General features: G+C 32.6%; 7 protein-coding genes, 1 long non-coding RNA gene and 3 pseudogenes across 12 annotated transcripts in view; 4 read left to right on the forward strand and 7 right to left on the reverse strand.

Annotated features, from left to right (window-relative positions):
• The first annotated feature begins 6,146 nt into the window (after positions 1-6,146).
• On the forward strand, positions 6,147-10,474 carry LOC146913123 (caffeoylshikimate esterase-like). Its single transcript, XM_085716378.1, has 8 exons — positions 6,147-6,583; positions 7,822-7,851; positions 8,408-8,534; positions 8,778-8,924; positions 9,245-9,375; positions 9,460-9,597; positions 9,720-9,818; positions 10,072-10,474. Exons 1-8 carry the CDS (start codon positions 6,449-6,451, stop codon positions 10,306-10,308), a joined length of 1,044 nt encoding a protein of 347 aa, XP_085572504.1. The 5' UTR covers positions 6,147-6,448; the 3' UTR covers positions 10,309-10,474.
• A 2,978-nt stretch (positions 10,475-13,452) lies between these two features.
• On the forward strand, positions 13,453-15,674 carry LOC146913124 (GPI-anchored protein LLG1-like). Its single transcript, XM_085716379.1, has 3 exons — positions 13,453-13,654; positions 13,781-13,837; positions 15,173-15,674. The coding sequence occupies exons 1-3, from the start codon at positions 13,573-13,575 to the stop codon at positions 15,535-15,537; spliced, it is 504 nt and encodes a 167-aa protein (XP_085572505.1). The 5' UTR covers positions 13,453-13,572; the 3' UTR covers positions 15,538-15,674.
• A 2,154-nt stretch (positions 15,675-17,828) lies between these two features.
• On the forward strand, positions 17,829-20,844 carry LOC146913125 (GPI-anchored protein LLG1-like). 3 transcript variants are annotated; one of them, XM_085716382.1, is made up of 5 exons: positions 17,829-18,033; positions 18,577-18,649; positions 18,803-18,859; positions 20,293-20,343; positions 20,467-20,844. In XM_085716382.1, the coding sequence occupies exons 1-5, from the start codon at positions 18,016-18,018 to the stop codon at positions 20,676-20,678; spliced, it is 411 nt and encodes a 136-aa protein (XP_085572508.1). In that variant the 5' UTR covers positions 17,829-18,015; the 3' UTR covers positions 20,679-20,844. The 3 variants fall into 3 exon arrangements, with proteins under 3 accessions (XP_085572508.1, XP_085572507.1, XP_085572506.1); XM_085716381.1 differs by having other exon boundaries at positions 17,832-18,033; positions 20,293-20,376; XM_085716380.1 differs by having other exon boundaries at positions 17,847-18,033; positions 20,293-20,844.
• A 3,066-nt stretch (positions 20,845-23,910) lies between these two features.
• On the forward strand, positions 23,911-34,055 carry LOC146913126 (protein ABA DEFICIENT 4, chloroplastic-like). 3 transcript variants are annotated; one of them, XM_085716386.1, is made up of 7 exons: positions 24,050-24,220; positions 24,941-25,163; positions 25,733-25,833; positions 26,315-26,443; positions 26,537-26,625; positions 27,427-27,602; positions 27,648-27,855. In XM_085716386.1, the coding sequence occupies exons 1-6, from the start codon at positions 24,188-24,190 to the stop codon at positions 27,572-27,574; spliced, it is 723 nt and encodes a 240-aa protein (XP_085572512.1). In that variant the 5' UTR covers positions 24,050-24,187; the 3' UTR covers positions 27,575-27,602; positions 27,648-27,855. The 3 variants fall into 3 exon arrangements, with proteins under 3 accessions (XP_085572511.1, XP_085572513.1, XP_085572512.1); XM_085716385.1 differs by having other exon boundaries at positions 23,911-24,220; positions 27,427-27,855; XM_085716387.1 differs by lacking the exons at positions 27,427-27,602; positions 27,648-27,855 and adding an exon at positions 33,703-34,055 and having other exon boundaries at positions 24,040-24,220.
• Positions 34,056-36,254: 2,199 nt separating this feature from the next.
• LOC146913127 (uncharacterized) lies at positions 36,255-41,946 on the reverse strand. Its single transcript, XM_085720869.1, has 2 exons — positions 41,533-41,946; positions 36,255-36,404 (listed from the first exon to the last, which is right to left on the reverse strand). The coding sequence occupies exons 1-2, from the start codon at positions 41,944-41,946 to the stop codon at positions 36,255-36,257; spliced, it is 564 nt and encodes a 187-aa protein (XP_085576995.1).
• A 2,825-nt stretch (positions 41,947-44,771) lies between these two features.
• On the reverse strand, positions 44,772-46,425 carry LOC146913128 (F-box/LRR-repeat protein At3g26922-like; annotated as a pseudogene).
• Positions 46,426-47,266: 841 nt separating this feature from the next.
• On the reverse strand, positions 47,267-48,645 carry LOC146913129 (F-box protein SKIP2-like). The gene has a single exon (XM_085718665.1). It carries the CDS (start codon positions 48,541-48,543, stop codon positions 47,293-47,295), a length of 1,251 nt encoding a protein of 416 aa, XP_085574791.1. The 5' UTR covers positions 48,544-48,645; the 3' UTR covers positions 47,267-47,292.
• Positions 48,646-49,471: 826 nt separating this feature from the next.
• LOC146913130 (uncharacterized) lies at positions 49,472-52,604 on the reverse strand. The gene is made up of 2 exons (XR_015013304.1): positions 49,921-52,604; positions 49,472-49,752 (listed from the first exon to the last, which is right to left on the reverse strand). It is a non-coding gene; the product is annotated as an uncharacterized LOC146913130 (long non-coding RNA).
• A 5,327-nt stretch (positions 52,605-57,931) lies between these two features.
• Positions 57,932-59,329, reverse strand: LOC146913131 (putative F-box/LRR-repeat protein At4g13960; annotated as a pseudogene).
• Positions 59,330-67,744: 8,415 nt separating this feature from the next.
• LOC146913132 (F-box/LRR-repeat protein At3g26922-like) lies at positions 67,745-69,395 on the reverse strand (annotated as a pseudogene).
• Positions 69,396-70,236: 841 nt separating this feature from the next.
• The window catches only part of LOC146913133 (F-box protein SKIP2-like), a 1,379-nt gene continuing 4 nt past the window's right edge, over positions 70,237-71,611 (reverse strand). Inside the window, exon 1 of the mRNA XM_085718666.1 lies at positions 70,237-71,611. This exon is cut by the window's right edge and continues 4 nt beyond it. Within this exon, the coding sequence (XP_085574792.1) occupies positions 70,263-71,513 (1,251 nt within the window). The 5' untranslated portion in view covers positions 71,514-71,611 and the 3' untranslated portion in view covers positions 70,237-70,262.

Below are 71,611 nucleotides of genomic sequence, written 5' to 3' on the forward strand. Positions count from 1 at the left end.
AAGTCAACTGAATTGACTATTAAATAATACTACCATAATTAATATATTATTATGCATTACATTTATACCCATTAAATATAAGTCAAGTCAAATGAATTGATTATTAAAACAATACTACTATAATTATATATTATGCATTAAATATAAATAAAGAAAAAGTAATATTATGAAATTCTTTTTTATTTATAATATTATCAAGTCTTGTAATCCTACTTGAAAATTACTATATTATTAAAAATTATATTTAATGAATTCACACATGCACTTAGTGTGTGTATATATATATATATAGGGTTTGTGATTAATGAGATCATATTTACTTCAAAATTTCAACATGTCAAACTTAAACTATGTTGTCATGTTGGTTGCTCTTACCTTTGTATATGGCTTATGCAATGCTGACACAATTTATATTCGCCTCAACAATTTTATTGCAGATGAAGTTGTACTTTCATGTATGAGTGAGGGTGGTTTTGTCACTCACATACCAGCAAATTATTTCTTCGTTTGGAGATTTCCTATAGGCAAAACTGAACATTGTCGTGCAGAATGGAAAGGTTTACATGCTTCATTCATTGCATATGATCCCCAATATGATGGAAATCGTCGTGCCGATCTCTTTTGGTTTGCAAAGAAAGAAGGGTTATTTCATAGTTTTGATGATAAGTACTATGACAAAAATGTTAGTTGGGTTAAGAATTAATATTCCTTCTAATATTTCTTTAATAAATAATCCTCTCATTGTTGTACAATATAACATCAAGATTATGTGTACAATGGTTTGGTGAAATATTGGGTTTGTGTACTCTTCTGTCATTTTGAACTTGATTATGGTTATGATCCCAAATATAAGAGCAACAAAAACCATTTATATTAATGTATTAATGAAATAAATTCTGAACCCATTTTTCTTATTGTTTTATTATGTGTTCAACAATTAAGTGTTGTTCTACACTAAAAAATTGCATTATCATTCATGATGTGTTTGGAAGAACCATTCATAACTTTTGATTTGAAGAACCGGAGTGAACCGGAGTGAAAAGATGGTAGAAACTATACGAAAGTGGTTTGAGCACATAGAGAGAAGACATTTGATTTTTGTGGTAAGGAGAGTGAATCAAATCTTTAGAAGTAGAGGAAAACCTATAAAAACTATTAGAGAAACTATCAAGAAAGATCTAAAGATTGATGAATCGGAGAAATACATAATTTTTGATAGAACACTAACGTAATTTGATTCATGTAGCTGACCCAATTTAGTGAAATAATGCTTAATTGTTGTTGTGGTCAATTTAGTCTTCATTAAAACCCAGAAGGAGAAACCAAAGTGTTTGGTTCACGATTTTATTTTATTAATTATGATTAATTAATGCTATTTATTCAACAAATTCATTGATTGATACACATTGATTTTTTGTTACGAGCAATTGCAGAAACAATAGCATAGCTGGTTTTTTCAAATTGTTATGAAAGAAGATGAGAAAAAGTGGGCAAACTGTGGGGCAAAAATGGTTAATAAAAATAGGAATGATAGCAACACTCTCTCTAGCACTTACTCATTTATTGGATGAAATCAATGTATGTCCCACCACTTTGTGGGGGTTCAATTTTCAAAGTGTAGACCCACAATGATTTAAACCAATAAGAGAGTGAGTATTAAAGAAAGTGTTTAAAAGAGAGTGCTGCTAGCATTACTCAATAAAAATAGGTAGACTAAAATCCAACAATTAAAAATATTTAAAAGTCAAAAGTGTAATTAAACCAAAACCTTTTTTTTCCTAGGAATTAAGCCAATAACTAACTTAAGAATTTTTCTAATTACACTCCGTGTATTCTTGGTTACACCCCAAAATGATAAAAATATCCTTATATAAAATTTGATTTTCAAAAAGCCCCTTCATTCTTTCTTGGTTACACTTCAAAACCCCTCTTCTTTCTTTTCTCTTTCAAAACCATACTTCTCCAAGCAAGATTTATCCCTTCTATGCAATTTCAAAGAAATTTCGAAGCAAATAAGGTTAGCAAGTTGTATTCTTCAATCGATTATCTTTTTCTTGTTATGGGTTCCCTAATTCTAAGCTTTTTCTAGGTTCAATTTGTGTTTTTCTTGTTTCTACGATTATATGTTTTTCTTTTTCTTGTTCTGCGATTTTTTATTGTAGTTATTTTCGAATTCGATTTCGATCAGACCAATTTTATTTCTGGGTTTGTTGTGTGTTCTTGTCCATATGATGATTTCAATTTTAGATTTTGTTACTGCTTCATATTTTCTGTTGCATGATGCTTGTTCTTTTTTGTGTTAAGGGATGCTGGTTCACTATATTTTAGCAAAATAGAAGACTTATTTTAAGGTTTCTAGGTTCTCATGGCATTAGATTCACCATTTTAGCATAGTAATATATTTATCAATATATTTTATTTTAGCATCCTATTTCAACATCTCTATGAACAAATTCGTCATTCATATCTACTCTTATTTGATGAATTGCCTCTTATATACTTTCAAAAATCATTATTTATATAGGACAAGGCAGCATAAGTTGTTAATTTCACTAGAAATTATAACATGCAGAACATGTTCCTCCTAGCATCTGATTCAACTGTATTCACATATGTAGTTGTAGATTTAACTCACTTTTAAGCATGTGCATTTCCTCCAAATATACACTTATTTTTATAAAGATATGAGCATATACAGTAGAAACTTTTTAATTTAATACTCGGTAAATTAATAAACTCTCTAAAATAATAAATTTGTCCGGTCCCGACTTGGGCCAATGTAAAAAATTGAAAAACTCGATAAAATAATAAGATAATAATTTTTCGGGAGATCCCTTTATAATTTTCGGTCCCAAGAAAATCATAAATTAATAATTCATAGAAACTGAAAAAAAATATTAAGAATACATTGAACACATTTGTTCCTCTTGTTTACATTTACTGTACTTCAAAAGTCATTATTGATTTCCAATGCATATGAACACGGTAGTTACTAATTTACGTTGAGTCCCAAGGTTCGTTGCAACGTAATTCAAGGAGACATAGACTAATTTGCATTTTTGTTTGGTATGTACAGTATAATTACTTAAAAACTCTTTAAATTAATAATTATTAATTTATCGATAAATTAATAACTCTCTAAATTAATAAATTTCTCCGATCCTGACATTATTAATTTATAGAGTTTTAACTGTAGTTCTCAAAACACGGTTGTTTTTTCTTTGGTTATCTATGATGATTTGGTTTAACACGGTTGTCTGCTTTTGGTCACGAATAGAACTTTAAGTATCCTTTACATTAATTTTGGTTCAGGGAACCATTTTAGGCGGAACGAAGCCTAGGGGAAGAAAAAAAAGGACTTGTTTTAACGATGGAGAAGACTTGATTCTACTGTAATTTAATCTTAAACTCAGTGTAAGTAAGTCATGTAAACTAAGTTTAAGTATACATATTTAAACTCAGTTTAAGTAGGTCATGTAAATTGAGTTGAAGTGTACACATGCAAATTTAATTTAAGTAGGTCATGTAAATTTAGTTTAAGTGGTCATGTAAACTGAGTTTAAGTGTACATACTTAAAATCAGTTTAAGTAGATCATGTAAACTTAGTTTAAGTAGGTGATGTAAACTGAATTTAAATGTATATACTAAAAGTTCAACCTTGTTCAATGATTTTACGTAATCTTATTTTAAGTATGTACATGTAATCTCAATTTAAGTATTTACATGAACCTACTTAAACTGAATTTAAGTTAATCTAATGTAAATTGAAACCGTTGTACAATGCAGTTGAACAAGAAGAAAAAAAATTGAAACTAGTATCATTGAAAAAGAAGAAGAAATTCACTTACTTATATGCAATCGAGTATGGATATGACAAATGTTTTGATTCACTCTTTAATCTTCCATGGAGATTGATTGAACATCCATGATTGTTTGATCGTTTGTGTGTGGAATTTTAGAGTGACAATGAATAAAATCAAGGTTTTAATATTTTTTTTTTTATATAAAATGACAATTTTTGTATTATTATAAACTTTTAAGCAAATTTGGATATTTTTTTTGGTTACAAGTAAATTTGGGTATAACAAAAAATATATGAGGTGTGAATAGAAAAATTCCTAACTTTTAGAGTGACAATGAATAAAATCTGACATTTTTTGTATTATTGTAAACTTTTAAGTAAATTTGGATATTTTTTTTGGTTACAAGTAAATTTGGGTATAACAAAAAATATATGAGGTGTGAATAGAAAAATTCCTAACTTTTAGAGTGACAATGAATAAAATCAAGGTTTTAATTTTATATATATATATATATATATATATATATATATATAAAATGACAATTTTTGTATTATTGTAAACTTTTAAGTAAATTTGGATATTTGTTTTGGTTACAAGTAAATTTGGGAATAACAAAAAATATATGAGGTGTGAATAGAAAAATTCCTAACTTAATAGCTACTCAAAAAACATTACATACTGTGATTCACGATTCACATGATCAAGAATCAAATCAAATAACTATAGTGCTTATGCGTTTTTTTTGTGAGGGTTGGAGTTTGAACACCGGGTTTTGAATATTTTACACATTGTCCCTTATCAACTGAGTTAAACTCAAGAGGACAAATGCTTCTGCGTCTTATATAATCGAGGAAACAATTTTGTGATTTTTTTATTTTATTTTTATAATTTTTAGAAAAAAACAGAATCAGATAAAACTTACCAAAGTATCGTTCTCTTAAATTCATTTTAAATAGTAAAAAAGTGATTTATTTTTCTAAATAGACAATGTTTAGTTTTTTTTTTTTTTTTTGAGAAGAGAACCCTACACCTTTATAATTTAAATTTTGCTATAAATTAGCAGTCCTATACTCTCCTATATTAGTATATTCTTTTAGTAAAGTTTCTAATTTAATTTATTCCTTGGACATTATATTTACATGTCCACCACCATCCCTTTTGTTAGAACCTTTCCACGCTTACGGCTAAAATCAGCAACTCATACGGTGACATGTTCAAATAAAAAATCAAAGTCATGAAACTGAAAAACAAACATGTTTCCAACTTTAGAAATCCCTGATTCCCTAATCAACTTCCATGGTAAGAAAACTCACCAAAAATACCCCTGGTTCCATTTTTAAATGTTGCGTGTACATTATTTTTTCTTATATACATTTTTGATAATTTTTTAATGATTCGAAAAAGTATTATATATTTGATAAATAATAATGAATATTACTTTAAAATATTAATAAATAATGTTATTTTTAAAATGGTTCACTAGTCCCTCTCAATAACAAAGTTTCACTAGTCATATAATAATATATTTATTCTTCAAAAAACAAGCTATTGTCAATGAATGTTTGTGAAAACTTTTATTTACATTGTCCATAGGTAATAACTAAATTTATTTTTAAATTTTGTCAAAAAAAACAAATTATTTTAAAAGGAGGTGGGAATACTTTTCTTGTTCTTCTTTTTTGAAAGCATCTTGTCAACTTTTTTGTTTGTCGATATTTTAGTGCATACTTTTCTCTTTCCAACCTCAGTGATATACAAGCTATTTATAATAAAATTTCATGATAGAAATAATGAAAATCAAGTTAATATTCTTTTCGTACAAAAAAGTGAATATTCTTCTTTTATATTTTTTCTTATGTCATTCCAAAGTTATATTTTAATATAATTTAAACTATAGAAATCAATTTTTTTTAATAATTAATTTTTTTTTCACTCACATCAACTTCAACCAAAATATACAAATAAAAACTTTTTGCGCTTCAACCTTATTATAACCTTTCCTTAAAAAAAAAAAACCTTATAATAATCAGCATAAGTGGAAAGAACCAATGTATCATTAACTATTTTATTTATTTTTGACTAAATCCAATGTATCAGTAATTAACAAGGCATTTTTAACCTTATTAATAAGTTAAATTCAACTCAATGAAAAAAAATCATAATTTAATATCTATGATTCAGAGTATCTCAGTGTGTGTTACACGTATATAAGCATCTTTATTATTATTTTTTGACCAGTCGCATAAGCATCTTTTTCATTTATCTATTATTATTTTTAATATTTTGCGTGTCATTATCCTTTTTATTTTGTTTAAATCCTGACTCAGATTACCTTAGTTTTCGGATCCTCTTGTTGTTTATGAAAAACAAACTAATGATTAATATAAATATCATAACCTACGAAGCTTCATAGATTCCTACCTTCTTGTTTTTTTTGGCACATTTCATAATCTAAAACAAAGAGAATACTTTTTCTTTTTTTGCTGCATAAACAAATATTCTTTTCACATTAACTTTGTTATATACTTTTTTCATGAGGTGTATGAGATTTAGTTTCGTTTGATATTGATTTCTGGGCCATTAAAACAAGGGAAATCAAAGTGTTTAGAATTGTGTAGAATTCAAGGGTGGGAGAGAGAGAAAGATGAAGAGGTTACCAGGGGTTGATGATGAATTGCAGAAGATATTGGATGCAAAAATGGATGAAGTTCCTGCTAGAAGACAAGCTCGTGAGGCTTTTAAGGATATTCAGCTTGGTATTGACCATATATTATTTAAGGTATTTATGTCTTTGCTTTTGGTTTTTTTCTTTTGTTTTTGTTGATAGAATAATAATGAAATTGATGAAATAAATGAAACCCTTTTTTATTTTTTATTGAATTTTTAAAGTTGGTCTGGTTTTTGTTATTAAATTTTTATTCTTCTTGAGTTTTTGTTTCTGGGAAGATTGCATTTAGTTGGTGATGTTTTTTTAGTGCATCAAATTGGCGATGTTGTTGATATAACCTTGGTTACATACATGTGATTACGTTAACAAGACGTGTCTAGTATCTGACACATATTGCGGTCTGATACCAAACAATTACATTTAAATAATTTATTTTTTCAATTTATTTATCGATTATTATCGATGTCAATATGTTAGTTTCCGTGTTGTGTTCGATATATGTGTCTGTGTCATAGTTTTAGGTTTGAGGTTTTAGTACAAGATTGTTTTGAGATCATGTCCCTTGATATGGTTACGTAGGGTGGAGTTAATAGTACATTGACTTTCATATTGGTAGTTGGTGGTACTTCTTACTCCTAAGAGGGTAGTTGAAACTTGAAAGAGAGAGAGGACCTGTTCTAGTTTGTAGCTATTTAATGATAGGTAGTACTGTACTTTTCTACAGCTACCAAGAAAATTCTCCATGTATTTTATGTGCACAATGTACTTACATAACTTATTTCACATAATATTCAATTTAGCCCGTCACAAACTCTACTCAATTTTTTTTTTTTTGAGCAACAAACTCTACTCAACTGTTACATTACAGTCTCGGTCTTTTATTTTTTTGAAGTGTAATGTAACAGTTGAGGAGAATGTTGTGTTAAAGTCAATTAGGTCAGTATGAATACATTATTAATTTATTATAAATAAGATAAATGTTACCAACAACACATTTTCTATTATCATTTCTTGTTCAATCACATCCTACAAATATTTTACAATTTTTTTATTCAATTACATCAAAAAATTGTTTTATATTTTTTAATTATTAAGTTTGAGAGTTAATTGGTTTATCAGTAAACATGGTTGTACTAGACATTGTGTACTGTTTGATTTATGTGATTGTCTTTACTTGATTAATTAAAAAAAGATTTTGTTGTTATTGTTGTAGTCAATGTGGCATGTTTTGTTTTACTCTATTTGCATCTCATGTACTTCCTTAATCCTTAATCATTTAACTTGAAGAGACTAAATTTGATTTCATTTAAATATAAATAACAATAATTTTTTGTGTTTTTGTTTTGCAGACTCCATGTGATGGATTAGAAATGAAAGAGGTAAATAGTTTACTTTGAATTGGTAAATTACATCCTGTTCTTGAAGTTATATGAGTATATCAATATAAAGAGGTACCCATTTTATAAATATTTCAAAATGATACTTGAAATTACAAAATGTTAATCAGATTCGCCCCTCGTTGATATTTCCTAGGACTATAATGACATTAAGTTGGTAATGTCGGAGATGAATTTGAAACTAAGTGAATTATGTTCATAGATGCACTTAATAGGTCCAGACATAGGAATGGACTTGATTCACATTTTGCAATTTCAAGGATCATTTTAGACCGTTGATAATTTAAAGGACTATGTTGACACAGTTGAAAAATTAAAAGGATCAAATTGGTTATTTACTCGAACCCCAAATACGACACTGACACGTAGACATCACTAATAATTTGATAAATTGAAAGCGATTGAATGAAACCACATGTGTTAGACAAACATGTGTTCAGTTTGATGTGTCAGTGTTACATAGTTCATCAAGATCACCTTATCATTGTCCTTTGTTACTAATATAATATGATAACATAATGTGTATGCTATGAAACAGTCTTATGAGGTGAACTCAAAAGGGATTGAAATCTTTTGGAAAAGTTGGCTTCCTAAGGAATCTAAGCCAAAAGCAGCAGTATTTTTCTGTCATGGATATGGAGACACTTGCACTTTTTTCTTTGAAGGCATGTAACTGGTATTCAGAACTTATGATAGCTATAAGCTATGAAGCACGGATACGGACACAGACACCGACACTGCTAATAATTTGAGAAAATCACATAATTTAGTGTAATTATATGTGTCGGTGTCGTGTCAGGACACGCCTAATCCGAGGAGTGTCCGTGCTTCATAGGCTATAAGTAACTAAATTGAGTTATCTTGTGGATTATCAACTCAACCATGTGTTGCATTGGAACCATTTGCAGGAATAGCTAGAAAACTTGCATCATGTGGATATGGAGTTTTTGCTATGGACTATCCCGGATTCGGTCTTTCAGAAGGTCTTCATGGCTATATTCCAAGTTTTGATCAGCTTGTTGATGATGTCATTGAGCAGTACTCCAAAATCAAAGGTACTTAAGGTTCTATTTGGATAAACAACTAAATTAATCACGTATATATCATTAACGTTTATCATATACGTGCTTATGTGTAAACATTTTCTATAACAAAAGAAAAAGTGAAACCGTTTTTGTATACGTTATAATCTGTTTTCATAAGCTAGTCTGATGCGCTTATGGAAGTAAATGAAAACAGCTCATAACCTTAGGCGGTGGAGTTTAAATCCCCTCGAAGACTGTTGTAAAATGACGGTTAAAGTCACTTTTATATATAATAAAAGTCTATATGAAGTAATGTTTGATGAAAAAGGTTTGGTTTATTTGTATGGCAGAAAATCCAGAGTTCAAATCTCTTCCATGCTTTCTTTTCGGCGAATCTATGGGTGGAGCTGTTGCGTTGAAGACGCACTTGAAACAACCTAAAGCATGGAATGGTGCAATTCTTTGTGCACCGATGTGTAAAGTACTTTTTCTCAAACACAGTCATGGTTCAGAGTAATGAAATGCTTTGTTTATAAACTACATTTAACCTGCAACTTTTTCGTAGATTTCAGAGAAAATGGTTCCACCGAAGTTGGTTGTTAAAATGCTAATTGCTATGGCCAATGTTCTTCCGAAGAATAAGATGGTCCCAACACAGGATATAGGAGATGCAGCATTCAAAGATCCGAAGAAGAGGGAACAGGTTTGTGTTTGTGCATCCTTTTCGTGCTAATTTTCTTTCGACGCTTTTGATGCATTGTTTTTTGGTTAATCTGTGTGTTAGAAAATTCTTTGACAGTGACACACTATCTAATGTCTATGCAGACACACTATAACGTTATTAGTTACAAGGATAAACCGCGCCTGCGGACTGCTGTAGAACTGCTTAAAACTACCGAAGAAATCGAACAAAAATTGGAAGAAGTATGCTCTCAACTTGTCACTCATGCATCTACATTTTCTTGTTACGCTTTTTCGGATTTAGTTAGACCGTAAGATATTATAAAAGTCTATCGTCACATTGAGGCGACCCTTAAAAGGGTTGAAGTACATATTGTACCGCGTTGTTTATAAAAAAGAACCTGCATTATCGACGTATTATGTTTTGTGAAGTATATTTACATTATAAGTGCAAAGAAAATTTATTAATTTTCACATGTAATGACTATGTTTATAGGTGACTCTACCATTATTCATTCTTCATGGAGAAGCTGACACAGTGACTGATCCATCAGTGAGCAAAGCATTGTATGAAAAAGCAAGCTCTTCAGACAAGAAACTTGAGCTTTACAAAGATGCTCAACATGCCCTAATTGAAGGGGAACCTGATGAAACAATAGTTCAAATTCTTGGTGACATCATTTCTTGGCTTGATGAACATAGCTTGAAACACAATATTCAACCTTCCTCTTAATACTCATTACTATATCTTTAGATAAGAAAGAACCAAACACAATCTTGTTCTTTTACAATTTTTTTTTTGTTACATGACCATAGTCATGTTGTATACGAATAATATATAACGTTTATTCTTTATTACATATGAAAAAAGATAAGGTTAAGTTATACCTTTGATTTTACGTTATTTTTAAATTTCAAGTTTTTTCGTTTCATTTTGGTCACTTAAATTTTACAGCAAATTACTCGTCTTTCCGTTCAAAAATAATAATATTACAACCCTTCCTCCCCTCATCTTTTATAACATACATAATCATCCCTTCAAAAATGTTGAATTATATATTTTGATTCAAATTTATATATATCTTGTGTCTTCCACTTTCCATTATCAAGAGTTCATCCTGTCAACAATCGTCGCGACGATGTTAATATGTTCTCTTAATTTTTAACAAGTCGTGTGGAAAAGATATTGTACTCTTCTATTGTCGATGTTTGTGTTGGAGTTTCGAAATGACGGGTGGATTATGTGAAGACCTACTTTGAAGCTTGGGAAACAAGAACAAAGGAATATAACTACTACTTTGTCAAAGTTTTTATCGATGTCCTTCAATTAAAGGTGTCCCTTTATGTCAATGTTCCAAATATTGGTTTGGTTGTAATGTGGCAATCTTGGTGTAATATATTATCTTAATTAGCTCTTTGGATGGCTTTTGGTGTTGGTAAATCCTGAAAATCTTGTATCATATATATGATACATGCTTTCTGATATGACATATGTTGGTAAAGTTTAGATGCTTCAATGTATCAAGAGTTGAAGGATGGTCAATTATAAGGCAATAAGGTGTGGATTTGGCTTTGAAGATTATTTTCTTTATCCTTTCTAATAGGCTGCACCTTGTGTGACATAGGGTTAGACACTAAGAGTCTTGCTATTTGTAAAATAGACCAGACCAAAGCATTAGGGTGTCTTGCGTGTTTTTGGTTTAATTGTTGTTTTGTCTTGTTGGCTAAGTGTAGCCTTTAGGTCTCTTGGCATTTTTGGTGAATAAAAATTTTTGTATGGTGTTTTGTCCAACTTGTGAGCACATGATTGTGTGGGCTCTCTGCAACCCTTCGTAGATGGTGGGTAGAGTTTCACTCACTTTGATGCTGAGTTCAGACCATTATCAATACAATTTTAGTTATTAAAAGAATGAGTTATATATGTTTTTTGATCCCTATAAATATACAAACTTTTCGTTTTAGTCCCTTTTAAATTTTTTCTTCAAGGTGTATAAGGTGTTGTAATGTGCATACCTCTATCAGTCAAAATTCAAACTTTACGTCGTCATATTGTGTGGATATATCCTCTCACTACATCCAATCCCGACTGGTTGCACTCCTGATTTGTTTAAATATAAGCAAAAGTTATAATGAATGCAGTCCTTTTTACTCATATTTTATATTTGGTCTGACTAAAGACAAATTGTTTAAAAAAAAAGTATAAGTTCAACAATTCTTAAATAGACTTTAATCATCTCATAACGAAACTCTAGATTATTGATGCCCTTTTATGAGAATTGGAGGTTAAGACTGAAACAAATTTGGGAGGGAGTGCATAAATGAAAGTGTTAAAAAATGCTTGTTACACATGCTAACACTTCTCATACATCAATGTAGAGCATAAAACTAATGGGCCTAACGTGGAAGCCTAAGGAAAACTGCTCTTCTCTCATCACGTTTTACTCGCTTTCAACTGAACTTTCGAAAATGCCACTGCGTGATTTAAGTCACGCAGGTGTTAAACACTGCGTGATTTAACTCACGCTACATGAGTTAAGTCACACTGAATCACATTATGAACACCATCATGAGTTAACTCACGTTGGTTTTGTTTTCAGCTATATTGAACGAGTACCAAACTTTAGAGAGGCGAGCACCAAAATTTTATTTTATTAATTAGTACAATTTTGACTTCAGTGACTTCTACTGTTAACGTGGCGCTATATGCATGTTGTGCTCAACCTCTGCCCACCGTCATGCATCTTGATCTGCTAGGCTACTACCAGCTATTATAGCTATTAATTTCAAGAAGGAAAGCGAGAAAGAAAACCAGCATGAGTTAACTTACGCTGAGGCTTAGTGTGAGTTTTTAGCGTGACTTAAGTCACGTAGATTGTATTCTAACGTGACTTAAGCAAGTTGAGTTTAACACTTGTTTGAGTTAACTCACGCGGAGGTATTTTCGGAAGTTTGGTTGGAAATGAGCAAAACTTGATGGGAGAAGAGCAATTTTCAAGCCTAAATCAACTCAGCTTCACACTTTTGAGGCCATATCCACCGTCACTGATGCATAGTTTCAAGAACAATGATATTTGTACATATATTTAATAACAACTTTTGTGACAACTTTGTTTTTCTCTCTTTTTATTGGTCAAAAACAATGGAGAGAGAAAAAAGAAGAGAGAAGATAACAACAAAAACAATGGAGAGAGAAAAAAGAAGAGAAAAGATAACAAAATCATGTGAGTATGCGAGAGAAAGTTGTCAAAAAGTTGTAAAAAAAAATGGTTGTACAAATATCATTTCTATAGTTTCAAATACGGTAAACATAAAAACAAACCGATTGATGTCCGACACCCACATATGTGAGACACTAGAGTTCATTTTCTGGTAAAAACAGTTCTTAGCCAGACTTTACATACATCCCGATCGAGCTCTAGATTATTAAAGTCACATTCCCTTAAAAACTGGAGGGTTAACACAAAAAATACGCTAACACAAGCCTTTCAAATGTTTATGATTTTTTTCAAGGAAAATTGTTTATGGTTAATATTTAATAACATGTGCATAAGTATTTACATGTTTTTCTCCAATTGTAATACCTAGGAATAACATTGTTACTCATTAGTAAATAATATTTTTGGTGAATATTTCAATTATGCATAATACATGATAGTGAATCATAAATTAATATTAGATAGCATACAAGGTCGTGTATCTTTGAAAATATTACTATTTTTTTGGATCAAATTGTGAATAAGTTATAACATAGCTATATTTTAGTGGTAGTTACATTTACCAAAAATTAACTACTAAAGCAAAGGTAACATGCGGAGAGCCATTAAAACATTTCCAAATCTAACAAACAATCCAATTTCATTTCCACCACAATTCATGCAATGTCACCCTCTTCCCTTTCATCTCTCCCAAATCAAGAACAAGAAAGACAAAAAGAAACACCCCTTCAAAGGAAAAAAGAAAATTTAAAAACAAAAAAATTGTGAGAGTGAAAGAGAAAATGGGTTCATACACCTTCTTCTCTTCCATTCTCTATTTTTTCCTCTTAGCCACATTGGGCTCATCTTCCCCATTCATATCTGGTACATTAATTTCTTCAATTTGCAACATTTTTAATCATGGAAATAATTTTTATTCATATTTATTAAAATTGGTTTATTTTATTTTGGTTTGAGTTTTTGTTTTTGTTTCAATTTGTTTTGACACAGATGGCATATTTGGGTCTGGAGCATCTAGTGGACGTGCCCTCCTACAAGCTAAGAAACGTAATTAACATTTTTGTTATGAATGTGTCTCTTTTGATTTTACTTCTAGTTTTATCTTATATAGGCCACCATGAAAGTATTTATGGTTTTCATTCATCTTCAATATGGGTTTGCTTTGAATTAAAATTAGGAAATCATAATGTAACAAGGTTACCTTAAATGATGTTGGTTCCATTGATGATAATTTGATTTTTTGGGTCTGACTAAAATATGATCATCTCATTTCATTAGCAATATGATCATAAGTTGGTATTTTTTTCTCATGACATGTGAAATTAACAAATTTGTTCATTATATTGACAATTCTCCATTTAGAGGGTGTTGTTTGATACCATGGTTGGGAAAATTATTTCCATGAATTAAGAGGATACAAATACTCCTACATTTGTTACAAAGTTAGAAAATTAATTCTCAATTATTAGACATTTTCAAGAAAAAACAACTTTCACTTCACCACGCTTTTATTTTCAAAGAAATGGGAGGGGAAAAAAAGATTTCTATGAGATTACAAGCAATTCTCAAGAATGTGGTTAATATTTCTGGAAGAGAAGTTCCTTAATAACAAAGAGCCTGTTTCTCCAAAGTCATGTCATAGTTTTTGCACCATGCCCAATTTGCCATATGCATACTTCTATGATTCCTTAGGGTGTGTTTGGATTGATAGTTTAGGAGGGGAAGGAAGGGGAAGACTTATTTTTCTTTTTTAAATTACGGACTGTATAACATATTTTTTTCTAAAATAAATTAAGTGTGATTGAAGTATTACATGATCGTTTATCATGTTAATACGTTAACTTTTTAAAAAACATTTCACAAAATGAAAAGTATACACTCCCCTCAATTCCTCTCCTAAACCTTCTATCCAAACACACCCTTAATCTTTTTTTATGTGAGAATTGAGAAAAATTATTATTTTTTAGCTTGAAAACTCATATCTCTAGGAAAATAGAAAGGATTTTGTTCATATATGGATAGACAATAGGTTTGGTGGTATCACATTGTGTCATTAAATTTGATACCACTGTGATTTCATCAAACTCATCATGACTTCAAATATGCATCTAGAGGAATTGTCTAGGCTTGAATCAACCCAAAAATATTTCATAAAAAAATATGTCAAAAATAAAAATGAAACTAGAAAATAAAATAAACTACATATTGACTCTATGCTTTCCTTTTCATTTTTTCAATACCGAATTTCTTTTGTAGTTTTCAATCAATTGTTGATCCAATAAGTGATTATTATTATTATTATTATTATTATTATTATTATTATTATTATTATTATTATTATTATTTTATAAAAAAACTTTTTTTTCTTCTTGAATTGTGCAGCTTGTCCAATTAATTTTGAGAATCAGAACTACACAATCCTAACAAGTCAATGTAAAGGGCCACAATACCCTCCAAAGGTTTGCTGTGATGCATTCAAACAATTTGCTTGTCCATTTAATGATGATGTCAGTGACTTGACAACTGATTGTTCTAATGTTATGTTTAGTTACATAAATCTTTATGGAAAATATCCACCTGGCTTATTTGCTAATCAATGCAAAGAAGGGAAAGAAGGTCTTGATTGTGAAAATGTTAAGATAGTCAATACTACTAACCCTTCTAGTAGTGTTCTTGTGGCTGCTCCTCATTCTATGTTCATAGTTTCAGTTGTTGGTTTCTTTGGATTTATTTTCCATTTGTTCTAAAGGGTTAAAATGTGAAGGAAAAAAATTCTCTTGTATCAAATGATGTGTACCTTTCATGTGTGATGGTGGATAATTTTATTTTCAGAACACGCAAGAAAAGTATATTAATTATTAATTATTGAAGTTTTATATGTTTATTTTTTGTATGTATTTGATTATTATAAAGTACCAGGTGTGGATTCGGGAAAATGGTTTCTCTATGGTTAAATAGTGACCGTAGGAAGATCTCAACCATTTGATTTTGATCAATAGTTTATAATGTTTTTGATTTATTTGTTGGCCTTTGGCTAGCTTGGTAAATGTTTGGTTTTTGATTAGGAGGCTTCAATTGCCGGATCAAAAAGTAAAATTGAAAAAATATTTGTTTGATTTTTAGTTTGATTATAAATTCAATATTACCTAAATTTTGCTGAAACTCAATTTAAGCGGGTGTTGCTTTTGCAAACTCAGTTTGTAAAACGAAATGAAATTCATTAAAATCTATGTTCGCTAACTTTAATCCAAACATGTTTTGTATGATACAAACGCTATAGCAAGTTTATGAGCGACTATATCTGTCACTCGAAAAAAGAATTAGGGTTAATAAGTAATACAAACGTTCTAGAAAGTTAAATTGTAGCTAGCACTAGAAGAAAGTAAAACCCTACAACTAGAAAGTAAACTCCCTAGATCATTCTCATACGAGCAGATATTAGTCATCACATTCACAAGTGTCTGACAATCACTCTTAAATAAAACTCGACCAAAGCCACCATTGAGAGCAATTTGGATGGTGTGTTGTAGAGTAGTTGCTTCACATTTGACCATTGTGACAACAAAGGGAAAAATCAGTGTATGAGCTTGTATAAAATGGCCAAGAGTGTCCCGAAAACAAATACCAATGCCAAACCTTCCTTCATTTTAGAAAAGGGCACAATCAACCTTACACTTGATTCATTGATTCACCGGCTTTGTCCATGCTGTACAAAGAGGGGAAATGTGTGCATCATCAAGAACATGATTGCACACCATATAATCCCGAACCATATCTAATATTAGGCTTCAAGTGGTGGTTACCTTTACATGATTAGGAGCTTGTTATGTTTTCTTTTACAGATGATGATTAATGGTAAAAGAATAAATTTTTCATCAATAATATCATAATTATTGTTTTAAAAAAAAATTGTCCTTTTTATTCTCATTTTTTTACAATAGTTTAAAAGAAATTAACATATATATCTTTACCAAAATAATAGACATGTATATTATCACGTTAAAAAAACTTTAATTGTTTAACTTTTTTTAAAGATAATGATCACGTAATTTATCTTCAAAATCATAGTCCCCCACTCGAAAAAGTGCACTAGTCAACTCCCAACTGAACACAACTTTAACGTGATTGGGAGAAAGAGAGAAAAAAAAAAAAAACAATAAAACACACAAAATCGTAACATTATATAGTGTTTGACAACATTTGTGTTGTCTCCTTTAAAAAAAAAACATTTGAGTTGTCAAAATATCATTTGTACACTAATTTGACAATATATATATATATATTAGTGACATTTGTGTTGTCTCCTTTAAAAAAAAAACATTTGAGTTGTCAAAATATCATTTGTACACTAATTTGACAATATATATATATATATTAGTGACAATATACTTGGATTTTAAAATTTTGGATGGTCTTCTTGAGAGGTCAATTTAAAGATTGAAAGGGAGAAAAAACAAACAAATTGATGTAGTTTTTTTAACAACAAATATTAATAATTAGTTGTTCGTATTAACATTTTTCCTTTGTACAGGTTTAAACAAGGACCTCAAACTACATATCATTTAGTTCTAACAGTTGAACTATCCAACTTCATAAACAAATTTATGTACCAAATACTTTAATCATTAAATTATTTATTCTATGTCTCAAGTATGTGAGATGATCCAAACTTGAATTTCAAATCCATATTTCATACATTTGATATTGTCATGCAATTTGGACCATCAAATTAAAATTGGGCAAACCAAGAACTGACTTAAATAAAAGGGTCTAAAATACATAATTGAAATATGAGTGGTTCAATAAACACATAAATGTAGAAAATCCAAAATCATAAATTTTACAAAATAGTGTATTAGAATAAATATAAATATATAAAAAACAAGGGACACTTAAACTCTTTTTGATCACGTGAATGTTGTCAGGTAGTATTACTTGGCAATTTTTTTGGTGTTTAGTGCATTTACCTGTCCTCCATAATACTCAAACTCACTTTTTTCAGTTAACGGACACTTACTTACCATTTTTCATCCTCTTTTTTTAGGTGTGGCATTCAATAATTTTTTGGTAACAATATTTGTTTTTGGTAACAAGACATTCAATACTTTGTTTTCTCATCAATTTGGACATTCAAGTACTACTAGCTGTTTTGCATTATATTATTCGTTCATGAAGTGTTTATTGTTGCTGATTCTAATATTGTGTTCCTTTGTTTTGCTTCAACCATGGTTGTCTCTTCCAAGGTACATTTTTTGTGTTTGATATGATCTTAGTATTTCTTATTTTATCTCCTCTCTTTTATTTTAGATTTTTTTTTATGCATTTTTGTTTTTTTTAGTTCTTGTTTCAATGTGTAAAGTTCAGAACTTGATTAATGAAAATGGATGTTTGTATATCTTAAGATATTTGGGATAATTTTTTTTACTTTTTTTCCACCATTTTATGGATAAATGTTAACTGAATTGACCGATTCAACCAAAAATTAGTCAACTTGTTAATTGGTTTGATCCCAATTGTATTGCAGTCTAATTAAACCATATTCAACTCGGGCGGAATCATGGTTGATTCTACCGATTTTTATATGTTTGCATATTTTATTTTTTTCTTCATTTTATTTATTATTTAGTTTAACAATGATTGAATCAATTGAACCATGATTTGAAAGTTTCACAGATTATTTTATACTTAGAAAAAAAAATGTTTAATTGTAATGTGTAAGATATAAAGATCAATCACTTTGAGTTTAACTATTCTAATGTAAAAAATTTCATGTTTGTATCTTTCAGTTGGTGAATGTTGCTTCCATTCTCTATTTTTTCCTCCTCATCACATTGGCCTCCTCTTCTCCATTTCTATCTGGTACAATAATATCCTTTTAATTTACAACTTTTTTAATGATGCAAATGTGTCATATTATCAATGATGAATACATAGATATTCAAATTTGTTAAGATTTGTTTAGTTTAATTTAATTATTTTTATTAAAAATTTGGTTTCAATTTGTTTACATAGATAACATATTTGAGTCTACTGCATCCACTGGCCGTGCCCTCCTACAAGACAAAAAAGGTAATTAACAATTTGTTATACATGTCTCTTTTTATATTTTACTTTTAGTTTTACCCCACACACACACATATATATATTGTTTGTGGTTTTCATTTATTCTCAACATGGATTTGCTTTCAATTAAAATGTGGAATTCATAATGTAACAAAAGTACCTTTAAACTTGTTGGTTCCATTGATCATAGGGTTGGCATGAAGGCAAGACTACTAAAGCTCATGTTTAAACCTTTCAATAAAAAAACCATTTTTCATCAATTTTATAAACAAAAATGTCTCATATGCAGATAAAAGAGTTTTGGTATGTTAAAATTTACTTTAGACCTCACTTATTATTAAAAAACTTTTGGACCAACCCTGATCATACCTTCGTTTTGTTTTAATAAATTTGAACATCTCATTTAATTAGCAAAGCGATCATAACTTTTTTTTTTTAAAGAAAAACGGTCATAACTTAGTATTTTTGTCTCATGATATATGCAACAAAAAATTTGTTTGTTATATTGACAATTCTTTTATTTAGAGGGCGTTTGTTTTTTAATGTTGAGTTTAACTGTATTATTGCGTGCTACCATACTTTTGATAAAAACTACTACTCCCTCCGTCCCTCAATAGATGACATAGTTGACTTCGACACACGTACCAATGCATATGTTTTATCTTTGATATCTTCAATTCTCTATTAAAAAAAATTATGAAAATTTAATATTTTAAAAATATTCGTCGAGACGAATCCAACAACATCTTACATGATATTATTTATCTTTGTGAATTAATAGAAAAACATGTTCAAAATACGTCAAGTCAATAATGCATATTGTCAAACAGGTCATCTATTGAGGGACGGAGGGAGTATTGAAATTTAAGTATAAGTTGTATTTACCACATCGATTTGGAGCCAAGAAAATTTTAGATAAAAGAGAGGTGACTATATTCATAATGCCTTAAAAATATGGTAACTATGTGTTGTTAAAGTCTCTTAGAGATACGAAACATTTAGTTCATTGTTGCTCTCGCAACTCCACTTGACTCCTCAACAATTAGTATTAGAGTCATGGTTCAACTTGTTGGGGGAGCGGAAGTGAGATCCTAGTGCAAATCAAGTCTAGTGATGTAGGTGACTCACACTTAAGGAAGAAAGATTGTTGGAATTTAAGAGTGAGTAGTTAGTTAAACATTGACTAAGAATGGAAGAAATGTATGATATATAAGAAAAATGAGTCCTATTTCAAATGTCTCAAGGTTTTGTGTAAATATATAGTGTCAAAGAATACGAGTGAGATGCGCCTTTCATATGTCATGTTTAATATTTCAATAATAACAAGACAAATTTAAAATTAAAAAAAAAATCATTTATATTTTTTTAATGCCAAACTTCTTTTGTAGTTTTCAATTATGCCAATAATTGAAGAAAAACAAACTTCTGAATTTGTGCAGCTTGTAAAGTTGATTTTAAGAACCAGAACTACACAATCATAACAAGCCAATGTAAAGCACCAAGATACCCTCCAAAGTCTTGTTGTGAGGCATTCAAACAATTTGCTTGTCCATTTGCTGATGAGCTCAATGACTTGACAACTAATTGTGCTATACTTATGTTTACTTACATAGATGCTTATGGAAAATATCCACCTGGATTATTTGCTAGTGAGTGCAGAGAAGGGAAAGAAGGTCTTGATTGCAGCCTAGTAAAATCAACCAATAGTTCTAACACCACTAACCCTACTACTACTACTAGTAGTGTTCTTGTGGCTGCTCCTCCTCACTCTATGATGTTGATTTCAATTGTTGGTTTCTTTGGATTTATTTTTCATTTGTTCTGAATGCTGAAAATGTGGAGAAAAAACCATCTAGGGTATTAATTGAATAAATTATGTTTTAGGACAATCTTATCTCTGTAAGAATGTGAGTGAGATTTCATGTATTGATGGTGGAGAATTTTATATTCTGAACAAGCAAGAAAAGTACATTAAATATTGGAGTTATATATGTTGTTTAGTTTTCCTTTTGCCATTTACTTGAATACTACAAAGTACAAGGTGTGTCTTAAATGAGTTTTCCTCTTAAATGAAAAGTTAGTTCAAAGGATGAAGATGTTTAGTTGTATTTATAGATGCAACAAACTGAAAACATGAGCAATGTGAGACTACAATACAATTTTGAAACCCACCACCACGAGTCTTTTGTCCAATCCTCACATTGCAATTTTTAACCGGACTTCGAAATCAAATTAAATGGACTTGAATCACATTTCAAAAACTAGCTCAATTGATGAGGTTGTTAAAACATAAAACTAGCTCAATTTTTTTTTGAGGTTGTTAAAACATATTTATATTTATACATTCAACATCCTATACATTCAACATCCTCGAAACATGAGCAATGTGAGACTCTTTTTGGTGGTGTTCGGGGTTTGAACCCTGGACCTTGCATATATTATGCATTGTCCTTACCAGCTGAGCTAAACTCACAGGGACAACAATGTGAGACTCTAATACAACTTCAATAATGCGGATTTGGGAAATTGATTTTCTGAATTGAAACGAGTCTTTTATTTTTGATTAATAGTTTACAATGTTTTTAATTTATTTGTAGAGTTTTAAATAGACTTAATTGTAGTTTTAGTTTCCCCTACTTTCATCATTTTGCAGAATTTGTCTTGATATTTTAAAATTTGTCAGTTTTAGTCACTCCATCAAATATGGTCTAAACATTTTTTTTTCACGGAAAATATGGTCTAAACTTTGGTGGTATGATATATTTTAAATGGAAATTTAAGGAGTTTTTCATACTCCTTCAATAAAAAAAGGAGTTTTTTTTCATACAATTTAATTGATGTTGATATTTTTCTCATTAATTTTTACTTCAAAAAAGTGATAGAAGAATCAAAATTATTAGATTTAAAAATAGGGACGAAATCCATAAAATGACAAAAATTGAGGGAACAAAATTACAATTAAGCCTTTTAAATATGAGTTGTGATAGTTGTACAACCATATCTAACAACTTTGATGACAACTTTTATTTACTCTCTTCCTATTGGTCCAAAACAATAGAGAGAGAAAAAGGAAGAGAGAGATTAAGAATATAATGTGAGTATGATAGAGAAAGTTGTTAAAAAGTTGTCAAAAAGTGGATGTACATATATCAATATAGTAAAATGATAACTTTTACCATTATTATTTTATTTTTATAGCAAACTTGAGCTCTTATGACACAAATAAAGTTAAGAAGTTAGAAATAGAAATATTTTGCCTCGTGAGCTTATCTCACTCGATAAGAGACAATGCATAATATATGTAATGATTAGAGATCGAACCTCAAACATCCACTTATTTATCTTAAAAAATGTGAATTTCTAACATTAGACAACTTGACAAAAAATTCTTAAAAATTGCTATTCAATTTTCAAAAGCTTAACATTTATCCTTTCAATACATATATTTTTTTTAAGTTGTTTAATTTGTTCTCTTAAAACACAGTTAAAATGACCTTTATAAAGCAAAATGGTACTACTTTTATAAAAAGATAAAGATAAATGGAGTACTAGTACAATTATATTAAGAAGTACAAATTCACGGGCAGCACTTGGGTGCCATTAATGGCACCATGACATTGAATTCTGGCCACACAACACATCATGGGGAGCATCTTGGCCATACAACACACATTAATGTCACCTTTGTATGGCTAGGATTTAATGGTACCGTGACATTAATGTCACTGAAGTATTTCCCCAAATTCACACACACCAAGTGAGATATATTTTGTTCTGCTTTGTTGTACACATAATTAATAATTGACATCGTAAAAGAATATTTTTTTTATCAATAATATCATAATCAATTTTAAAAAAGTTGTCCTTTTTATTAATTTTTTTTTTGGTCATTTATGCTCCCTAATATTTGTTTTAAATGTTTCATTATGTAATTTATCTTTAAAATCATAATCCTCCACTCTAAAAAGAGCACTAGGCAACTCCAAAATAAAAGGACATTAGATAAAAGTGGCCCCTCATGTGATGAGTTGTTGTTTCTTTGCTTTTCTTCCACTAGTCAAGTCAATTTCAGACTTTGCCATCCAATAAAAAACTGAATTATTAGATCCATAACTAACATATGTAAAGTTAGACAAGAAAATGCTGTATATTCTCTGTCACGCTCTTTCTAACAAAATATTTATTGTTCACCAGAGTCCCACCAACTGTAAAGTGTTAGAAATGACCAATGTTATTTTATTTCAACATCACAAATACAATCCTCAGTCTTTTATTGCTCCATCTGTCTCAAATTATAAGCAGTTTTAGTCATTTCACAAGTATTAAGAAATGTAAATAGGTCTATTTTAGGTGAATAAAGAAAAATAGTTGCAATAATAAATTTACAAAAATTTGTTATTTTTATATATTTATCCCTGCAAATAGCTCCTTGTTTCATAAAAGTGATAGTTAATTTATTGATTTAGAGTTGGTCTAGTGGTGTTGGCTTGAGACCTTTGAATGTGCTCCTCTTACTTCGATTTCACTTGTGCCAGTTTCGGTGGGCTAAATCAATACAGAGCTATGCTCAGACTTTAAACGAGGCCCTACAAATGGATAACGTGATTGGCTCTCTTAGAATAGTTGGTCTTCAGATCGGATACCAAATTTTCAATTTTTTTTTTATGAATTTATGAAACAAGTTTACCGATATACTTCAATTTAAGAATGCACCGTAGAAGTCATACAAAATAGTATGTATGTGTGTAAATTCAACAATAGTTCCTGGCGCGATTTAATTAGACTAACATGAATCATGCATCTAACATTGTCATGCAATTTGGATCGTCAAATTAAAATTAAATGAATCAAACCAAGTTCCAACTTTATTAATGAGTCAAAAATACGAAATCAAAGTATGAGTCGTTCAATCTTGATGCAACGGTCTAGATCAGAAACTAAAGTGGCGTGTTAGAAAGTGTCTTTAAAAGTAACACACTCTCTAACACACTTTCCAATCCAACACGTGTTGTTAGCATTAGTCAAATAAAAATATAGTAGCAAGTTGAGGGGAGGTGAATGTAGTGTACTATGATGCTATTTTATGAAACTTTTTGTTGTTTAGTGCATTTACCTGTCTTCCATAAGACTCAAACTCTCTATTTTGAGTTAGTGGACAGACACTACCCTTTTTTCTTCCTCTTTTTTTTAGGGTCTGACATTCAACACTTTGTTTACTAATCAAGTGGAAAGTGCTGTCATTGCTGTCTGTTGTGCATTATATATTATTCATACATTCATGAAGTAGCTATTGTTGCTGATTCCAATATTGAGTTCCCTTGTTTTTCTTCAACCATGGCTTTCTCCACTTGCTTTTGCCATTCTAAGGTACTGCTTTTTTTGTATTTGATATGATCTTGGTGTTTCTTATTTTATCTCATGTTCTGGTTTTTTCTTTGAGATCTTCTTTTTATGCATATTTTTTGTTTTTTTAGTTCTTGTTTTTCAATGTTTAATGTTTTGAACTTTAATGTTTAATGTTCAATGTTTAATGTTCTTGTTTTTTTATGGTATGATATTTGGCATCGGAGCCAGTCCAAGGATTAGGCATCTAAAACTCTAGTTTTAGGCTCACGAAAATGGCCACATATGTAGACAAAAAAGACTTCATATATTAAAGCTTGTTTAAGACCTCATTTACTATTGCAAATTATTGGACCGACCTTGTTTGACATAGTTTGTTTATCATTCTATGAATCATTGGTATAAAAGCTAAACTTAACCAATAGGTTCAATCTGAAATCGACTAGTTTGCTGGTTGGTTTGATCTCAGTTGTACCGCAATCTAGTTAACCAGATTGAACTCGGGTTGATTCTACCGATTTTTACGGTTTGCATTTTTTCACCTTTTTAACATTCCTTTTTTTGTCATCTATTTCAAATGGGGTTGTACCAATTGAACCATAACTCGAAAGTCTCAATGATTATTTATTAACTTAGGAAAAAAATGTTCAATTGTAATGTAAGATAAAGATCAATCATGTTGAGTTTATCCTTTTCTAATTTATAACTAACATAATTATATATATGTGATTCTATTTCTTAAAGATTGATTACTTAGGGAAGACTACAATTATGAAGGGGCAAAAGTATTCTTTCCCTATCAGAAGCAATGGTGTTAAGGTTGAGCTTTGTAACAAACTCATTGTGAAAAGTAAAGTCAACTTAATCAGAGATTGGAGTTTCATTGGAGGATCAAGAATTGTTGTGAAACAAAAAGTTATGAGATTGGTGTCATCTCCTAAAAAAGCCAGTCCAGTAAATGCTTCTTGTAATCCTTTTTCTGTGATATCTTTGCTACTTTTAACAAGTTGGTCCAAATTAATTCATGTGTTCTTATAAAGTTTTCAGCAAATTTATTTGTTCTGCACAAAGATGATGCTATGAAGTCACTTTCATGTATCCAAAAAAGTAAAGATGTGTCTCGTCGAAACCTAGCGATTCAGTTTAGAGCGTAAAATAAGTAATTTCAACCGTTGACGAACAATTCTTAATTCGTCATGCATGTGAACGTAACATTAACGTTTGATTATCTCATCAACTGTTGAGATTACTCAATGTAAAATTGTTTAACTTCTTATGAGAAATTCTGTTTGTTAAGTGTATACACCGACAGTATAAACATGTTATACATATGTAAAATACGTAATTTGTATCATTATATGTAAACTTTAATAACTATACACCGACAGTATAAACATGTTTTAGACATATGTTGAATCATATCTCACATTAGACATATGTGTTAAACCTTTTTTAAACTCAAAATATATAGTTACAAACTCTTATATTATCTTATATTTGAAACTCTATATTGATTTTTTTCTCTACATGTTGCAGTGATATCTGGATCACAACTTGCTAGCAGTGCCTTTACAATAGGAACAGCAGCAGTACTCCCATTTTACACTCTCATGGCTGTAGCTCCGAATTCCGAGCTAGTATGTTTCTTGATATATTTTAGAAAATCTTCAAATTTTCAGTTCTTGATATTTGTCAATACCTTTACATAAGTATATAATTTGCATAAATATTTGTTTCAAGCAAATATGCATTGATTTAATAACCGAACATCGAACTTTTAAAAACTTTGAGTTCCGTTTCAAATGCTTTAAACCACTCAAACCGGGTTGAAACTGTGATCGAACGCTCAAATAAACGAACAATAGACAGTGCGGTTTCAAGATTCAATAAGTTGAACCCTCTGGTTCGGTTTTCAAAACATTGCTAAAGTCCTGGTTCGAAAGTTTTATGGTTCAACCGGTTGAAAAATCTGGTTCGGTTTTCAAATCATTGCTAAAATTGTATGTTTGTTGAGTTCTAATAAGTCTTTTCATATTCTTCTCAAACCAAGCACTAGTTTTTAATTTATTTTCCTTTTTCATAAACCTAATTCATTTTCCTTGAATGCAAAAAATGCAGACAAAAAGGTCAATGCAAAGTAATGTGCCATATGTAATTCTTGGCATTTTATATGCATACTTATTGTACCTTTCATGGACACCTGAGACAGTTGAACTTCTTTTTGCAAGTAAATACTTGCTACCAGAGGTGAGTATTCATCCATAAAATTAAAGTTTCATTTTTCAAAATAGTTATATTATATTATATACAATGTGATATCCTATTTTTTACTTGGTGCAGCTAACCAGTATAGGAAAAATGTTCTCTAGTGAAATGACTTTAGCTTCTGCTTGGATTCACCTGCTAGTAATTGATCTCTTTGCTGCAAGGTTGGTTTTGTCTATTTTCTTTGCTGACCCCCTCAAATTACATTACTTTCTCATTCCTCGGTTATTATTAGGTTTAAATGCGATTTTAGTCCTTCTAAACATGCTTCCTTTCAATCGTAGTCCCTGAAAATAAATTTTTCTGCTTTTAGTCCTTGTTATGTTGTTTTAGTCCTTGTAATATTTGGTTCATGTTATATTATTGCCTATAATATGTGGACAATATTTGCTTTCAATAAGCACCGACACAAACACTAACATTTGTTGGGGATGAAATGTGTTTTTCTTAAGAGAATAGAGGAATGAATGTGAAAGACTATTGTTTAATTACACATGAAGCTGACACATATGCACCTATTAATGTTGTTGCTTGCTCTGCAAGTAACCGTTTTCTCTGACTAACTAAAACAGAAAAAATACGAAAGTTAGTATCAACACACAACCAACTAAACGCCACTATTTACACTATGCAATCTATGTTTGAATAACTAATTATAACAAAATTGACATGTCGAAACTCGACACCGATAATAATTTGAGAAAATGAAATAATTAAATGTAACTATATATGTATTAGTGTTGTATCGAGTATCGTAGCTGGATACCAAACACACCTTCAATGGAAAGTGTCGGTGCTACACAATATAACAGATTCTATTTTACATGACTAAGTCAGCATCATCCATATACTAGAAGGACTAACAATGATCAAAAGCTATATTTCAGACTTAGAATGGGACATGATTGTGAGGACTAAAAACAAATTTAATGCTTATTCTAACATGTTTGTGGATATAAATGCAGGCAGGTATTTCAAGATGGACAAGAGAATCAGATTGAGACTAGGCATTCTGTTTCTCTTTGCTTGTTCTTTTGCCCTATTGGGATTCTTTCTCATGTCTTAACCAAAGCAATGACTAAAACTACCAAAGAAAAGAAACATGGTTTATAGAGGACACATGCTTGAACTCCTATAAGAATTTTATTTCAAGTTTAAGAATATCAGAAATTCATTGTAAGTTGTTTTTTCTATCACAATTCACAAGTGTATGTGTCCATCATGTTTGGCCATAGTTGCAACATCATAATTATTTAGCACATAGATTGTGTATATGTAATAGTATAAATCTTTTAATTTTAAATTTAACCGAAAATTTAATCCTTGTGTCATGTTATCATTAGTAAAAAAAAATACAAACAACATCTATACAGCAACATCTAAGTTTTCTCCTAGAGGTAGTTTGGATCCTTTTGTTCACCATTTTGATTATACGGAAAATTCTACATTCGACCACTTTCATAGACGGTTCACTATTCACTGGCACTTGAAAATCGTCTGAAACTTATAGGGAAAATTCTACATTCAACCACTTTCATAGACGGTTCACTATTCACTTCTACATTCAACCACTTTCATAGACGGTTCACTATTCAATGTCATCCTTGCCCTACAGGATGAGAAAGTAACTTGATCGGTGTGAGTTCAACAAAAACATGAGAAAATGAATGCATGTACTTCTAAACTAAATTCTTGTTCAATTTTTCTAGTTTTTGTTGAATCAATTCCGGTCATATCAACATCTACGCTGAAAAGACGAGGAGTATCATGAGCTTCTAATTCTGATGGATGTCGTCGATCATCAACAGAATTTCGAGTGATTTTTAAATAGCGGTTCACCGTAAACCACCTATCAATCTGTCTCATTGAACAAAACTGACCCTTACCGGTTGTGCTTCAGCCCAAACAGTACTGAAATGGCAAACCAGTTTTATACACCAAACCCAATTTTAACTTAATTGCTCTTATTCGAACTGAACTGTTAAAATATGCATTTGAAACAAACAGAATTGCTACTATCAACTGAACCAAACTGTTTTTCTAAATGTACCATCAAATAAAAACACTAATTTCCTTAAATATTCAAGTATATAAATCCCCTAAAAGTATAATAACTGAAATAAAATAGGAATGATCATTCAGCAAGTCGCAGCCATATGTAAAAAAAAAAATGTCGCAATAAAATAAATAAATTATTGTTATTATAGTGCATCCATGCTTAATCTAATCTCTTGGTAGCATCCTCCACCCTGATTATCGGGAAATTAATCTCAACATCTGTAACTTCTTGTCATCTGTAACGAGCAGCCGTACATGAACTCAAACAAGTGAGTCATTTTATAATCAGAGTTACCGAGGGAAAAAAAAAGGCAAAAATCTAAACCAGAAAAAATTGTTGAACAAGTTGAATGCTGATTTACCTTAGTCAACGTAAGAGGTAAACCTTTGCTGACGGTGCGTTTTGAAGCAAAAATGCCAGATATCCATTAGGTATGGATGATAGGTTCGTTTTTACTTTCAGTGACTTCAAGTTACACAAGGAAGGAAACTCCGCCTTCAATATGTTAGGAACTGAGTAGAGAATCTAAGCAATGAGACGACTATGAATGAGGATCAATTAATGGCAAGTCGTACTTTTGACAAAAATTATAACAAACAAACAAAAATAAACAAGCATATTAAGAAAAAAAGTTGCTGTAATAAAAAGTGAAACCAACCAAACAAGCCATAAAGTACCTGAAGAATAGTTGGATTGATTGTCAATGATTCGATATTAGGAAGCTCAACCAGCCAGTTGTATAGAATCAACGAAGTCTTTGCAGATTCCGACAAACTTATTACATCAATATTTACATCAATGTTTACATGTTTGACAGAAGAGAGATTAGTCTTGCTCCCACAGAGTTGTTGAACAGTAGGAATACCCTTATAAACAAAGGTACAGAGATTTGGAGTGTATAATTCCAAGTTGCAATAGTCTATTGCTAAATTGATAAGTGTGGCACTCAATATGCACAAGTTTCGATCACCATGAACGTTACAATCTCGAAGGATCAAATTTTTTAACCTCTTAAATGCCGAAAAGGGTTCAACATTACCATCACCGCCCACACGAAAGTCAAATGACCGTAAAGACAAACTGGTTAATGCTGGAAAAATCAAAGAATTTGGAAATAAAGTTCTTTGAGGAGAAGCAACTGAAATCTGAAGAGAAGTTAAAGTGTGACATAAAATTAAGTATGGTCGCAAGAGAGTACTGTTGACAAATCTTTCGATATGGCTTTCAGTCCCCATGAAATCGAGAACTTGCAGTGCTGTTGAGCAATCACGTCTACCTAAAAATCCATGAACGAAATATTCGAAACATCTAAGATCCTTAAAATGTGAATAACCTATTTTAAGGCTTGGAAGACGCTTCCAGAGATTCTTCCATCTTTTGGACAAAACACAAGTTTGAATTGCGTATTTGGTGTTTAAAAAAGAGAGTATGTGAAGTAAAACACAATCGGGTAAATCACTTAATTTGTCGTTATTATCAATTACTCTCTTCACCGGGTTCTGGATTACTTGCTGTAGATGAAACAACCAGTAATGCCAGAATGCTACCTCGGCCATCAACATGAGATTCATATTGATTTGAGATCCACCCTTTAATGGTGCGTTTCTGCTGCAAATAATGAAAACAAAAATCAAAATGAGAAAGTAAAAACCCTAACCCTATTGCTTTGATTATACGAATAAAACTACTAGTCTGCACGTACATGTTATTTCCTAGTTCCTAGGAATATTAGGGTTTTCCTGACAAATATTCAAACTCGTTCTTATTACTTGTTTTTTTTTTTTTTTAAAAATAAAACTAGACGTATGATGCATGTTTTTTTTTAGAGTATCATAGATAAGTATCAAATATAACTTGGTTATCAGAAAATAGGTACCATTAAACTCATAATTTTCTTAATTTAATGGACTCAATCGTCGTCTATTACTACTAAAATCATAATTTTGAGTTATGCCTATCTCGTGACGCGGGGAGAAGGCTCGGTTTTCTTAGTCATCAAGTTTTAAGGGTCTAATTGAATCCTATAAAAATGCATTTCAAGTTTAGGGTATTAGAGAGTTGGGTTTTAGAGAGTGCAAAAAAGCCAAACCTACAGAGATCAAAAGAGGGAACCTTTAGGAAATCAATAGGTTAAGGGTTTGAGGGATTCTGAGGTAAATTCTAGAGTTTGGAAACACCATTCAAACACCTTAGGTGTGACAAATCATTGAGTCTATTGGTCACGAGTAGACATTCTAGAGAAGGGTAGAATTACGTCATGAAGACTGATTATTGTAATTCCTTTTGGAATCTTTGTGTAAAGTGGAACGGCAGAGTGGGTCAAATTTGAACCGAATTTGGTAAACAAATATGTGTTCTTCTTCTCCTTTTATCTTATTCTATTGTTTGTGCCTGTTTATTCACTTTGGTTTTAGCCGCTATGCTTCACACAACAAAGTATATATTGGTGTGAGTTTTGATATGAATTCACGACAATCCCTTTTAAATTGTTCTTTAAACAATGGTTCTCCTAACGTTTTCAATCAACATTGCTCCCTAAAAAAAATCAACATTGTTGGTCCTTGCTTTTAAGTCAAGTCATATGTATTGTTCAAAATTTTGAATAATTTTGTGCAGTGACTTTAGTATATTAAAGAAATCTCTCTTGCAAAAATTTAGAATCTTTTAACAAAAGATGAATTAAATATGCATTTTATAAGTTGCTTAAAAATTCATATTTAATTCATTTTTTTTGAAAGAATTCATATTTAATTCATTTGTTAAAAAATTCTAATTTCTTTTATCAATTCTGATTGTTTTGTGTGCAATCTTTGAAAATTAAAAGATTGATTTTAGTCTTGTTATTTTGTTTTACCGACAATAATATTTGGTTCATGTTGTATTAGTCCCTATGATGTGGAGTTCATTGCTCTTAATCTCTCTGAACCCCCGACAATACTGAACACTACATCCGACACTAATAACAATTTGAAAAAAATTAAATAATTAAATACAATCACATGTGTCGGTGTTATATCAAGACACTAAATACTAGCTTTAATGGAAAGTGTCGGTGCCAAAGTTCAATCAATAAAATACGAAAAATTTTATTTTACATGACTAAGCAACACTATCCAAATATTAGAAGGACTAGCGATGACCAAAAGGAATAATTTTATTAAGCTTTTTAGGGACTCCAAATGAGACATATTTGTGGGGACTAAAAACAAATTTAAATGGTATTTTACTTACATATTTCTAAATGAAGAATCAGAGTGAGACTAGGCATTTAGTTTTTCTTTGCTTTTTTTTTTTTGACAAAAGTTTTTCTTTGCTTGTTCTTTAGCCCAATTGAGATTCTCTCTCAGATTTTTTCTTTTCAATAACCTATTAATAAGAGGATGGACTTTTTAGACCGGATTAACAAATAACCGATTTAATAAGTGGTCATCAGAGTTGCCCTTTCTTTTTGTCAACCCTGTGGCCTCACTGTTTGGAACGACGAGGCCTCAAAGGGCCGAAAGAAAGCATGACAACTCTATATTTTTTAAGCAGGGTAGTTTGGTAAAAAAAAATCAAATGAAGTTATTATTTTTTTAAAAAAATTCTCTTTCTCATGTCATAAACAAAACAATGACTAAAACTTACCAAAGAAAACAAGTATGGTTCTCAGATGAAGCATGCTTGAACTCCTATAGAACAAACAAAGAATTTTATTTCAAGTTTAAGAATATTAGAAATTCAGGTTTGAGTTGAAGTTAAGTTCTTTTCACTAAATCAAAATATCACATTATAAGTTGTTTGGTATATCACAATTCACTAGTGTATGCGTCAATCATGTTTTTTCATAGTTGCAAACATCAAAATCTTTCAAGGACATATTACCTGTTTCAAGCAATGTTAGAATTTATACTTGTAGGACCAAACTTAGGTACAGTTCTCTGCGCTATTTTTATTGTTCTTCGATCATAATTTAGTACATAGAGCTAATTGTATGATATTTTAGTTGGTTTGTATATCTAATTGTATGATATTTTTTTTATTTTAAATTTAACCAAAATATAATCGATGTGGATGTGGCATGTTATAGTTAGTAAGAGTCACAAAAGCATCTATAAAACAACACCTTAGTTTTCTCCATTACTGTAAAGAAATATTAAACTCAACTAAAATATAAAAACCATTATTTACACTTGAATAGAAGGCAAGCGGGCAACAAGCTGCTGTAAATAAGATAAGATTTTGACAAAAGAATTTGTGGATGTTAAAAGGAATTCGAGATAGGATTATAGAGCTATTTCTACGGTTGGCCACTTTGATATAAGGTTCGCTGTTTACCGGTACTTGAAAATCTAATGATGCAGACGCAACCTTCAAAAAGTAGAAGCTCACAATCATCCTCGTCTATACATATGCGACAATGACTTAATTGGTGTCCGTTCAATAAAGATTTCTCTTGGCAAAAATGTAGTTATTATAGTGCATCCATGCTTAATCTGTTATCTAATCTTAGGGAAACTAGAATGCAACAAAATCTTCTAGATAGTATCCACCACCTTTCTTTTTTTATGCAAAGCTCACATCTATTATTTCTGTTGTGGTGTGAACTTGGTTATGGTTTTCAGCTGAAAAAGTAACACCATTGCTTGTAAGATATGAATCACCATAGTTTTTCGATTAACCAATGATTTATATAAAAACTTTACAATTTTTTATTTTGATCACATGCATTGTTTTTTTATAAATTGTGACTTTATTTTGTCAAAAATAACTAAAACAGAAAATATCAGAAAGTTAGTTACATCATACAACCAACTAACCACCACTATTTACACTATGCAATCTACGTTTCAAATACTAATTACAACAAAATTGACATGTCGACACCGATAGTAATTTGAGAAAATGAAATGATTAAATGTAACTATATGTGTCAGTGTCGTATCAGGATGCCGGACACACCTTCAATGAAAAGTGTGAGTGCTACACAGCACAATCCATAAAATATAACATATTTTATTTTACATGACTAAGTCAACATAATCCAAATATTAGAAGGACTAACAATGAACAAAAGCTATATCTTTTTTAATTAGTTTATTACAGACACAGAATGGGACAAATTTCTGGATACTAAAATCAAATTTAAAGCTTATTCTAACTACATATTTGTGGATATAAATGCTTGTGGATATAAATGCAGGCAGGTATTTCAAGATGGACAAGAGAATCAGATTGAGACTAGGCATTCAGTTTCTCTATGCCTGTTCTTTTGCCCTATTGGGATTCTTTCTCATGTCATAACCAAAGCAATGACTAAAACTACCAAAGAAAACAAACATGGATTATAGAGGGAAAATGTTTGAATTCCTATAAGAATTTTATTTCAAGTTTAAGAATATCAGAAATTCATTGTGATTTGTTTGTTCTATCACAATTCACAAGTGTATGTGTCCATATGTTTGGTCATAATTGCAACATCATAATTTAGCACATAGATTGTGTATATGTAATAGTATAAATCTTTTCATTTTAAATTTAACCGAAAATTTAATCTTTTAATATCATAATGGGACATACATACAACATCTAAGTTTTCTCCTAGAGGTTTCTAGTTTGGATCCTTTTGTTCACCATTTTGATTATAGGGAAAATTTTACATTCGACCACTTTCATAGACGGTTCACTATTCAGTGGCACTTGAAAATCATCTGAAACTCCAATGATGACAGACATAGCCTTCTAAAATTGGAATGTCAATGTCATCCTTGTCTTCACGGATGAGAAAGTAACTTGATCGGTGTCCGTTCAACAAAAACATGAGAAAATGGATTCATGTACTTCTAAACAAAAATTTTATTCAATTTTTCTTGTTTTTGTTCAAATCAACTCCGGTCAGATCAACATCTACGCTGAAAAGACGAGGGGGATCATAAGCTTCTAATTCTGATGGATGTCGTCGATCATCAACAGAATTTCAAGTGATTTTTAAATAGCGGTTCACTGAAAACCACCTATCAAGCTGTCTCATTGAACAAAACTGACCCGAACCGGTTGTGCTTCAGCCCGAACAGTACTGAAACGGAGAACCAGTTTTATACACCAAACCCAATTCCAACTTAATTCCTCTTGTTTAAACTGAACTGTTAATATATGCATTGAACCAAACAGAATTGCTACTATCAACTGAACCAAACTGTTTTTCTATATAGAAGAGATTTTCTAAATGTACCATCAAATAAAAACACTAATTTCCTTAAATATTCAAGTATATAAATCCCCTTAAAAGTTTAATAAATGAAATAGAATAGGTATGATAATTTAGCAAGTCGCAGTCATACTTCAAAAAAAAGTTGAAATATAATAAATAAATTTTAAGCATGCTATCTAGCTACTTCAAGATTTCTCTTGGAAAAATCATTGTTATTAATGTAATCTCTTTGTAGCATCCTCCACCCTGATTATCGGGAAATCTCAAAATCTGTAACTTCTGTTGTCATCTGTAATGAGCAGCCATACATGAACTCAAACAAGTGAGTCATTTTATAATCAGAGTTACCGAGGAAAAAAACGAAAAAAAATCAAACCAGAAAAAATTGTTGAACAAGTTGAATACACATTTACCTTAGTCAACGTAAGAGGTAAACCTTTGCTGACGGTGCGTTTTGAAGCAAAAATGCCATATATCCATTAGGTATGGATGATAGGTTCGTTTTTACTTTCAATGACTTCAACTTACACAAGGAAGGAAACTCCGTCTTCAATATGTTAGGAACTGAGTCGAGAATCTAAGCAATGAGGGATGATTATGAATGAAAATCAATTTAACATAAGTTATATTTTTTGAAAAATTATAAATAAAAAAACAACCATATTAAGAAAAAAGTTGTAGTAAAAAGTGAAACCAACCAAACATGCCATAAAGTACCTCCAGAATAGTTGAATGGATTGTCAATGATTCGATATTAGCAAGCTCAACCAGCCAGTTGTATAGAATCAACGAAGTCTTTGCAGATTCCGACAAACTTATTACATCAATATTTACATCAATGTTTACAAGTTTGACAGAAGAGAGATTACTCTTGCTCCCACAGAGTTGTTTGAACCGTAGGAATACCCTTATAAACAAAGGTACATAGACTTGGAGTGTGTAACTCCAAGCTGCAGTAGTCTATTGTTAAATTGATAAGTGTGGCACTCGATATGCACAAGTTTCGATTATCATGAACGTTACAATCTTGAAGGATCAAATTTTTTAACCTCTTAAATGCCGAGAAGGGCTCAACAATACCATCATCGCCCACACGAAAGTCAAAGGACCGTAAAGACAAACTAGTCAATGCTGGAAAATTCAAAGATTTTGGAAATAAAGTTCTTTGAGGAGAAGAAACCGAAATGTGAAGACATGTTAAAGTGTGACATAAAAATAAGTATGTTGGCAAAGTTTTGACAATTCTTTCGATATGGCTTTGAGGCCCCACGAAATCGAGAACTTGCAGTGGGGTTGATTGATCACGTTTATCTAAAAATCGATAAAAGAACTTTTCGATACTTCGAGGCTCCTTGAAATCGAGAACTTGCGAAGTCATAAAGTTTGAATAACCTATTTTAAGGCATGGAAGACACTTCCAGAGATTCTTCCATCTTTTGGACAAAACACAAGTTTGAACTGCGTATTTGGTGTTCAAAAAAGAGAGTATGTGAAGTAAAACACAATCAGGTAAAGCACTTAATTTGTCGGTATTATCATAGTCGTTATATTTTTGAATTACTCTCTTCACAGGGTTTTGGATTTCTTGCAGTAGAAGAAACAACCAGTAATGCCAGAATGTTACCTCGACCATCGACATGAGATTCATATTGATTTGAGTGAAAACCAACCCACCCTTTGATGGTGCGTTTCTGCTGCAAGTATTGAAAACAAAAAGCAAAATGAAAAAGTAAAAACCCTAATGCTCTGATTATACGAATAAAACTATTATGAGATAATACGGCTGAAAAGTCTGCACGTACATGTTATTTCTTAGTTCCTAGGAATATTAGGGTTTTTCCTCACAAATATTCGAAGTCATTCTTGTTACTTGTTTTTTTTTTTTTTTAATAAAAACTAGACATATGATGCACGGTTTTTTTTTCTTTCAGAGTATCATAGGTAAGTATCAAATATAAGAAAATAGGTAAGTATCAAATATAATTTGGTTATAAGAAAATAGGTACCATTAAACTAATAATCTTTTTAATTTTATGGACCCAATCGTCATCTACTATCCCTAAAATCATAAATTTGAGTTATGTCTATGTCACGACGCGGGGAGAAGGCTCGCGACTCGGAGACACAATTTTCTATGTTTTCTTAGTTGCCATGTTTTAAGGATGTGATTGAATTCTATAAAAAGGCATTTTAGGTTTAGGGTTAAGAAGAGTACAAAAAGGTAAACCTGCAAAGATCAAAAAAGGGAACCTTTAAGAAATAAATAGGCTAAGGGTTGAGGGCTTTTGAGGTAAATTCTAGGGTTTGGAAACACCATTCAAACACCTTAGGTGTGATAAATTTGAGTCTCTTGGTCACAAGTAGAGATTATTTTTGGAAAATGGTTGAATTACGTTTGAAGACTGATTCTTGTAATTCCTTTTGAATCTTTGTGCCTAGTGGAATGGCTAAGTAGGTCAAATTTGGACAAAACTTGGTAATCAAATATCATTGCGTGTCGTCTTCTCCTTTTATCTTATTTTATTATTTGTGCTTGTTTAATCACACTTTGGTTTTGAGTGCTGCTAATTTTGCTCCACAGATCAAAGTATTGATGTGAGTTTTGATATGAATTCACGACAGTCCCTTTCAAATTTTCCTTTAAACAAATGGTTCTCCAAATGTTTTCAATCAACATTGTTGGTCCTTGTTTTTAAGTCACGTCATGTGTATCATTCAAAATTTTGAATAATTTTTTGTAGTCATGTTTAGTACATTAAATAAATCTCTCTTGCAAAAATTTAGATTATTTTAATAAAAAATGAATTAAATATGCATTTTATAAGCCATTTAAAAATTCATATTTATTTCCTTTTATGAAGGAATTCATATTTTTATTTTTTTGAACAAATCAAAATGTAATATATTGCTCAAAATAAGAGTGACTCACCCCGCACAAGGTGTGCTAAAAGTGGTGAAATCACCTAATGTCTGATACAAACCTAAGGCATCTGACAAGCATGCCTCCACCAAAAAAAAAAATAAAAAATAAAAATTACAAGACACCCATACAAAGGAGTGGGTATCTCCACCAATCATGAAAACCAAATGCAATAGAAACCGAATGAGAAGAAAGCCATAAAAAGGAAGTTAGCTTTACTTTATCCACAATACAAGAAGGATCAAGAACCGCATTTTTGAAGATACAGTTGTTACGTTCCTTCCATATTGCCCAACAACAAGCCAGCCAAATTACCTTAAGATAATGATGAGTACAATTAGGTAAACCTGCCATATGAATAAACTGAGCATAATGATCTGAAACCGATCTAGGAGACACATAAGGTACACCAATCCATTGACATACCAAAACCCAAACGCTTCCAAAAAAGTCACATCCTCTAAAAAGATGATCTGTAGTTTCCACTGACCCACAACCACTCACACAAACATTGTCATTAGATTGAAGGACTTGCCGACGCACCAAATTAGAACGAGTTGGTATTCTATCCTGAAGAAGTCGCCAAGCAAACAACGACACTTTGGTAGGAACTTGTTTATGCCAAACATCATGAACAACTCCAACAGGCTGATGCGTGTCCGTACTAGTTAGGAATCGATAGGCTCCGCTAACGAATAACCATGGATCGGCTCAATCAACCAGCTCCAGCGGTCCTGAATATTAACCTGCAAAACAACATTATGTAACAGAGCAGCACACTCCCTCACACTTTCCTCATCCCACGCCAATAACCGACGCCTCCATATCCACCCACCACCACCACCATCCCACTACTCTATCAACATCTCCTCTACCGAACACTCTTTATGAACAGCCAAATCATGCAAACGACTGAACTGAAGTTTTAAAGGAACTCCACCCAGCCAGTTATCCGTCCAAAAAAGAGTATCACACCCATTACCTACCACCCTCCTTATATTATTATCGAACCAACCTCCACCACCAACCCCACTCCCTTCCCTCACCTTACAAATCGACCTCCACCACCTAGAATCAAATCGGCCTCCTTCCTTAATACGACCCCCCACCTCCCCATACCGAGCCTTTAAGACCCGATACCACAACCCATCCTTATCAACCAACAACCTCCAACACCACTTCCCTAATAAAGACAAATTAAATTCTCCTATCCTCCGAACCCCCAAACCACCTTTATTAATAGGTAAACAAATAGAATTCCAATTAACCCAAGCAATTTTTTTAGAAACCTCACACCCACCCCAAAATTTTTTTTTTAAATAAAGATTCGATAGAGGAAATTATACCTGTAGGAGCCTTGAAAAAAGAAAGAAAGTAAACCGGAAGAGAGGACAGGACAGACTTCAGAAGAACCAGACGACCACCAAAAGATAAGAACTTATTATTCCAAGCCGCCAATCTATTAGAAATACTATCAATGACAGGTTTCCAAAAACTCAATTTCGTAGCATCTCCACCAATAGGTAGCCCCAAGTACACAAAAGGAATCATACCCAATTCATATTTAATTCATGTTTTGTTAAAAAAATCTAATTTCTTTTATCAATTCAGATTGTTTTGTTTTCAATCTTTGAAAATTAGAAGATTTACTTTTAGTCTCTTTATTTTATTTTAACGACAGTAATATTTGGTTCATGTTATATTAGTCATTATTATGTGGACATCATTGCTTTTAATCTCTCTGAAGCCCCGACACATATATTGAACACAACATCCGACACTAATAACAATTTGAAAAAATTAAATAATTAAATATAATCTCAGGTGTCAGTCGTATCAAAACACCAAACAACATCTTCAATGGAAAGTGCCGGTGCTAAAGTTCAATCCATAAAGAGCAATGTTATTTGAACAACCCTTTATTGTGACAATTTGTTGGACAACCAAATCACACAAAGATATTTAGGTAGTGGCACAAAAATCAAAGCAATAGAGAAAGAAAGTAAAAGTACTATGTGAGTATGAGAGAGAAAGTTGTCACAAAAGTTATCAAAAAATGGTTGATCAAATATCATTTCAAATCCATAAAATACGACAAATTTTATTTTACATGACTAAGCAACACTATCCAAATATTAGAAAGACTAGGGATGATCAAAAGGAATAGTTTTATTAAGTTTTTTAGGGTCTCCATATGAAACATATTTGTGGGAATAAAAACAAATTTAAATTTTATTCTAATTACATATTTTTAAATGGAGAAACATAATGAGAGTGACATTAGGCATTTAGTTTTTTCTTTGCTTATTCTTTTGTCCAATTGGGATTCGATTTTTTTCTTTTCAATAACCTACTTTGATTTTTTTACCTAACAACTCTACGTGAAAAAGTTTCGGAATTGCTCCACTTTTTGTGAGGGCAGTAGGGCCTCATGGATTCAACCAAAGCGGTCGGACTATTTAGATCAGATTAACGAATAACCGATTTAATAATTGAGATTTACTTTTCCCACCCTACTGCCTTCTCGCGCGCCCTGCAAAAATTCAAAAAATAACCCTGGTCCGGATTACATATTCCGAACGATATTGTTAGTGTTTCCGGAATATAAAATCCGGACAAATACGATATGAATATTTTGTGTCTTTCTTTGATGTCAAGGCTCTCTGTTGACCGTTATACGACCCCCGCATAAGCTGCAATGCAATTGCAGGGGTCGTATGAGCGATCAACAATGACCATGACACCATAAACACTCCTAAAAGCTACCTAAAAAACTATTTTTTTTTTGAAGAAAATGTAAGAAAGGAGGTGAAGAAGAATGAAGGAAAATGTTGAAGATCCAAGCCTTTTTATAGCCTTAAACAAGTCCTAGGTCATTTGGAAGTCAAATAAAAAGTGTTTTTCATTCAAAACCGTCCAAAAAACGCTTTCAAACTCCACTAACCAGCCAAAGCTTTGGTGAAACGTCACCGGCCAAATTGTTACTGAGTGGTTCCGGATTTTATAATCCGGAATGCATGCAGTATTTCCGGATTATATAGTCCGAACGGCACCAGAATAGCATAAATGATGATTCTTTTAGGAAGGTGGTTCGAAGAGGAACTTTTGAACTCAATCCTGCCGGCCTGCCAACTGACATGTTACGATCGGCAGGCCGACATGATCGAGTTCATAAGAACCTCTTCTTTGGAGTTAGATCTGCAACACAATGAAGAAAGGCAAGGTGTTTTCAAGAGGATTTCTTTGAGTTAGATCCTGTTGCCTTGCCAAATGACATATTCATCTGGCAGGCAGCAAGATCTAACTCATAGAAACCCCTTGATATTTTTGAGTTATCTATCTATCAAGGAGGCATCAAGGACTATCTATATATTTTTGACAGCATGCTGAGGATCTTCGTCATGTCGTTATATAGAGATCTATATATTTAAAACAGCATGAGAAAGATCCTCAGCTTGATGACAAAAATTTGCATGGTTTGCTTTGGTGTGTTTGTGTGTTTTGATGGTATTGAAGGTGAAAACCGGAGAGGATGTATTTATAGAGGTCCTTGGATGTTGTGGACCACATAAACTCTTAGTGCAATGTGGTCCATACAAAAGAATCCTATGCTGAGGCATTCCGGATTTCGTTTTCTGGAATACACTTACGCCCTATGTTTTTCTGGATTTAGTAATCCGAAAAGCATATATTTGGTGATTTTATCGATTAAATGAACATCTTTGCCGTAAATTAAAACATAACAAAACACGCAATTAATCTCTACAACACATAACTAACACGCAATTAAAACATAATGCAACAACTTAATTCAACAACATATAACTAACACGCAATTAAAACAACATAAAACACGCGATTAATTAAAACATAACACATTATCACGGATCATCTAAACTAACTTCTTCCTCCTCTGGACCCTCCAGTAGAGCCCTGATCTCTTCGTAGTTCCTGGGCCGGTGCAAACTTTTCAGAATTTGTTCAGCAGATCTAACCAACGAAGCGTCGAACTCGATCGGTCCTCTAGCGCTGTGCTGACCAAAGACAGAGAACATGGTTCTCACGTTGCCATCGTTTGTGAGTTTCATCCGGCTGAAGCGTAGAGATCCGGCTGAGTCGGACAATGGACATCGATATTCAACACCGACCACCCTCCTCGTGTCTCTGTGGTTGAGTTGACGGTTGATTTGATCCAGCTCATCCTTCAGCCCGGAGAGGGTGACATCGTCGCGAATCCTAAACAGATGGGGTGGTGTTCCACCGTTGTAGTAGACTGCCGCTAGCTTGGTGTTCGGATCAAAGCCAGGGAATTCCATGATTTTTTTTTCCTGGTGTAGTTTACTTGTAATGAAACCAGGGACCCCTATTTATAGAGGTATTTGGGCGCTGTGGACCACAAAAATTGTCGGTGCAACGTGGGCCACATAGAAGAATCCAATGTTGAATCAATCCAGATTCTAAAATCCGAACCAACCCTCACCATACACAAAGGCGGAAGTTCCCTTTGGTACACCCCATTATCGTCTTTTTCCGGAATATATAGTCCGGAATATATGTGCATTTCGGATTGCATCAGAAGCTTTTGGCCGGTGGTCTGCACCACAAAGAAAACGTTTTTCAAACGTTTTGGGCGGTGGTCAAGTGCAAAAACACGTTTTTTGACCGGCATTGATGGCGTCCCCACCGTTTTTTATCCCCCCTCACCTATAAATATGGTCCTCTTCTACAATTTCTCACACCTTCTTCTTTCTTCTCTTCTCCTCTTCTACAACGATGTGTTTCCATCGTTGGCCTTTCATAGAAAGAGGCCTCTTTGGAAATCCATCAGGGGTCATATGATCGGTCAATAGGGTAGGGGTGAGTCTGAATCTGAGGTTGGTTTGCCTGGGTGTCATGTTGACTATCATGGTCTCTTGTTCCCTAGAGGCACCTGTGCCCCCTCTGTCTCCCCACCAACTGCTTTTCTTCTTCCCCGCCATCTTCTTTCCTCCCATCCTCTTCACTCTTCATCAGTGGCTGGAGTTAGAGCTGGAGCCACTGGTATAACTTATGTAATAGGATAGGATTAGAAATAGTTTTAGGATGTAATAAGCTTAAAAAGCTTGAAAGCTTGAAAATTATTGTAATGTATTGTTCATATTTTAATAAAATGATTTCTTTTTATTCTTATGTCTTTTTATTTGTGTTTATTATTTTTATTCGCATTTAATTTTAATTTTATTTCTGCTAAAATACTATTCCGGATTTTAAAATCCGGAAACATCTGAAAAATACTAACAATTCATTCCGGAATATGAAATCCGGACCATGGGTAAAATTGGAAAAAAATAGGGCGCGCGAGGAATGGCATAGGGTGGGAAAAGTAATACTCTTAATAATTGGTCATCAGAGTTGCCGCTACTTTTTGTCAACCCTATGGGCCTCAGTGTTTGGAACGACGAGGCCTCAAAAGACTAAAAGAAAGTAGGACAACTCTGTATTTATTTTTAGGTGGGGTAGTTTGGTAAAAATATCAAAAGAGGTTATTATATTTTTAGAAAAAAATTCTCTTTGTCATGTCATAAACAAAGCAATGACTAAAACTACCAAAGAAAACAAGTATGGTTCATAGATGACACATGCTTGAACTCCTATAGAGCAAATAAAGAATTTTATTTAAAGTTTAAGAATATTAGAAATTCATGGTTTGAGTTGAAGTTACTTCTAAATGACATTGGAATTAAGTTCTTTTCACTAAATCAAAATATCACATTATAAGTTGTTTGGTCTATCACAATTCACAAGTGTATGTGTCCATCATGTTTTTTCATAGTTGCAACATCAGAATCTTCAAGGACGTATTACTTGTTTCAAGCCATGCAAGAATTTATACTTGTAGGACCAACTTAGGTACAGTTCTCTGTGCTATTTTTATTGTTCTTTGAAAAGTAGAAGCTCACAGTCATCCTCGTCTACACAGATGCGACAATGACTTGATCGGTGTTGGTTCGGTAAAAAAAAGGGAAGTGAATATGCATATTTCTAAACACACAGGAATATGGAATCAAAAAAATGCATTCCTTCCTTTAAAAAAAAAAAATGCATTCCTGATCTTAAAGGGGATATAATGAATCATTATAAGTCTTCCACCCTGTAAATTTCTATTAAAGTTATCTCAATTAAACTATCTAGCTAGGATAATAATTTCTCATAAGTTCCCTTGAAGTTATGTCAAACAAATTTCCTCAAACATTCAAATATATATATATATATATATATATATATATATATATATATATATCCACCTTAAAGTTTGATAAATGAAATAAAATAGGAATAATAATTTAGCAAGTCATAGTAATGACTAATGAGTCAAACAAAAAAAGCAAGTGACAGTAAAATAAATAAATCTTCAGCAAACTATCCATGCTTAATCTGATCTCTTGGGAAAACTACAAAATCTTCTAGATAGTATCCTCCACCCTTCATTTGTCAAAAAAAAAAACTTCAGCTGAAAAAATAACACCATTTTCACGTTACCAAATAAGTACAACATGAAGAAATCAAGAAAATAGGAAGCCAATCTTTATGTCAATATCTTCAAGAATTTAGACGAAATTGGTTATAGGAAGCCAAACTTCTTCAACCAGGGAATCATAGAAGATAGCAATAAAAAGGAAATACAAAGCAAGAAATTATGGAGACGGTTCCAGAACTCATCAACTTAATATTTTATCAGACATGTGCACGAAAAATTATGCAAAAGTGTTGGACATAAAATAAAATCTCTATCAAACATGGAAGGGAACTGAATCAAATAAAACAAAACTACTTATGAATTATAATCCTGTCACAAATCAAACATAATAACTAAAAGCAACAAATTTACCTTAGTAACGTATGAGTTCAACCTATGCTGACGGTGCGTTTTGAAGCAAAAATTTCAGATATTCATTAGGTATGGATGATGTGTTCGTTTGTACTTTCGGTGACTTCAAGTTACACAAAGAAGGAAACTCAGCGTTCAATATGTTACGAACTGACAACTGAGTTGAGCATCTAAACAATGAGGGATGGCTATGAATGAGAATCAATTTAACATAAGTCATATTTTTCAACAAAAGTTATAACTGAAAAAACAAGCATATTAAGAAAAAAGTTGTTATAATAAAAAGTGAAACCAACCAAACATGCCATAAAGTACCGGAAGAATAGTTGAATTGATTGTCAATGATTCGATATATGCAAGCTCAACCAGGCAGTTGTATAGAATCAACGAAGTCTTTGCAGATAATTTCGAAAAACATGTTACATTAATAATTGCATGTTTGAGAGAAGAGAGAATACTGTTGCTCCCACAGAGTTTCTGAACAGAAGGAATACCCTTATAAACAAAGGTACAGAGGTTGGGAGTGTATAACTCGAAGTTGCAACAGTCACCTTCCAAATGTTTCCAAGTATTGTTAAATTTGCGAGTGTGGCACTCGATATGCAAAGGTTTTGTTTGTCAAGAGTGTGACAATTTTGAAGGATCAAACTATTCAAACTCTTAAATGCTGTAAAAGGCTCAACACGGCCATCATCGTCCACATGAAAGTCAAAGCACCCTAAAAACAGGTTCGTTAATACTGGAAAATTCAAAGAATTTGGAAATAATGTTTGTGGAGGAGAAGCAACAGAAATGTGAAGAGATGTTAAAGTGTCACATGAAAAGAAGTAAGACCGAAGGTGTTGAACTTTTCTGACATCTATTCGTACTTGCTTGACATTATGCGTAAAAGCATATCTGAAAATCCATTCAAGATGGCTTTGATATCCCGTGAGGCGAAAATCAAGAACTTGTAGTGCCGTTCACCGATCACGCATGCCTTAAAATCCATGAACAAAATATTCGAAACCTCTGAGATCCTTTAAATGTGAATAACCTATTATATAAGGCTTGGAAGACGCTTCCAGAGATTCTTCCATCTTTTGGACAAATCACAAGTTTGAACTGCGTATTTGGTGTTCAAAAAAGAGAGTATGTGAAGTAAAACACAATCGGGGAAATCACTTAATTTGTTGTCATTATCATCCCTGCTTGATTTCTTGCAGTAGAAAAAACACCCAGTAATGCCAGAATGCTACCTCGGCCATCGACAAGAGATTCATATTGATTTGTGTAAAACCAAACCCTTTGATAGTGTGTTGCTGCTGCAAGTTTTGAAAACTAAAAGCAAAGTGAGAAAGTAAAAACTCTATTTCCCTGATTATACATCAGAAAAGTCTGCACGTACAGGTTATTTCCTAATTCCTAGGAGTAGTAAGTTTTATCTCACAAATATTCAAAGTCATTATTATTTCTTGTTTTTATTTTTTTTTTGTAAATATTATTACCTATTGGTATAATGGTTCAACTTTAGAGGGAGGAAAAAATTCAACCCAAAAAAAAATAGCCCTTTTGGTTTAATTTAATTTTTATAATATTTTCTTAAAAAATTCAAATTAATCCAAAGACAAAAAATGAGTTTGTTTGATTCAGCCTGATTGGATTATGCTCGTGTATGAACATAAGAGACGGATCACAAGGGTTGGTGATGTGATATTCAAGCTTTGATGTTGATGATATGTACGCCTTCTTCTCCTATGTTCCTTGTCTAAATGTGGGTGTACCAGAATAAACACTTTTATGTCAACGTAAAAGATAGTGAAAATAGTTACCGAGTAATGTGAGTTGAATGATCATATGGAGGGGTGAACTCCCTATTAGTAGAGTAGATGATCTCATAAACGCTACAATTTGTATATATCTTTACTATGGTGATCCTTGAGATCATGTCGAAATTAGTGTTACTCGTCAGTGTGGCTGAAGTCTGAGATATAAAGTGGCACATATCTGGTTTGACAGAGTTTCCTTATTATGTATGAAATAGTGAAAGCAAATTGGTAACGTCTGAAAACACTACGTATCTTCAGCTGGTTTAACTAAGTGCAAGTATACATTGTCCAAGTAATTCATTTTGGTTGTGTATATGTAATTCATGAATCATATGTGACAATTTTGTTTTATTCATGAACCAACGGAAACAAAACTACAGTCCCAATACCAGAAACAATATTAGCCACTAGAACCCAAACATAACACCAGAACCACAAAAGGGCATACTCGAAGCAAAATCAAAACTGCTGCACCAGAAAAAAGACCAATCAGAACCATAAAACTTTCCCCAGCCGCAACGCAGAGTTGTCACTGAAGCACCGAAAGAACACACCCAAAAACATCCCTTCCAAAACGAAGGAAGATACTAAAAGCCGCCAACACAAGAAACAATCTGCTAAAAACAGATCAAAATCAATTTAGAATTTGTTTTAGAGAAGAATAAGATGTATCTGTCAATTAGGCATTTGTCAGGAGCAAACTTATGGACTTCCGTTCTAGAATACGATTTTATAAAGCTTTATCAACTTCATCACTTTTTGGTGCCCTTTGGACCATTTTCAGATGCAGCAATTGCAAAATAATTATGGCAGATAAAAAAAAGTTATTTAAAAAATAATCGGTCTTGTTTAGAATTTAAAACCCACAAATTATATTGTGAAAGCATACTAATTGGCAACAAAGCAAAATCTATTTCATATAAAATCTATTTATCTTCAAAAAACAACTTACAATGTTCAAACTTCAACATAGCAATTAAATAATACTAGCAAAGAAGACATCCACGAGTCAAGAAGAGTCTCAATTGTGTGCAGTTTTCTTCCACATGTTTCACTCCTTTCTTTGTGACATAATAACAATCTTTCAGTAATAGTTCCAAAAGCCCGCAACAATTCTTCGAGATCACATAGAGTGTTTCATCATCCACCTTCGTATCTGACAAGTTCAACACCTCTAGGTGGGGAACAACAAAGTTCATTCCACGTAGCTTCACTCTTGAACAGTGGGCTAAGTTCAAATGTTTAATCTTACTACATCTCCTTAAAACTTGACAAATACCTTCAGATATTTTATTGCAACTATTCAAATCAAGAAGCTGCAAATTGGGGAAAAAGGAAGCTAATATTACAATATTTTCATCAGTTAATCGTAAATTTCTGCCTAAATAGAGAGACTTTAACTGAGGATATACACTAGAATTCTCTACACTCTCTTTCTCTATAGTTGCGTGTTCCATTTTAATCTCACCAAGTAAAGGGCAGTTTCTAACGAGTGAATACAAGGCTAATTCTGTGAGCATCCAACAGTCACTAAGGTTTACAGACAGTAAGTCACGAAGAAACAAAGACAACTCAGCAACATGTTCATCATTCAGAAAATATGTGCACCTAAGATCCAAATGTTGTATACATCGCCACTTGGATAACATAGAGTGAATTCCATTAATGAAGTTAGTTTGATTGTTCACCAAAGGGTGACCAAGGTTGAGTTCTTTAAGCATTGGGAAACAATCGACAATAAGTAACAGATCGTTGTTGTTGTAGAGAAACGTGTTGGAACAATCGAGAGATGTCAAAGTTGTAATGTTTTGGGAGAAAGCTCGCAACCCATTTGCAGGAAAGGTGTGTTGGTTGGAGATACTAAGCGATGTGAGTTTCTTAAGTGGGAAAGGAGAGATTTTGTGGAGAAGCATGTCCAGGTCACCGTTGTAGTTCGAGAAGTCAAGGGAGTTGAGGTTGGTGAACCTTTTGAGGAGGCGACCGAGGAAAGGGCCTGTTGCATCTTTGACGATGAGTGAGAATCGACGACGGTCAATGATGGAGAGGAACTCTTTGGAGACAAAAGAAAAAGAATTCAAGCAGCGGTGATTGAAGTCGTCTTTGTGGATGAATCTGAAGATAATCTCCCAACACTCATCAGGTAAATACGAACATGTTGAATCTGAAACCTTCGGACTTTCGGTGAGTAAGTTTTCTGGTGAATATGATTTTAGGGAAGAAGTTCTCTTCCTTTTCATTGGATATTAGAAAGGATATATGTTACCGGTTTTAGGGTTTATGTTTCAGATTTTCGGATCAGAACTTGTAGTAGTTACTGTTCGTTCCCTCTATATATAGAGTGCCATATATATATATATATATATATATATATATATATATATATACATATATATATAGATATATATATACATATATATATAGATATATATATACATATATATATATATACATATATATATATATATACATATATATATATATATTAGAAAATGGGCTTTCTTTGTGAAATATATGGGTTTACTGTTTGTTTTTTTAGAGGAGTATCCCTATTTTTTTTTAGTATATCATAATCTCCATTAAACTCTTTTTTTTTTTTTATTAAGAAATCTCCATTAAACTCTTCTTCTTTTTTTTTTTTTTTAAGAAATCTCCATTAATTCTACCTAATTGAAATCACTACTAGGTGCACCTAGGTCGTCGTCATTATAACCGTAATTTTCAAAACTTCATTCTTAAAACACATGTCTAAAACTATATTTCATAATACGACGAAACTTTGTCAAAATATATACCATCAAATCTCAATTGAAAGTACACTACTTTATAAATCATCACTGAATCTAAATCCAAATTTAAATCAAGTGATATCAAAATTTCAACAAAAATACATATCTCGAAACCATGGTTTGCAACATAGGAAAACTATAATGCCAAAATACATGCCGTCAAATTTCCAATTCAATTCCACTACTTTATAAGTCACAAGTATCAAATTCAATTCCACTGCTTTATAAATCACAATTAAATTCTAAATCAAAATCCAAATGGAGTTTATGATAATATATCAAAATAATTTTCAAAAGGAATATATATATATATATATATATCTCAAAACCATTGTTCTCAATATCTCAAAACTTATGCTGCAGTATATGCAACCAAATCTCAACTTCAAATCTTTTGCTTAATAAATCATGGATACGTTCAAATAGAGACCATATTAATATTGATGACCTTAAACGTAAATATAAATGAGAAGAAAAATATTCAAAAGGTGTGTTCCCCATTTTATAAAACACTTTAACATAGAAAATTTATCAAATATCAATAATATTAGTCATGAAAATATATGATAATGATCGTTATCAACTCACAGTTATGACGAATCAACTAAGTTTGCTCTCTAACCACTCCTGAAGAAACACCTGAAGCGTCCGACGTCATATCTGAGCATCAATAATATTTTCTTATGAATTAGAAACTCATTCTACAACTTCACTAATTATAATTAATCATAAAATCCTCATAGTATATATTATAACCTCTAAATAATTTCTAAACAAACTAATCATGTCTAAATTAGCACCAATTGAATTGTAAGTTGATAAAAATACCTCAAAGAGTCCCAATAGACAAGTTTTATGAGATAGGTATTCCTCTCCTTCTTTGAAGCACCAACTCCAACTCCAAAACTTTATCCAAAATCACTTGTACTATGAAATAGCTTTGATTATATGTGCAATTTTTCTTATGGGGTTTGATTTGGTGATGGAATTTGGTGGTTTGTGAAAAGAAGAAAAACTGAAAAAAATGAGGAAAGGTGGAACCGAGAAGAAGCTGGAAGTTTCGGGAGAGTGGAAAAAGAATGGGAAGTGTATATGTCATGTGTGTGTTGTTTTAATATCATTATTATTTAAGTATTTTTTTTCTCACGTGTGTGTTGTATTACTATATATATAATTATTTATTTATTTTATTTTTTTTCAAAACTGAAATGGTATGTTTCAGTCTTCCCCCCTTAAGAAAATTCGTCCTCGAATTTTTAACCACCACATGCTTCGGTTTCAAATAAGTGTGGTACTCTTCAAACGTCACTTCTTCGGATTAAAAATTTGTTTCTTCATCGGTCGGCCTTTGCCACAAAATCTTTACCAAAACGATATCTTTTGAGTATAAGCACTTCATTTTCTTATCTATTATAGTTGTCCAATGATCGATGTAACATAAATTCTCATCTAACTGCACATCTTCATGACTAGTCACATGAGAAAAGGTATAAAGGTACTTCTGAGGCTTAAAATTATGAAAGACATGACAAACTCTCTGATGGAAGTACCAAATGATAAACTACAAGTCTGACTTTCCAAAATTTCAAACTCTCCAATGAATGTCTAACTAGCTAGTCCCATGTTGCCAAACCATAAAACACTGCACATTCCTGAAACACGTAAAAATACCTGCTCTCCCACCGACAACTCTAAGGGATGGCGCCTCTAGTTAAAATAAGATCTTTCCTACTCTAAGTTGTTACTAAACAAAATAGATTAATTTGACCTTTTCAATGGAACTTTTAAACAACTCTAGACTCACTGGTTCAAACTCTCCAATTTCAACCCATCCTATTGACGACATATATCACCTATCACACAATGCCTCAAAATGTGCCACCTGGCTACTGAATTGGTAGCTATTTCTATGCTAATTCCATCATAGACAAACGTAGGCCCCACTATCACCAATAACAAAACCACAAACACAGAACACATTCTCTACGATTTGTATAACTTTCCTAGATTGACCATCTGTCTTAGGATGAAAGTTGTAGCGAGGTTCAATGGGGTATCAAATTCATATTCGAAAGACTTTCAAAACATAGCAGTGAATCGAGCCTTATAATCACATGTAGCAGAGATCGGCTCCCTAAATATCTAGAGATAATTATTTTATTTTATTTTACGTCCTCCTTCATCCCTTCTCATCACTAAAACTTCTGTAAATCTTTGTACATATTATAAGAACTTAATATATAACAAGAATAATGATCCTCCTATAATATTTTTCTCCTTAACTTAGTGAACACAAAATCAAGGCTTCAACCACAAAACACTCTCAAAATTAACTTAGAAACTTATAACTTTATCGTTCCACACATTATATACCACCTATACAAAGTCTAAATCAAATAAGAGGTTTGGAACTTTACTATTCCTCCCATTATCTATCAACTTTACCTACCGAGATTCCTGATATTGTAAACTATGGTGGAACAAATCAAGTTCAAATTGAATTCCACTTCCAACAAGTTTTTGTAACCCTTTAATTATAGGTCCATTCATTTTGTCTAGATGAGTAAGCCCATCCATGTTTTTCCTACTCAAAACATCTACAACAACATTTGACTTTCCAAGTCTTTGCAATCAAAGCCATTAAGAAACTTTATCCACCTTAACAATGTAAGTTATTTCTAGGTCATTCGATAATGAGATATGGATGTGGGTTGAGTGGTAGGGACCAAGTCTATAGAGAATCTAATCTCACTATCAAGCGACAATCCAAGAAGTTCAGGACAACATCATGAAACCCAAATGTTTTTAGAACTTTTATAATTCTTTACTCACTTGTATATCCATAAACAAATTCAATTATCCTTGGCAACCTACTTTCAATAACTTGTTAGATCCTAAATCTAAGGTTAAATCATATGGTACCCAACCACGTTTTTCTCAAAAGTAGAGAAGCAATTACCTAGTATCTCAACTCTCGCTAGTTTGTTATAATGGACTATGGTGACATGTTGGAAGGACAATCAACTCAAAATCCTATAAATCAATACTAACACGACTACTGCAAATGCATGACTAGATAATAGTTGTGTTGTAACTGCAGAGGACTATCCCTTCTGATATGACATATTTAACCACGTTGAAATCATATTTTTCATCTTTGAAACAAAATATTTCTAGATTCGAGTCAACCATTGTAGAATCAAAAGTACTCTATGGAAAAAATGAATTGTCTATATGTTCCATGATATAACCTATGATTTTGCATTCCGCCCAAAAGTTTGTCTACTTGAACCATCCACTTGTGATATTTATGTTTGCTGTCCCTAATGATCAAGTATAAGTATAACTTCACCATCACGCTAAGAATAATCAATATATAATCATTCAAGTCATTTCTTGCAAAAATTTGATTTACTACTTCCCTTAAGCTTTTATTGCCTAATCTGAAGTGTCAGGTTCAAAACATCCGCGTAGTACAATTAGATCAAACCACAAATCAAATTAAATATTCCAGCAACTGAAATCTGAAGAGAAGTTAAAGTGTGACATAAAATTAAGTATGGTCGCAAGAGAGTACTGTTGACAAATCTTTCGATATGGCTTTCAGTCCCCATGAAATCGAGAACTTGCAGTGCTGTTGAGCGATCACGTCTACCTAAAAATCCATGAACGAAATATTCGAAACATCTAAGATCCTTAAAATGTGAATAACCTATTTTAAGGCTTGGAAGACGCTTCCAGAGATTCTTCCATCTTTTGGACAAAACACAAGTTTGAATTGCGTATTTGGTGTTTAAAAAAGAGAGTATGTGAAGTAAAACACAATCGGGCAAATCACTTAATTTGTCGTTATTATCAATTACTCTCTTCACCGGGTTCTGGATTACTTGTTGTAGATGAAACAACCAGTAATGCCAGAATGCTACCTCGGCCATCAACATGAGATTCATATTGATTTGAGATCCACCCTTTAATGGTGCGTTTCTGCTGCAAATAATGAAAACAAAAATCAAAATGAGAAAGTAAAAACCCTAACCCTATTGCTTTGATTATACGAATAAAACTACTATGAGATAATACGGCTGAAAAGTCTGCACGTACATGTTATTAATTTCCTAGTTCCTAGGAATATTAGGGTTTTCCTGACAAATATTCAAACTCGTTCTTATTACTTGTTTTTTTTTTTTTTTAATAAAACTAGACGTATGATGCATGTTTTTTTTTTTAGAGTATCATAGATAAGTATCAAATATAACTTGGTTATCAGAAAATAGGTACCATTAAACTCATAATTTTCTTAATTTAATGGACGTACTCAATCGTCGTCTATTACTACTAAAATCATAATTTTGAGTTATGCCTATCTCGTGACGCGGGGAGAAGGCTCGGTTTTCTTAGTCATCAAGTTTTAAGGGTCTAATTGAATCCTATAAAAATGCATTTCAAGTTTAGGGTATTAGAGAGTGCAAAAAAGCCAAACCTACAGAGATCAAAAGAGGGAACCTTTAGGAAATCAATAGGTTAAGGGTTTGAGGGATTCTGAGGTAAATTCTAGAGTTTGGAAACACCATTCAAACACCTTAGGTGTGACAAATCATTGAGTCTATTGGTCACGAGTAGAGATTCTAGAGAAGGGTAGAATTACGTCATGAAGACTGATTATTGTAATTCCTTTTGGAATCTTTGTGTAAAGTGGAACGGCACAGTGGGTCAAATTTGAACCGAATTTGGTAAACAAATATCGTTGTGTTCTTCTTCTCCTTTTATCTTATTCTATTGTTTGTGCCTGATTATTCACTTTGGTTTTAGCCGCTATGCTTCACACAACAAAATATATATTGGTGTGAGTTTTGATATGAATTCACGACAATCCCTTTTAAATTGTTCTTTAAACAATGGTTCTCCAAACGTTTTCAATCAACATTGCTCCCTAAAAAAAATCAACATTGTTGGTCCTTGCTTTTAAGTCAAGTCATATGTATTGTTCAAAATTTTGAATAATTTTGTGCAGTGACTTTAGTATATTAAAGAAATCTCTCTTGCAAAAATTTAGAATCTTTTAACAAAAGATGAATTAAATATGCATTTTATAAGTCGCTTCAAAATTCATATTTAATTCATTTTTTTTGAAAGAATTCATATTTAATTCATTTTTTGTTAAAAAATTCTAATTTCTTTTATCAATTCTGATTGTTTTGTGTGCAATCTTTGAAAATTAAAAGATTGATTTTAGTCTTGTTATTTTGTTTTACCGACAATAATATTTGGTTCATGTTGTATTAGTCCCTATGATGTGGAGTTCATTGCTTTTAATCTCTCTGAACCCCCGACAATACTGAACACTACATCCGACACTAATAACAATTTGAAAAAAATTAAATAATTAAATACAATCACATGTGTCGGTGTTATATCAAGACACTAAATACTAGCTTTAATGGAAAGTGTCGGTGCCAAAGTTCAATCAATAAAATACGAAAAGTTTTATTTTACATGACTAAGCAACACTATCCAAATATTAGAAGGACTAGCGATGACCAAAAGGAATAATTTTATTAAGCTTTTTAGGGACTCCAAATGAGACATATTTGTGGGGACTAAAAACAAATTTAAATGGTATTTTACTTACATATTTCTAAATGAAGAATCAGAGTGAGACTAGGCATTTAGTTTTTCTTTGCTTTTTTTTTTTTGACAAAAGTTTTTCTTTGCTTGTTCTTTAGCCCAATTGAGATTCTCTCTCAGATTTTTTCTTTTCAATAACCTATTAATAAGAGGATGGACTTTTTAGACCGGATTAACAAATAACCGATTTAATAAGTGGTCATCAGAGTTGCCCTTTCTTTTTGTCAACCCTGTGGCCTCACTGTTTGGAACGACGAGGCCTCAAAGGGCCGAAAGAAAGCATGACAACTCTATATTTTTTAAGCAGGGTAGTTTGGTAAAAAAAAATCAAATGAAGTTATTATTTTTTTAAAAAAATTCTCTTTCTCATGTCATAAACAAAACAATGACTAAAACTTACCAAAGAAAACAAGTATGGTTCTCAGATGAAGCATGCTTGAACTCCTATAGAACAAACAAAGAATTTTATTTCAAGTTTAAGAATATTAGAAATTCAGGTTTGAGTTGAAGTTAAGTTCTTTTCACTAAATCAAAATATCACATTATAAGTTGTTTGGTATATCACAATTCACTAGTGTATGCGTCAATCATGTTTTTTCATAGTTGCAAACATCAAAATCTTTCAAGGACATATTACCTGTTTCAAGCAATGTTAGAATTTATACTTGTAGGACCAAACTTAGGTACAGTTCTCTGCGCTATTTTTATTGTTCTTCGATCATAATTTAGTACATAGAGCTAATTGTATGATATTTTAGTTGGTTTGTATATCTAATTGTATGATATTTTTTTTATTTTAAATTTAACCAAAATATAATCGATGTGGATGTGGCATGTTATAGTTAGTAAGAGTCACAAAAGCATCTATAAAACAACACCTTAGTTTTCTCCATTACTGTAAAGAAATATTAAACTCAACTAAAATATAAAAACCATTATTTACACTTGAATAGAAGGCAAGCGGGCAACAAGCTGCTGTAAATAAGATAAGATTTTGACAAAAGAATTTGTGGATGTTAAAAGGAATTCGAGATAGGATTATAGAGCTATTTCTACGGTTGGCCACTTTGATATAAGGTTCGCTGTTTACCGGTACTTGAAAATCTAATGATGCAGACGCAACCTTCAAAAAGTAGAAGCTCACAATCATCCTCGTCTATACATATGCGACAATGACTTAATTGGTGTCCGTTCAATAAAGATTTCTCTTGGCAAAAATGTAGTTATTATAGTGCATCCATGCTTAATCTGTTATCTAATCTTAGGGAAACTAGAATGCAACAAAATCTTCTAGATAGTATCCACCACCTTTCTTTTTTTATGCAAAGCTCACATCTATTATTTCTGTTGTGGTGTGAACTTGGTTATGGTTTTCAGCTGAAAAAGTAACACCATTGCTTGTAAGATATGAATCACCATAGTTTTTCGATTAACCAATGATTTATATAAAAACTTTACAATTTTTTATTTTGATCACATGCATTGTTTTTTTATAAATTGTGACTTTATTTTGTCAAAAATAACTAAAACAGAAAATATCAGAAAGTTAGTTACATCATACAACCAACTAACCACCACTATTTACACTATGCAATCTACGTTTCAAATACTAATTACAACAAAATTGACATGTCGACACCGATAGTAAGTTGAGAAAATGAAATGATTAAATGTAACTATATGTGTCAGTGTCGTATCAGGATGCCGGACACACCTTCAATGAAAAGTGTGAGTGCTACACAGCACAATCCATAAAATATAACATATTTTATTTTACATGACTAAGTCAACATAATCCAAATATTAGAAGGACTAACAATGAACAAAAGCTATATCTTTTTTAATTAGTTTATTACAGACACAGAATGGGACAAATTTCTGGATACTAAAATCAAATTTAAAGCTTATTCTAACTACATATTTGTGGATATAAATGCTTGTGGATATAAATGCAGGCAGGTATTTCAAGATGGACAAGAGAATCAGATTGAGACTAGGCATTCAGTTTCTCTATGCCTGTTCTTTTGCCCTATTGGGATTCTTTCTCATGTCATAACCAAAGCAATGACTAAAACTACCAAAGAAAACAAACATGGATTATAGAGGGAAAATGTTTGAATTCCTATAAGAATTTTATTTCAAGTTTAAGAATATCAGAAATTCATTGTGATTTGTTTGTTCTATCACAATTCACAAGTGTATGTGTCCATCATGTTTGGTCATAATTGCAACATCATAATTTAGCACATAGATTGTGTATATGTAATAGTATAAATCTTTTCATTTTAAATTTAACCGAAAATTTAATCTTTTAATATCATAATGGGACATACATACAACATCTAAGTTTTCTCCTAGAGGTTTCTAGTTTGGATCCTTTTGTTCACCATTTTGATTATAGGGAAAATTTTACATTCGACCACTTTCATAGACGGTTCACTATTCAGTGGCACTTGAAAATCATCTGAAACTCCAATGATGACAGACATAGCCTTCTAAAATTGGAATGTCAATGTCATCCTTGTCTTCACGGATGAGAAAGTAACTTGATCGGTGTCCGTTCAACAAAAACATGAGAAAATGGATTCATGTACTTCTAAACAAAAATTTTATTCAATTTTTCTTGTTTTTGTTCAAATCAACTCCGGTCAGATCAACATCTACGCTGAAAAGACGAGGGGGATCATAAGCTTCTAATTCTGATGGATGTCGTCGATCATCAACAGAATTTCAAGTGATTTTTAAATAGCGGTTCACTGAAAACCACCTATCAAGCTGTCTCATTGAACAAAACTGACCCGAACCGGTTGTGCTTCAGCCCGAACAGTACTGAAACGGAGAACCAGTTTTATACACCAAACCCAATTCCAACTTAATTCCTCTTGTTTAAACTGAACTGTTAATATATGCATTGAACCAAACAGAATTGCTACTATCAACTGAACCAAACTGTTTTTCTATATAGAAGAGATTTTCTAAATGTACCATCAAATAAAAACACTAATTTCCTTAAATATTCAAGTATATAAATCCCCTTAAAAGTTTAATAAATGAAATAGAATAGGTATGATAATTTAGCAAGTCGCAGTCATACTTCAAAAAAAAGTTGAAATATAATAAATAAATTTTAAGCATGCTATCTAGCTACTTCAAGATTTCTCTTGGAAAAATCATTGTTATTAATGTAATCTCTTTGTAGCATCCTCCACCCTGATTATCGGGAAATCTCAAAATCTGTAACTTCTGTTGTCATCTGTAATGAGCAGCCATACATGAACTCAAACAAGTGAGTCATTTTATAATCAGAGTTACCGAGGAAAAAAACGAAAAAAAATCAAACCAGAAAAAATTGTTGAACAAGTTGAATACACATTTACCTTAGTCAACGTAAGAGGTAAACCTTTGCTGACGGTGCGTTTTGAAGCAAAAATGCCATATATCCATTAGGTATGGATGATAGGTTCGTTTTTACTTTCAATGACTTCAACTTACACAAGGAAGGAAACTCCGTCTTCAATATGTTAGGAACTGAGTCGAGAATCTAAGCAATGAGGGATGATTATGAATGAAAATCAATTTAACATAAGTTATATTTTTTGAAAAATTATAAATAAAAAAACAACCATATTAAGAAAAAAGTTGTAGTAAAAAGTGAAACCAACCAAACATGCCATAAAGTACCTCCAGAATAGTTGAATGGATTGTCAATGATTCGATATTAGCAAGCTCAACCAGCCAGTTGTATAGAATCAACGAAGTCTTTGCAGATTCCGACAAACTTATTACATCAATATTTACATCAATGTTTACAAGTTTGACAGAAGAGAGATTACTCTTGCTCCCACAGAGTTGTTTGAACCGTAGGAATACCCTTATAAACAAAGGTACATAGACTTGGAGTGTGTAACTCCAAGCTGCAGTAGTCTATTGTTAAATTGATAAGTGTGGCACTCGATATGCACAAGTTTCGATTATCATGAACGTTACAATCTTGAAGGATCAAATTTTTTAACCTCTTAAATGCCGAGAAGGGCTCAACAATACCATCATCGCCCACACGAAAGTCAAAGGACCGTAAAGACAAACTAGTCAATGCTGGAAAATTCAAAGATTTTGGAAATAAAGTTCTTTGAGGAGAAGAAACCGAAATGTGAAGACATGTTAAAGTGTGACATAAAAATAAGTATGTTGGCAAAGTTTTGACAATTCTTTCGATATGGCTTTGAGGCCCCACGAAATCGAGAACTTGCAGTGGGGTTGATTGATCACGTTTATCTAAAAATCGATAAAAGAACTTTTCGATACTTCGAGGCTCCTTGAAATCGAGAACTTGCGAAGTCATAAAGTTTGAATAACCTATTTTAAGGCATGGAAGACACTTCCAGAGATTCTTCCATCTTTTGGACAAAACACAAGTTTGAACTGCGTATTTGGTGTTCAAAAAAGAGAGTATGTGAAGTAAAACACAATCAGGTAAAGCACTTAATTTGTCGGTATTATCATAGTCGTTATATTTTTGAATTACTCTCTTCACAGGGTTTTGGATTTCTTGCAGTAGAAGAAACAACCAGTAATGCCAGAATGTTACCTCGACCATCGACATGAGATTCATATTGATTTGAGTGAAAACCAACCCACCCTTTGATGGTGCGTTTCTGCTGCAAGTATTGAAAACAAAAAGCAAAATGAAAAAGTAAAAACCCTAATGCTCTGATTATACGAATAAAACTATTATGAGATAATACGGCTGAAAAGTCTGCACGTACATGTTATTTCTTAGTTCCTAGGAATATTAGGGTTTTTCCTCACAAATATTCGAAGTCATTCTTGTTACTTGTTTTTTTTTTTTTTTAATAAAAACTAGACATATGATGCACGGTTTTTTTTTCTTTCAGAGTATCATAGGTAAGTATCAAATATAAGAAAATAGGTAAGTATCAAATATAATTTGGTTATAAGAAAATAGGTACCATTAAACTAATAATCTTTTTAATTTTATGGACCCAATCGTCATCTACTATCCCTAAAATCATAAATTTGAGTTATGTCTATGTCACGACGCGGGGAGAAGGCTCGCGACTCGGAGACACAATTTTCTATGTTTTCTTAGTTGCCATGTTTTAAGGATGTGATTGAATTCTATAAAAAGGCATTTTAGGTTTAGGGTTAAGAAGAGTACAAAAAGGTAAACCTGCAAAGATCAAAAAAGGGAACCTTTAAGAAATAAATAGGCTAAGGGTTGAGGGCTTTTGAGGTAAATTCTAGGGTTTGGAAACACCATTCAAACACCTTAGGTGTGATAAATTTGAGTCTCTTGGTCACAAGTAGAGATTATTTTTGGAAAATGGTTGAATTACGTTTGAAGACTGATTCTTGTAATTCCTTTTGAATCTTTGTGCCTAGTGGAATGGCTAAGTAGGTCAAATTTGGACAAAACTTGGTAATCAAATATCATTGCGTGTCGTCTTCTCCTTTTATCTTATTTTATTATTTGTGCTTGTTTAATCACACTTTGGTTTTGAGTGCTGCTAATTTTGCTCCACAGATCAAAGTATTGATGTGAGTTTTGATATGAATTCACGACAGTCCCTTTCAAATTTTCCTTTAAACAAATGGTTCTCCAAATGTTTTCAATCAACATTGTTGGTCCTTGTTTTTAAGTCACGTCATGTGTATCATTCAAAATTTTGAATAATTTTTTGTAGTCATGTTTAGTACATTAAATAAATCTCTCTTGCAAAAATTTAGATTATTTTAATAAAAAATGAATTAAATATGCATTTTATAAGCCATTTAAAAATTCATATTTATTTCCTTTTATGAAGGAATTCATATTTTTATTTTTTTGAACAAATCAAAATGTAATATATTGCTCAAAATAAGAGTGACTCACCCCGCACAAGGTGTGCTAAAAGTGGTGAAATCACCTAATGTCTGATACAAACCTAAGGCATCTGACAAGCATGCCTCCACCAAAAAAAAAAATAAAAAATAAAAATTACAAGACACCCATACAAAGGAGTGGGTATCTCCACCAATCATGAAAACCAAATGCAATAGAAACCGAATGAGAAGAAAGCCATAAAAAGGAAGTTAGCTTTACTTTATCCACAATACAAGAAGGATCAAGAACCGCATTTTTGAAGATACAGTTGTTACGTTCCTTCCATATTGCCCAACAACAAGCCAGCCAAATTACCTTAAGATAATGATGAGTACAATTAGGTAAACCTGCCATATGAATAAACTGAGCATAATGATCTGAAACCGATCTAGGAGACACATAAGGTACACCAATCCATTGACATACCAAAACCCAAACGCTTCCAAAAAAGTCACATCCTCTAAAAAGATGATCTGTAGTTTCCACTGACCCACAACCACTCACACAAACATTGTCATTAGATTGAAGGACTTGCCGACGCACCAAATTAGAACGAGTTGGTATTCTATCCTGAAGAAGTCGCCAAGCAAACAACGACACTTTGGTAGGAACTTGTTTATGCCAAACATCATGAACAACTCCAACAGGCTGATGCGTGTCCGTACTAGTTAGGAATCGATAGGCTCCGCTAACGAATAACCATGGATCGGCTCAATCAACCAGCTCCAGCGGTCCTGAATATTAACCTGCAAAACAACATTATGTAACAGAGCAGCACACTCCCTCACACTTTCCTCATCCCACGCCAATAACCGACGCCTCCATATCCACCCACCACCACCACCATCCCACTACTCTATCAACATCTCCTCTACCGAACACTCTTTATGAACAGCCAAATCATGCAAACGACTGAACTGAAGTTTTAAAGGAACTCCACCCAGCCAGTTATCCGTCCAAAAAAGAGTATCACACCCATTACCTACCACCCTCCTTATATTATTATCGAACCAACCTCCACCACCAACCCCACTCCCTTCCCTCACCTTACAAATCGACCTCCACCACCTAGAATCAAATCGGCCTCCTTCCTTAATACGACCCCCCACCTCCCCATACCGAGCCTTTAAGACCCGATACCACAACCCATCCTTATCAACCAACAACCTCCAACACCACTTCCCTAATAAAGACAAATTAAATTCTCCTATCCTCCGAACCCCCAAACCACCTTTATTAATAGGTAAACAAATAGAATTCCAATTAACCCAAGCAATTTTTTTAGAAACCTCACACCCACCCCAAAATTTTTTTTTTAAATAAAGATTCGATAGAGGAAATTATACCTGTAGGAGCCTTGAAAAAAGAAAGAAAGTAAACCGGAAGAGAGGACAGGACAGACTTCAGAAGAACCAGACGACCACCAAAAGATAAGAACTTATTATTCCAAGCCGCCAATCTATTAGAAATACTATCAATGACAGGTTTCCAAAAACTCAATTTCGTAGCATCTCCACCAATAGGTAGCCCCAAGTACACAAAAGGAATCATACCCAATTCATATTTAATTCATGTTTTGTTAAAAAAATCTAATTTCTTTTATCAATTCAGATTGTTTTGTTTTCAATCTTTGAAAATTAGAAGATTTACTTTTAGTCTCTTTATTTTATTTTAACGACAGTAATATTTGGTTCATGTTATATTAGTCATTATTATGTGGACATCATTGCTTTTAATCTCTCTGAAGCCCCGACACATATATTGAACACAACATCCGACACTAATAACAATTTGAAAAAATTAAATAATTAAATATAATCTCAGGTGTCAGTCGTATCAAAACACCAAACAACATCTTCAATGGAAAGTGCCGGTGCTAAAGTTCAATCCATAAAGAGCAATGTTATTTGAACAACCCTTTATTGTGACAATTTGTTGGACAACCAAATCACACAAAGATATTTAGGTAGTGGCACAAAAATCAAAGCAATAGAGAAAGAAAGTAAAAGTACTATGTGAGTATGAGAGAGAAAGTTGTCACAAAAGTTATCAAAAAATGGTTGATCAAATATCATTTCAAATCCATAAAATACGACAAATTTTATTTTACATGACTAAGCAACACTATCCAAATATTAGAAAGACTAGGGATGATCAAAAGGAATAGTTTTATTAAGTTTTTTAGGGTCTCCATATGAAACATATTTGTGGGAATAAAAACAAATTTAAATTTTATTCTAATTACATATTTTTAAATGGAGAAACATAATGAGAGTGACATTAGGCATTTAGTTTTTTCTTTGCTTATTCTTTTGTCCAATTGGGATTCGATTTTTTTCTTTTCAATAACCTACTTTGATTTTTTTACCTAACAACTCTACGTGAAAAAGTTTCGGAATTGCTCCACTTTTTGTGAGGGCAGTAGGGCCTCATGGATTCAACCAAAGCGGTCGGACTATTTAGATCAGATTAACGAATAACCGATTTAATAATTGAGATTTACTTTTCCCACCCTACTGCCTTCTCGCGCGCCCTGCAAAAATTCAAAAAATAACCCTGGTCCGGATTACATATTCCGAACGATATTGTTAGTGTTTCCGGAATATAAAATCCGGACAAATACGATATGAATATTTTGTGTCTTTCTTTGATGTCAAGGCTCTCTGTTGACCGTTATACGACCCCCGCATAAGCTGCAATGCAATTGCAGGGGTCGTATGAGCGATCAACAATGACCATGACACCATAAACACTCCTAAAAGCTACCTAAAAAACTATTTTTTTTTTGAAGAAAATGTAAGAAAGGAGGTGAAGAAGAATGAAGGAAAATGTTGAAGATCCAAGCCTTTTTATAGCCTTAAACAAGTCCTAGGTCATTTGGAAGTCAAATAAAAAGTGTTTTTCATTCAAAACCGTCCAAAAAACGCTTTCAAACTCCACTAACCAGCCAAAGCTTTGGTGAAACGTCACCGGCCAAATTGTTACTGAGTGGTTCCGGATTTTATAATCCGGAATGCATGCAGTATTTCCGGATTATATAGTCCGAACGGCACCAGAATAGCATAAATGATGATTCTTTTAGGAAGGTGGTTCGAAGAGGAACTTTTGAACTCAATCCTGCCGGCCTGCCAACTGACATGTTACGATCGGCAGGCCGACATGATCGAGTTCATAAGAACCTCTTCTTTGGAGTTAGATCTGCAACACAATGAAGAAAGGCAAGGTGTTTTCAAGAGGATTTCTTTGAGTTAGATCCTGTTGCCTTGCCAAATGACATATTCATCTGGCAGGCAGCAAGATCTAACTCATAGAAACCCCTTGATATTTTTGAGTTATCTATCTATCAAGGAGGCATCAAGGACTATCTATATATTTTTGACAGCATGCTGAGGATCTTCGTCATGTCGTTATATAGAGATCTATATATTTAAAACAGCATGAGAAAGATCCTCAGCTTGATGACAAAAATTTGCATGGTTTGCTTTGGTGTGTTTGTGTGTTTTGATGGTATTGAAGGTGAAAACCGGAGAGGATGTATTTATAGAGGTCCTTGGATGTTGTGGACCACATAAACTCTTAGTGCAATGTGGTCCATACAAAAGAATCCTATGCTGAGGCATTCCGGATTTCGTTTTCTGGAATACACTTACGCCCTATGTTTTTCTGGATTTAGTAATCCGAAAAGCATATATTTGGTGATTTTATCGATTAAATGAACATCTTTGCCGTAAATTAAAACATAACAAAACACGCAATTAATCTCTACAACACATAACTAACACGCAATTAAAACATAATGCAACAACTTAATTCAACAACATATAACTAACACGCAATTAAAACAACATAAAACACGCGATTAATTAAAACATAACACATTATCACGGATCATCTAAACTAACTTCTTCCTCCTCTGGACCCTCCAGTAGAGCCCTGATCTCTTCGTAGTTCCTGGGCCGGTGCAAACTTTTCAGAATTTGTTCAGCAGATCTAACCAACGAAGCGTCGAACTCGATCGGTCCTCTAGCGCTGTGCTGACCAAAGACAGAGAACATGGTTCTCACGTTGCCATCGTTTGTGAGTTTCATCCGGCTGAAGCGTAGAGATCCGGCTGAGTCGGACAATGGACATCGATATTCAACACCGACCACCCTCCTCGTGTCTCTGTGGTTGAGTTGACGGTTGATTTGATCCAGCTCATCCTTCAGCCCGGAGAGGGTGACATCGTCGCGAATCCTAAACAGATGGGGTGGTGTTCCACCGTTGTAGTAGACTGCCGCTAGCTTGGTGTTCGGATCAAAGCCAGGGAATTCCATGATTTTTTTTTCCTGGTGTAGTTTACTTGTAATGAAACCAGGGACCCCTATTTATAGAGGTATTTGGGCGCTGTGGACCACAAAAATTGTCGGTGCAACGTGGGCCACATAGAAGAATCCAATGTTGAATCAATCCAGATTCTAAAATCCGAACCAACCCTCACCATACACAAAGGCGGAAGTTCCCTTTGGTACACCCCATTATCGTCTTTTTCCGGAATATATAGTCCGGAATATATGTGCATTTCGGATTGCATCAGAAGCTTTTGGCCGGTGGTCTGCACCACAAAGAAAACGTTTTTCAAACGTTTTGGGCGGTGGTCAAGTGCAAAAACACGTTTTTTGACCGGCATTGATGGCGTCCCCACCGTTTTTTATCCCCCCTCACCTATAAATATGGTCCTCTTCTACAATTTCTCACACCTTCTTCTTTCTTCTCTTCTCCTCTTCTACAACGATGTGTTTCCATCGTTGGCCTTTCATAGAAAGAGGCCTCTTTGGAAATCCATCAGGGGTCATATGATCGGTCAATAGGGTAGGGGTGAGTCTGAATCTGAGGTTGGTTTGCCTGGGTGTCATGTTGACTATCATGGTCTCTTGTTCCCTAGAGGCACCTGTGCCCCCTCTGTCTCCCCACCAACTGCTTTTCTTCTTCCCCGCCATCTTCTTTCCTCCCATCCTCTTCACTCTTCATCAGTGGCTGGAGTTAGAGCTGGAGCCACTGGTATAACTTATGTAATAGGATAGGATTAGAAATAGTTTTAGGATGTAATAAGCTTAAAAAGCTTGAAAGCTTGAAAATTATTGTAATGTATTGTTCATATTTTAATAAAATGATTTCTTTTTATTCTTATGTCTTTTTATTTGTGTTTATTATTTTTATTCGCATTTAATTTTAATTTTATTTCTGCTAAAATACTATTCCGGATTTTAAAATCCGGAAACATCTGAAAAATACTAACAATTCATTCCGGAATATGAAATCCGGACCATGGGTAAAATTGGAAAAAAATAGGGCGCGCGAGGAATGGCATAGGGTGGGAAAAGTAATACTCTTAATAATTGGTCATCAGAGTTGCCGCTACTTTTTGTCAACCCTATGGGCCTCAGTGTTTGGAACGACGAGGCCTCAAAAGACTAAAAGAAAGTAGGACAACTCTGTATTTATTTTTAGGTGGGGTAGTTTGGTAAAAATATCAAAAGAGGTTATTATATTTTTAGAAAAAAATTCTCTTTGTCATGTCATAAACAAAGCAATGACTAAAACTACCAAAGAAAACAAGTATGGTTCATAGATGACACATGCTTGAACTCCTATAGAGCAAATAAAGAATTTTATTTAAAGTTTAAGAATATTAGAAATTCATGGTTTGAGTTGAAGTTACTTCTAAATGACATTGGAATTAAGTTCTTTTCACTAAATCAAAATATCACATTATAAGTTGTTTGGTCTATCACAATTCACAAGTGTATGTGTCCATCATGTTTTTTCATAGTTGCAACATCAGAATCTTCAAGGACGTATTACTTGTTTCAAGCCATGCAAGAATTTATACTTGTAGGACCAACTTAGGTACAGTTCTCTGTGCTATTTTTATTGTTCTTTGAAAAGTAGAAGCTCACAGTCATCCTCGTCTACACAGATGCGACAATGACTTGATCGGTGTTGGTTCGGTAAAAAAAAGGGAAGTGAATATGCATATTTCTAAACACACAGGAATATGGAATCAAAAAAATGCATTCCTTCCTTTAAAAAAAAAAAATGCATTCCTGATCTTAAAGGGGATATAATGAATCATTATAAGTCTTCCACCCTGTAAATTTCTATTAAAGTTATCTCAATTAAACTATCTAGCTAGGATAATAATTTCTCATAAGTTCCCTTGAAGTTATGTCAAACAAATTTCCTCAAACATTCAAATATATATATATATATATATATATATATATATATATATATATATATCCACCTTAAAGTTTGATAAATGAAATAAAATAGGAATAATAATTTAGCAAGTCATAGTAATGACTAATGAGTCAAACAAAAAAAGCAAGTGACAGTAAAATAAATAAATCTTCAGCAAACTATCCATGCTTAATCTGATCTCTTGGGAAAACTACAAAATCTTCTAGATAGTATCCTCCACCCTTCTTTTGTCAAAAAAAAAAACTTCAGCTGAAAAAATAACACCATTTTCACGTTACCAAATAAGTACAACATGAAGAAATCAAGAAAATAGGAAGCCAATCTTTATGTCAATATCTTCAAGAATTTAGACGAAATTGGTTATAGGAAGCCAAACTTCTTCAACCAGGGAATCATAGAAGATAGCAATAAAAAGGAAATACAAAGCAAGAAATTATGGAGACGGTTCCAGAACTCATCAACTTAATATTTTATCAGACATGTGCACGAAAAATTATGCAAAAGTGTTGGACATAAAATAAAATCTCTATCAAACATGGAAGGGAACTGAATCAAATAAAACAAAACTACTTATGAATTATAATCCTGTCACAAATCAAACATAATAACTAAAAGCAACAAATTTACCTTAGTAACGTATGAGTTCAACCTATGCTGACGGTGCGTTTTGAAGCAAAAATTTCAGATATTCATTAGGTATGGATGATGTGTTCGTTTGTACTTTCGGTGACTTCAAGTTACACAAAGAAGGAAACTCAGCGTTCAATATGTTACGAACTGACAACTGAGTTGAGCATCTAAACAATGAGGGATGGCTATGAATGAGAATCAATTTAACATAAGTCATATTTTTCAACAAAAGTTATAACTGAAAAAACAAGCATATTAAGAAAAAAGTTGTTATAATAAAAAGTGAAACCAACCAAACATGCCATAAAGTACCGGAAGAATAGTTGAATTGATTGTCAATGATTCGATATATGCAAGCTCAACCAGGCAGTTGTATAGAATCAACGAAGTCTTTGCAGATAATTTCGAAAAACATGTTACATTAATAATTGCATGTTTGAGAGAAGAGAGAATACTGTTGCTCCCACAGAGTTTCTGAACAGAAGGAATACCCTTATAAACAAAGGTACAGAGGTTGGGAGTGTATAACTCGAAGTTGCAACAGTCACCTTCCAAATGTTTCCAAGTATTGTTAAATTTGCGAGTGTGGCACTCGATATGCAAAGGTTTTGTTTGTCAAGAGTGTGACAATTTTGAAGGATCAAACTATTCAAACTCTTAAATGCTGTAAAAGGCTCAACACGGCCATCATCGTCCACATGAAAGTCAAAGCACCCTAAAAACAGGTTCGTTAATACTGGAAAATTCAAAGAATTTGGAAATAATGTTTGTGGAGGAGAAGCAACAGAAATGTGAAGAGATGTTAAAGTGTCACATGAAAAGAAGTAAGACCGAAGGTGTTGAACTTTTCTGACATCTATTCGTACTTGCTTGACATTATGCGTAAAAGCATATCTGAAAATCCATTCAAGATGGCTTTGATATCCCGTGAGGCGAAAATCAAGAACTTGTAGTGCCGTTCACCGATCACGCATGCCTTAAAATCCATGAAAATATTCGAAACCTCTGAGATCCTTTAAATGTGAATAACCTATTATATAAGGCTTGGAAGACGCTTCCAGAGATTCTTCCATCTTTTGGACAAATCACAAGTTTGAACTGCGTATTTGGTGTTCAAAAAAGAGAGTATGTGAAGTAAAACACAATCGGGGAAATCACTTAATTTGTTGTCATTATCATCCCTGCTTGATTTCTTGCAGTAGAAAAAACACCCAGTAATGCCAGAATGCTACCTCGGCCATCGACAAGAGATTCATATTGATTTGTGTAAAACCAAACCCTTTGATAGTGTGTTGCTGCTGCAAGTTTTGAAAACTAAAAGCAAAGTGAGAAAGTAAAAACTCTATTTCCCTGATTATACATCAGAAAAGTCTGCACGTACAGGTTATTTCCTAATTCCTAGGAGTAGTAAGTTTTATCTCACAAATATTCAAAGTCATTATTATTTCTTGTTTTTATTTTTTTTTTGTAAATATTATTACCTATTGGTATAATGGTTCAACTTTAGAGGGAGGAAAAAATTCAACCCAAAAAAAAATAGCCCTTTTGGTTTAATTTAATTTTTATAATATTTTCTTAAAAAATTCAAATTAATCCAAAGACAAAAAATGAGTTTGTTTGATTCAGCCTGATTGGATTATGCTCGTGTATGAACATAAGAGACGGATCACAAGGGTTGGTGATGTGATATTCAAGCTTTGATGTTGATGATATGTACGCCTTCTTCTCCTATGTTCCTTGTCTAAATGTGGGTGTACCAGAATAAACACTTTTATGTCAACGTAAAAGATAGTGAAAATAGTTACCGAGTAATGTGAGTTGAATGATCATATGGAGGGGTGAACTCCCTATTAGTAGAGTAGATGATCTCATAAACGCTACAATTTGTATATATCTTTACTATGGTGATCCTTGAGATCATGTCGAAATTAGTGTTACTCGTCAGTGTGGCTGAAGTCTGAGATATAAAGTGGCACATATCTGGTTTGACAGAGTTTCCTTATTATGTATGAAATAGTGAAAGCAAATTGGTAACGTCTGAAAACACTACGTATCTTCAGCTGGTTTAACTAAGTGCAAGTATACATTGTCCAAGTAATTCATTTTGGTTGTGTATATGTAATTCATGAATCATATGTGACAATTTTGTTTTATTCATGAACCAACGGAAACAAAACTACAGTCCCAATACCAGAAACAATATTAGCCACTAGAACCCAAACATAACACCAGAACCACAAAAGGGCATACTCGAAGCAAAATCAAAACTGCTGCACCAGAAAAAAGACCAATCAGAACCATAAAACTTTCCCCAGCCGCAACGCAGAGTTGTCACTGAAGCACCGAAAGAACACACCCAAAAACATCCCTTCCAAAACGAAGGAAGATACTAAAAGCCGCCAACACAAGAAACAATCTGCTAAAAACAGATCAAAATCAATTTAGAATTTGTTTTAGAGAAGAATAAGATGTATCTGTCAATTAGGCATTTGTCAGGAGCAAACTTATGGACTTCCGTTCTAGAATACGATTTTATAAAGCTTTATCAACTTCATCACTTTTTGGTGCCCTTTGGACCATTTTCAGATGCAGCAATTGCAAAATAATTATGGCAGATAAAAAAAAGTTATTTAAAAAATAATCGGTCTTGTTTAGAATTTAAAACCCACAAATTATATTGTGAAAGCATACTAATTGGCAACAAAGCAAAATCTATTTCATATAAAATCTATTTATCTTCAAAAAACAACTTACAATGTTCAAACTTCAACATAGCAATTAAATAATACTAGCAAAGAAGACATCCACGAGTCAAGAAGAGTCTCAATTGTGTGCAGTTTTCTTCCACATGTTTCACTCCTTTCTTTGTGACATAATAACAATCTTTCAGTAATAGTTCCAAAAGCCCGCAACAATTCTTCGAGATCACATAGAGTGTTTCATCATCCACCTTCGTATCTGACAAGTTCAACACCTCTAGGTGGGGAACAACAAAGTTCATTCCACGTAGCTTCACTCTTGAACAGTGGGCTAAGTTCAAATGTTTAATCTTACTACATCTCCTTAAAACTTGACAAATACCTTCAGATATTTTATTGCAACTATTCAAATCAAGAAGCTGCAAATTGGGGAAAAAGGAAGCTAATATTACAATATTTTCATCAGTTAATCGTAAATTTCTGCCTAAATAGAGAGACTTTAACTGAGGATATACACTAGAATTCTCTACACTCTCTTTCTCTATAGTTGCGTGTTCCATTTTAATCTCACCAAGTAAAGGGCAGTTTCTAACGAGTGAATACAAGGCTAATTCTGTGAGCATCCAACAGTCACTAAGGTTTACAGACAGTAAGTCACGAAGAAACAAAGACAACTCAGCAACATGTTCATCATTCAGAAAATATGTGCACCTAAGATCCAAATGTTGTATACATCGCCACTTGGATAACATAGAGTGAATTCCATTAATGAAGTTAGTTTGATTGTTCACCAAAGGGTGACCAAGGTTGAGTTCTTTAAGCATTGGGAAACAATCGACAATAAGTAACAGATCGTTGTTGTTGTAGAGAAACGTGTTGGAACAATCGAGAGATGTCAAAGTTGTAATGTTTTGGGAGAAAGCTCGCAACCCATTTGCAGGAAAGGTGTGTTGGTTGGAGATACTAAGCGATGTGAGTTTCTTAAGTGGGAAAGGAGAGATTTTGTGGAGAAGCATGTCCAGGTCACCGTTGTAGTTCGAGAAGTCAAGGGAGTTGAGGTTGGTGAACCTTTTGAGGAGGCGACCGAGGAAAGGGCCTGTTGCATCTTTGACGATGAGTGAGAATCGACGACGGTCAATGATGGAGAGGAACTCTTTGGAGACAAAAGAAAAAGAATTCAAGCAGCGGTGATTGAAGTCGTCTTTGTGGATGAATCTGAAGATAATCTCCCAACACTCATCAGGTAAATACGAACATGTTGAATCTGAAACCTTCGGACTTTCGGTGAGTAAGTTTTCTGGTGAATATGATTTTAGGGAAGAAGTTCTCTTCCTTTTCATTGGATATTAGAAAGGATATATGTTACCGGTTTTAGGGTTTATGTTTCAGATTTTCGGATCAGAACTTGTAGTAGTTACTGTTCGTTCCCTCTATATAT

This window comes from Medicago sativa, chromosome 6 (genome assembly GCF_051527215.1).
Source record: "Medicago sativa cultivar Bolivia chromosome 6, Bolivia_mono, whole genome shotgun sequence".
NCBI classification, from domain to species: domain Eukaryota; kingdom Viridiplantae; phylum Streptophyta; class Magnoliopsida; order Fabales; family Fabaceae; genus Medicago; species Medicago sativa.

Bases quoted from the DNA above. Each gene is read 5' to 3' on its own strand.
- LOC146913126 (XM_085716385.1), top strand. From the start codon at position 24,188: ATGGCTTTCTCCACTTGCTTTTGCCATTCTAAG. The intron at 25,164-25,732 runs GTAATCCTTTTT...TACATGTTGCAG, and splicing joins CAGTCCAGTAAATGCTTCTT to TGATATCTGGATCACAACTT. The intron at 26,626-27,426 runs GTTGGTTTTGTC...ATATAAATGCAG, and splicing joins ATTGATCTCTTTGCTGCAAG to GCAGGTATTTCAAGATGGAC.
- LOC146913123 (XM_085716378.1), top strand. From the start codon at position 6,449: ATGAAGAGGTTACCAGGGGTTGATGATGAATTGCAGAAGATATTGGAT. The intron at 8,535-8,777 runs GCATGTAACTGG...AACCATTTGCAG, and splicing joins TTGCACTTTTTTCTTTGAAG to GAATAGCTAGAAAACTTGCA. The intron at 9,376-9,459 runs GTACTTTTTCTC...ACTTTTTCGTAG, and splicing joins TTTGTGCACCGATGTGTAAA to ATTTCAGAGAAAATGGTTCC.
- LOC146913129 (XM_085718665.1), bottom strand. From the start codon at position 48,543: ATGAAAAGGAAGAGAACTTCTTCCCTAAAATCATATTCACCAGAAAAC.
- LOC146913127 (XM_085720869.1), bottom strand. From the start codon at position 41,946: ATGGAATTCCCTGGCTTTGATCCGAACACCAAGCTAGCGGCAGTCTAC. The intron at 36,405-41,532 runs GTTAGTTTAGAT...CAATACTTGCAG, and splicing joins AGGGTCCAGAGGAGGAAGAA to CAGAAACGCACCATCAAAGG.
- LOC146913124 (XM_085716379.1), top strand. From the start codon at position 13,573: ATGGGTTCATACACCTTCTTCTCTTCCATTCTCTATTTTTTCCTCTTA. The intron at 13,655-13,780 runs GTACATTAATTT...GTTTTGACACAG, and splicing joins ATCTTCCCCATTCATATCTG to ATGGCATATTTGGGTCTGGA. The intron at 13,838-15,172 runs GTAATTAACATT...TGAATTGTGCAG, and splicing joins CCTCCTACAAGCTAAGAAAC to CTTGTCCAATTAATTTTGAG.
- LOC146913125 (XM_085716380.1), top strand. The intron at 18,650-18,802 runs GTACAATAATAT...TTGTTTACATAG, and splicing joins CTCTTCTCCATTTCTATCTG to ATAACATATTTGAGTCTACT. The intron at 18,860-20,292 runs GTAATTAACAAT...GAATTTGTGCAG, and splicing joins CCTCCTACAAGACAAAAAAG to CTTGTAAAGTTGATTTTAAG.